Source organism: Pelobates fuscus, chromosome 7 (genome assembly GCF_036172605.1).
Source record: "Pelobates fuscus isolate aPelFus1 chromosome 7, aPelFus1.pri, whole genome shotgun sequence".
NCBI lineage: Eukaryota > Metazoa > Chordata > Amphibia > Anura > Pelobatidae > Pelobates > Pelobates fuscus.
Genome location: NC_086323.1, coordinates 127,701,390 through 127,762,337, shown reverse-complemented (window position 1 = coordinate 127,762,337; position 60,948 = coordinate 127,701,390). Strand labels below are relative to the sequence as shown.

Below are 60,948 nucleotides of genomic sequence, written 5' to 3'. Positions count from 1 at the left end.
ATCACACAATCATGCAATCCTTACACACACAGAAACACAGAATGCATTCCTTACACACACTCAATGCACCCTGTACACACACTCACACTGCATCTCGTACATACACAGAAACACACCTTGCAGCCCTTACACATACAAACACAGATTCACACAATACATTCCTTACACACATATCAGGACATCCCCTACACACTCCACCCCCTGTGAACAAACTCATTGGTGGAACATGAAGGTGGACCCTGGGACCCAGACCTTGAGCTGTGTAAAGGGCCCCCAAAAAATGGAGCTGCTTCCCGTTCTCCCAGAACATAGATTTTTGTGACCACAGTTACAAACAGCCTCCAGAGAGCCTGTTCTACAACAGACCAGTGGTGCCAGACTGCAGCTAGAGCCCATCATCATCCTCATCTGGTTCTAAGTAGGCAATCTAGCATATTATTTGTGGCACTAATCTCTAATTTACCTCACACTAAAGAAACACTATAGTCCCCAGGAACACTGCAGCTTAATGTTCTGGTGTCTATAGCCTGTCCCTGCAGGCCTTTTAATGTGAACACGGCGGCACTCCAGCACTGGCGTTAGTTAACATGGCAGAAAAATAATTGGAAAGGGTTAGGGGGGCTACTAATAAGGATAGGGGGAGAGGGGTAGGTAGAAAAATAATTGGAAGGGTTTAGGGGGGCTACTAATATGGATGGGAGGAGGGGGGAGGTACACAAATTATTGGAAGGGGTTAGGGGAGTACTAATATGAATGGAAGAGGTAGGGTGGGTTATAATATGCATGGAAGGGGTTAGGGGGTACTAATATGCATGGAAGGGGTTAGGGGGGTACTAATATGCATGGAAGGGGTAGGGGGTTAATATGCGTGGAAGGGGTAGGTGGGGTTCTTTTGTGCATGGAAGGGGTAGGGGTGGTTCTAATATTCATGGGAAGGGTAGGGGTGGTTCTAATCAGAAGGATCCTGGCGCTGTATCCGGGTAAGTAAAACCCCTTCCCTGTAGTGACCCTTTAATGTTATTATTTAATCATTTATATAGCGACTGCAAATTCCGTAGCGCTGTACAATGGGATAAACAACTCCTAGTTTACGGAATAAGAATATACCCGGCGAGTAAAAATGCTATCCCCCCCAGCTTTTTGGGGGTTCCTACGCCCATGCATTCATTATATACACACACTACATTCATTATATATACACACACTGCATTCATTATATACACACTACACAAACACACTCTGCATTCATTATATCCACACTACACACACACACTGCATTCATTATATACACACACACTCTGCATTCATAGAAACATAGAATGTGACGGCAGATAAGAACCATTCGGCCCATCTAATCTGCCCAATTTTCGAAATACTTTCATTAGTCCTTGGCCTTATCTTATAGTTAGGATAGCCTTATGCCTATCCCACGCATGCTCAAACTCCTTTACTGTGTTAACCTCTACCACTTCAGCTGGAAGGCTATTCCATGCATCCACTACCCTCTCAGTAAAGTAATACTTCCTGATATTCATTTTAAACCTTTGTCCCTCTCATTTAAGACTATGTTTTCTTGTTGTGGTAGTTTTTCTTCTCTTAAATATAGCCTCCTCCTTTACTGTGTTGATTCCCTTTATGTATTTAAATGTTTCTATCATATCCCCCCTGTCTCGTCTTTCCTCCAAGCTATACATGTTAAGATCCTTTAACCTTTCCTGGTAAGTTTTATCCTGCAATCCATGAACCAGTTTAGTAGCCCTTCTCTGCACTCTCTCTAAGGTATTAATATCCTTCTGAAGATACGGTCTCCAGTACTGCGTACAATACTCCAAGTGAGGTCTCACCAGTGTTCTGTACAATGGCATGAGCACTTCCCTCTTTCTACTGCTAATACCTCTCCCTATACAACCAAGCATTCTGCTAGCATTTCCTGCTGCTCTATTACATTGTCTTCCTACCTTTAAGTCATCAGAAATAATCACCCCTAAATCCCTTTCCTCAGATGTTGAGGTTAGGACTCTATCAAATATTCTGTACTCTGCAATTCATTATATACACACACTACACAAACACACTCTCCATTCATGATATTCACACACACACTACACAAACACACTCTGCATTCATGATATACACACACACTACACAAACACACTCTCCATTCATGATATTCACACACACTACACAAACACACACACTGCATTCATGATATATACACAAACACACTCTGCATTCATTAATTATATACACATACTGTAAATAAATATTCAAAAACATTTAACCTACTGATGCCTCAATTTATGTAATTGTATTGGGATCTATTTTTATTTTGAAATTTACCAGTAGCTGCTGCATTTCCCACCCTAGGCTTATACTCGAGTCAATAAGTTTTTCAATTTTTTTGTGGTAAAATTAGGTGCCTCGGCTTATATTTGGGTCAACTTGTACTCGAGTATATACGGTTTGTCAAATTGGGGAGGCTTGTCACAGCCTCCCCACAGCCTTTTTCCATACACCCTGCCCCAAACATGCACCCCCACACCCTGCTACTCCACAGCCTTCTCACGCAACCCTGGCCCCCAGCATGCATTCCCACACCTTGTCCTCCACAGCCTTCTCCCACACACCCTGCCCCAGCATGCTCCCCCACAGCCTCATTATCATGTTTAACCTACACATTTAGCATATCAAGCCAGTAAATCCCCTGCAGAAAAGACACAGCAATGAATATATATGCATTTCATATCTGCATAGATTTCCAATATACATATTTGCCAGCAGTCCTGTATTCTGTAGAGGTTTTTATTCCAGGTTTTTTTTCCCTTTACACTATATTTCTACAGGAAAACAAACATATTATGCAGACTTATTTGCAATTCACAGTTTACCCCATTACAGATATAAGTAAATAAGCCCCAAATTTATAGCATCAGCTAGGTTAGTGTGAGTGTGCCCTCTGCCTGCAGCAGGAACTAATGTTTTATCTTGTTTGTTGCTATGGGGGCACTGAACTGAGTGTACAGGAAACAGCATGTTACTTCTTGAATGGATGTGGAATGATCCTGTGGCCAGGTGAGAACAGACCATTTTCCATAAGAAACGAAATAATGACATACTTTTTAGGTAGATGTGCATTGTTATAAACGGTAGTCAAAACAGCTGTCTGCTTACAAAGTGACATAAATCGTTATTACATCTTTCTATTGGAATATTATCACCATGTGCATGTGTGATGTGGTATTACATAGTATGTGCAGTGGACTGGAACAATTATAACTGCTTAAAATCATTTTTGCTGTCTCATAGGCTTCTTTCATTACAAAAGTTTGTGGGAAAGTAGGTAATGTTTTCAGTTACTCACTCCTACCTTATTCTAAATAATCAGTAATGTATGACACTAAGCAGAGTTGGATTTAAGGAACACTAGGTACCCAGTCCACTCATCTCATTGAAGTGGTATGGTTGCAGTGCCCCTGTCCCCTTAACCTTACAATGTAAAATGTTGCAGTTTCTGAGAAACTGTATGCCTTCTGGCTCTCTGAGCACGTTGCGGAGCCTGGGATTCCAGACAACTGCAATCCGACTCCCTCAGAAAGTGCTGGACTGGAGAAGGACTGCTCGTTGACCACAGACCACTAGGCAGGGCCGGACTGGCCCACCGGGATACTGGGAAATTTCCCAGTGGGCCGTCAGCACGTGGGGCCGGACAGACAGCTGGCTGTTCTGGTGGCCGCAGGGGGAGCTGGCTATTCTTGCTTTGCTTCCCCGCCTTGGCGCGCTACTTAATAAGACTGGGGTCGGAATATGACGTCATATCCCGGGCCCTGGTCTCTTTAAGCTGCGCGCTGGGGAGCAGAACCAGAACAGCCAGCTCCCCCTGCGGCCACCAGCGCACCTAACCCAGCTGTCTGCCCTGCACAACTCCCTGGCCGGTCGCCCACAGGTAGCTATATTACGTGTCAGTGTATGTGTGACTGTGTCATGGTGTGTGTGTGTGTCTGTCTGTCTGTGTCATGGTATGTGTGTCTGTCATGGGGTCTGTGTGTGTTTAGAAAGTGTTTTTACTCACCTTTTTTCCCCCCCACACTGTGCTGTGGGGCTGGCATAGATTTTTTTTTCCATGGCTGCTTTGAATCCCCAGTCCGGCCCTGCCACTATGGCCCTGCCACTATGGAGTCTTTTGTAAAGGGCCGTTTAATCTCTCTGCCGGCCTGAGGTGGGGATTGATCAGAGCTGGGCTTCCAGACTCAGACAGGGGATCACCAGGTCCCTTTCTGCTCCCAGGCTCTAGGTGGCTGCCTTGGCCACCTAACAGGTAATCTAGCTCTGACACCGAACCACACATTTTACTGTTCAGTAATTTCTTATGTTACGGTGTTTAGTAGATACATTGAAGCAGTCGTTTGCAGCTGTATAACCTCTTAATTATTTTATATAATGACATGTAGGTTTTTAAAGTAACACTCTGAGTATTATAGGCAACCTGTGTTTTGTTTTTTTTGTGTTTTGTTTTTTTATATTTGCACAAATAGTGGCCACTACATACATAGTTTCCATATTTATGAGGGGCAGTCTTTATTTTGGTCCAAATCTCTTTGCCCCTCTTTTCTGTCCTAATTTCACTGTTTTATAGGAGATCAGTTGATATGTCTGGATGTATACCAGAGCCCTACAGCAATAATAATCATAGTAATATATATTTTTAAACTACAATAAATGTTTTTAGAAATCAGTAAGTGCAAATAAAAAAATACATTGTTCTTGTTCTAATTTACATTTGAAGTGCATACAATTTATCAGTAATCATCTAAAGGATTTCAGAATAGAACCCTTCCCAGGCCACACATCAACTTACATCCCTTAGTGTCTCCCTTAAGTGTCTCATTGTCCATTTGAAATGCTGGTCATTATGCATCACCCTTAAAGGAACACCACAATCAACATAACAACAACAGCACGCGTTAGATATATGGCAGATATTCCCCCCAATGAAAACCTGCATTTTTGTTCTTCATTTTTCTCTTCGAGGGTATATAAAACAATAAATAAAAAAAACAGTTTGATAAATTTGCAAATCTCTTGTCTACAGCACTGGGCAGACTAGATGGGCCGAATGGTTCTTATCTGCCGTCACATTCTATGTTTCTATGTTTCTATGTATTTAGAAGCCCATCCATTCTAATCCAGCCCAGGACTCTCTGTGGAGACAGAGTTCCCATTGCAGCTCATTTGCAATTGCCTGCCTCTGGAGTTTAGCTCATATGAGCTAAGCAGCCAGGAAGTAACATGACCGGTTGTCTGACAGCAATGTTAATTCATGTTAATTTATAAATGTGCCAATTCCTATTGAAATCTGAACTTTTTGTAAAATGAAATAACAGGACACACTGTGCACACAAAGCACTTCAGCAAGTCCCTAAAAAAGGGACACTGACACTTGAGGACGTTCTGGATATATCTGGATTTTATGTCTTGAACTGGACTGAGGGTGAGGCTGGCTTCTGTGTACCTTGTAATTTCTGGTTGAATGTAATGTTGCAACAACAGAAATTAAAACATAGAGTGAATGGTTTATGTTGTTAAAGGACCACTATAGTGCCAGGAAAACAAACTCTTTTTCCTGGCACTATAGTGTTAATAGGTCCCCCCCTCCTGCCAGGCTGAAGTGGGAGGAAGGGGTTAATATCTTACCTTTCTCCAGCGCCGGGCTCCCTCGGTGCTGGGTACTCTCCTCCTCCTTCCGACATCATCGGCTGAATGCGCATGCGCGGCAAGAGCCGCACACACATTCACAGTGAGAAGCGAGGAAGCGCCTATAGCGGCTATCAGTGAGACAGCCACTAGAGGCTGGATTAACCCTAATGTAAACATAGCAGTTTCTCTGAAACTGCTATGCTTACAGCAGGCAGGGTTAACCCTAGATGGACCTGGCACCCAGACCACTTCATTGAGCTGAAGTGGTCTGGGTGCCTATAGTGGTCCTTTAACCAGTATTATAATACAGGCCGTCAACAAATCAATCATATATAATCTGAACATTTTCACATTTTAATAAATCACCCTGTCAATTCAGTGTTTTTTCTTGATTTTTTTTTTAATACTCTTATTCTCTATGATTACAGATTTCTCTCTGCATTTCCTTATCTGCCGTCAAGCTCTTTGTTGAATGGATGTCACATAAACATCTGGATGCCAGTGGAAAACACAAAAAAATAAATTTGTGAAGAATTCCGGTCCAATTTAATTTTGCGATGAAGTGTCTCTTAAGAGATAATTTGGTAGCTTTTCAACATATTCTGATTTTGGTTTATCTTTTCTTTTTCCACCTCTCAGTTAGCTGAAATATTTGCCATTCTGTGTTACAGGCCATGTATGTCACTCCCATGATGTTGTGTAGACTTCTACCAAGTGTTAGCCACTCCTGGGTGCATCGAAGGTGGCTGAGAAAATTTGACATGACCCCAAGAATGCTGGCTTTACACTGGCAGAAAGTATTCGAAGCTCACAAGATCCCCGAGGCACGCGAATCCAGTGAGATTCTCATTTCACATGCGTTGGGAGCCAAGACAGTAAGTGGAGAGTTGTATGTTCTGATAGACTAAATAATGCAGAGTGTGATAATTCTAGTGCAACAAGAAAAGTCCCTTTATTTATTTATTTAAATATTTTGCCAGAAAGGATACATTAAGATTTCTCTTGTTTTCAAGTATGTCCTGGGCTGACACACATTGTATTTTACAACAGGGTACAGTATAATATTAAAAATACAAAGTTATATTAAAATACACAGAACAAGTAAGAAATATAATCAACCATAATTACAGGTGTATTGTGATATGTTGACAGGGATCTCTTAAAGGATTTTAGTGTGGAGGAAGATTTAATTGTGTCCGGGAGGTCTTTCCATTATTGTGGTGCTTTGTATGAAACTGAGAATTGAGCTACTTTCTTTTCGTAATCCGGTATACTAAATAAAGTGCTGGTACTGCAGGGCTCGACAAATCCCAGGGTTTTGTTGGCCCATTCAGCCCCTGAGGTGTACAAAACACAAGTAAATATTAGACGGAGTATCTTACATGCACACATGGGAACAAGTCTTTCTGTTAGGTAAAACTCCTACAATAAAACATAAAAGACAGATAATAGTGCAATATCGTTAGAACTTATAGTTAAAGTGCCAAATATCCGATAAGTTTACACTCACAAGTAAGGAGCCAATAAATATAAGGCTCAGATATTGATCTTTGTGGGATATAAGAGGTCCCACTCCCTCCTCTGTATATAAAATATCCTCCTTTGATTGCAGTCACAGGTATGCAGTAGAGGTTAAAAAGTGCTTTATTCAATAAAGTGCACAGTGAAATGTAAATAAAAATAAATAAAAAACCTTACAGTCTGTACTGGTAAGTCCTTTAAAGTGTAGCAAAACGCGTTTCGCCTCTTCAAGCGGCTTCCTCAGTTGCTGGTTTTCTGTCCTGTGAGTGGTGTTCCTTTTAAACCTGTTCAATTCTCGTTTTCTCCCTCCTTTCCATATTTCTTCCGGGTGCCGTTTCTTTTTGATGCAATTCCGGCTCCGGTTTTTGCGTTCCATCGTTGGAACACATAATGAAAACGATCGCGAATTTCCTGTTGGTTTTAGAGCTGGAACGCATCTCTGCAATTCACATGTAATTGTCCTCCAATTTGTGGGTTGTCCTTATCTTTGTGGAACGCATGCATGCATTTCAAATGTCCTATACATGCAGTTCACAATTTCTCTCAATATAATAAGAGGGAGAAGGAGAGTACAAAGATAATATGAGGATGGGGACATAAAGAGTTAATAAAATAGATATGATTGCACATTTTAATATACGGTAAGTAAGTGACAGTCAAGTGATCCCTATCTATTAAAATAGATGGTGCAGAATGTGGTCTTAAAGGACCACTATAGTGCCAGGAAAACATACTCGTTTTCCTGGCACTATAGTGCCCTGAGGGTGCCCCCACCCTCAGGGGCCCCCTCCTGCCCGGCTCTGCAAAGGGGAAAAGGGGTAAAACTTACCTTTTTCCAGCTCTAGGCGGGGAGCTCTCTGGCTCCGATCCTCCTCCGTTCCGCCCCATCGGCTGAATGCGCACGCGCGGCAAGAGCTGCGCGCGCATTCAGCCGGTCGCATAGGAAAGCATTTACAATGCTTTCCTATGGACGCTTGCGTGCTCTCACTGTGATTTTCACAGTGAGAATCACGCAAGCGCCTCTAGCGGCTGTCAGTGAGACAGCCACTAGAGGATTTGGGGGAAGGCTTAACCAATTTATAAACATAGCAGTTTCTCTGAAACTGCTATGTTTATAAAAAAAATGGGTTAACCCTAGCTGGACCTGGCACCCAGACCACTTCATTAAGCTGAAGTGGTCTGGGTGCCTAGAGTGGTCCTTTAATAGAAAAAATGCAGCATTTATAGTTAGTTGTCTTATAGTCTGTGCATAATGCCCTTTAAACTTAGAAAGCTATGACATAATATTAGGTGGAATCATGAACATAGGTGTTATATTACATATAAATACTACTTTTCAAACCCTGTGGTGTGTGAAAAACATAGTTTACTGTTTTATATATCACAGTTAGGAGAATAGCTGATCCTTAGAATTGTGCTTATTATATATAAAAGCCATATAATGCTTAAAATGTTGTACATAAAATCTTTTTTTTAAATTAGGTACATAATCATTAATAAAAAGGTGACAAATATTCAATGAAAATGGGATGCTAAAACTGGTGAAATGTTGCATTAAAATTGTGCCTATAACAATTTTTTATAATTAAAATCATACTTATAGAAACTGTTACATCTTCCTTGATATAGAGGGTTAAAAAGATATAGAAGAACTGACAGATAAAATAAATATATTTGTCTGCTGTGGAATATAGGCGAGGGAAGTTTAAGGGATTTATTTAAAATGGCAGACCTCAAAATCAGAATGAAAACCATATGGGGATAATGTTTTAAAATTAAATACGAATACATTTTTCTTCTTTTCCTAAATTATTAATACAATCCCCTCCCCACCAGTCTCTTTTAACTTCCGTTATAGCACAGAAAAAGAGGCATTCTGAGTTCTGATTATGTACTTGCTTAAATTGTAGAGAACACTATGGGTTTACATTTCTAATATTCCTAATGTCTTCCACTATTCTAGTTTTGAGGGGTCTAATGGATCTCCCTACGTACAATAGGTCGCATGGGCATTTAAGAATGTATATGATGCCTTTTGTGTGACAGGTTAAATGTTCTGTTATCGTGTAACCCCTTAAGGACCAAACTTCTGGAATAAAAGGGAATCATGACATGTCACACATGTCATGTGTCCTTAAGAGGTTAACCCCTACTGCATACCTATGACTGCAATCAAAGGAGGATATTTTATATACAGAGGAGGGAGTGGAACCTCTTATATCCCACAAAGCTGAATATCTGAGCCTAATATTTATTGGCTTCTTACTTGTGAGTGTAAACTTATCAGATATTTGGCACTTTAACTATACGTTCTAACGATATTGCACTATTAGCCGTCTTTTATGTTTTGTCGTAGGAGTTTTACCCAACAGACAGACTTGTTCCCATGTGTGCATGTAAGATACTCCGTCTAATATTTACTTGTGCTTTGTACTACTGGTGAAGGTTAAGGGGACCCCACCTAGACGTTAGAGTACTTTGCATTGGCACCAAGCACCCACTTAATACCTGCATTTTTATCTTTACAAGCCCCTGAGGTGGTCGGCTGCCTATGAGTGGAGGCGGGCAGCCAGCTAGCTGATGGAGATCGTGGACGTGCGGTCGGTTATCCTGCTTAGGGAGAGCGTGGGTTGTGTAGGCTCCTGGAGGATTGAGGCAGACGTGCAGGTTCACGAGGGTGCTGTAACCTCCCTGCTCTGCTCCCTCGCACGTCCTCCAGTGATTGTGGGAGCCGGAATGTGATGTCATTCTGGCCCCGGCATCACTAGACAATGCTCTATGGAGCAGAGCAGGGAGATGACTGAAGCCCCACTGGACCCCAGGGATAGCCGAAACGCTCCAGACAGGGACACTGGGTGGTCACCTTAATGTGTGTTATTAGTGCAGTGTCAGTCAGTGAGTGTGTGTGTATCAGTGAGTGTGTGTTTAGGTGACTGGTACCCCTCCAATCACATGGGTAAGGGCTTTTTACTCACCTTTTTCCCCCCACACTGTGTTGGTCTCGCCGCAGCTGGCCATGCCTCCCTGACTGTGATCCCATAGGAAAGCATTGGGAGGCTATTGCGCATGTGTGGCTGCGCCAATCAGAATCTCCTCATAGAGATTAATTGAATCAATGCATCTCTAAGGGGAACATTAAGTGCCTCCATGCAGAGCATGGAGATGCTAAACGTAGGTGCTGCATACTATGCAACACTGACCCAGGGTGCACTCTAGATGCCATCTGAGTGACTGTTACTAGAAGTGTTACTAGGCAACGCTGTAAATACTGCCTTTCCTTTGTAGGTACTGTTCCAAAGACCATTGTGACAGTTTTGTCAATGTTTAGAAAAAGTTTTTATTATCTGCAATCCTCTTTTTTACTTCTGCAAACTGGACTTGGAGCACAGCCTCGAGCTCCGGTAAATGTGTTTTGCTAGCATTGCCTGCGTACTTAGGAGGCTTGGAGACGCTAGACAGATCATTATTGAATAATGTGAATAGTAGGGGGCCAAGTACAGAGCTTTGGGGAACACCACACGTGACTCGGGGAGGAAGGGAGGCACTGTTAGAAATGGACATGTATTGCGCTCGATCCAATACATATAACTAAAACCAGGTTAGCAGAGGATCACCAATAGCTGTCTTTTTAAGTTTTTGTAATCGAACACCATGGTCTACCATGTCAAACGCCTTGGCAAAATCAAGGAAAATAGCTCCAATTAAGTCTCCTTGTTCCATGCCAGTTTGGATGTCGTTGTAAACTATTAAGAGGGCAGTTGTAGTTAAATGATTTGGACAAAAGCCTGATTGCTCAGGGGTTAGATATTTCGATTGTTGATAATACTCACATAGTTGCATGTGAACTGATTTTTCCCACGATTTTCGACAATTCAGGGAGCAATGATAATGGAATATAGTTAGATACCAAAGTATTGTCAACATTCTTATGGATAGGCATTTAGTATTCTATCTTTGGTCAGTTTTAGCATTTTTACAAGGAAAGCCATTATAAACAACTCTTCGGGGTCGGGGACCTGTTCACTAACAGAACTTTAAAAAAGCCAATACAAGGAACTCTCTTTTGGCCTGTTCATTTGCAGGACTAGTGGTCATCCACAGAGATTTAACTTACTCTTTAGCGTCAAACGGTTATTTTCTTCTCTGCTTGTTGCAAAATTTGTTAAATGTAGAAAATCGTGCAAAGCACCCTGAAGTTTCATCCCTGTAAATAGTAAATTATAGAAACACACTCACAAGAACAATTATGGAAATGAGTAATAGAAAATATCTGGAGTATAAACTTAAAAGGTTACTACAAACACCAAAACCATTTCACTGATTTGAAGTGGACATGGTTCTTGGAATCTGTATGTATAGCTTTTCACTATGAAACACAGCACTTACAAAGATATTTAAAGGACCACTATAGTGCCAGAAAAACAAACTTGTTTTCCTGGCACTATGTAGTCCGTAGGTCCCCCTCCCGCTGGGCTGAAGTGGTTAAAACCCCTTCAGCCCTTTACCTTTACCCACGCCGGGCTTCCTCAGCGCTGGGGAACTCTCCACCCCCTGCCGACACCACGCCGAATGTGCATGCACGGCATTCAAACTGCCCACAGGAAAGCATTACTCAATGCTTTCCTATGGACGTCAGCGTCTTATCACAGTGAGAATCGCGGAAGCGCCTCTAGCAGCTGTCAGTGATTAACCCTCAGTGTAAACATAGCAGTTTCTCTGAAACTGCTATGTTTTCAGCTGCGGGGTAAAACTAGAGGGACCTGGCTTCATTGAGCTGAAGTCGTCTGGGTGCCTATAGTGGTCCTTTAATGATGCTGCCATAAGTATAACTCCACCTCTGTTAGCATCATTAGTACGTCATTTTGGCTAATGGCAATGTGTACAAATTCTATGTACAGAGTGTCATGCAGCTTATATGGACATACATATTTTTCCATGTATGTTTTTATGATTTTTTTTTCCTCTCAAATGGAGGAAAAAAGATATACACATACATAAGAAAAAAGATTGCTTCAAAGTGTTTTTATTAATAAGACCCATTTTAAGGATGATCAGTAACCTGCTTGAGGGTTAAACACCGTATTTTGTGAGTGTAAACTTTTTTTTTCCTCTTCTTGCTATACCCCATGTTTCCATCATCTCTTGAATAACCCATTTATATGGAAAGAGAAAATGCTCTAGGCTCTGTGAATGTATTTTCTAGGTTATGTATAAGCAAACATGAAAAAAAACACAACACATTGGGGTCATTAGGATCTAAACCTGGATTATGGGGAAGTGGTGTGAAAGGTTCAGTCAGATCAATCAATAAGTACTGCAAATACTAATGAAAGTGGTGCACATTCCAGAATAAATAAAAAGCTGTTTTTTATTTCCAGGTATCCAGTATTTAGTGTAATTGAGCAAATATAAAATAACAAAGGTCCTCTTTTGAAGAAAGCACAAACTGAAACATTGGGGAAATGATTTGAGTCACATGGTTGACCTGTGCTCATGGTGTACTATGTACTCTAGCTATTATGGTATTTGTATATTTGATTACTATTTTTTGGTATACTACTGGGCAAAAGATGACATTTATCCCATTATGTGTATAGTTTTCATAAATAGTGAATAAATAATTTGTATAAAATTACAGCTTAAGTCCCATCTCTTGTGACATTGACCAACACACACACTATTACTGATAAGCCTGGGAATGCTGGGTACGAGGGCATCATATTTATGTTGCTTTATTTGTCTCCTGCAGTTTCACAGTATTCCTCCTTCCGTGTCACGGTGTCCTGTCTCTGCCGATCAACTGGAACATGTAGAGAGCATGGGACAACAGCGTTTGCAAAGGTGACCACTTGACCGCGCATTCCATGTACTGAGATATGGCACGCTGACAGATATACTTGGCAACACAGTACTGCAGACTCTGGCAGGCATCCCTTAGGATCATACAATAACAGGAAAACAAACAACGGTCTTCCTGCAGCTTAATGTAGCAACAGAACCACAAGCATTCCTATTACTATATGATTCTGTTTACACAAGAGTTTGTGCTTTTTTTTTTTTCTTCATTTATTAATGGACACTCCAGGGTTAACTGAGCATCATTTGTATTTCAACATAGAGGTAATACATTTAAAACAAATAACAAATGTAAAAAAAAAATTAACTTGGGGAATGTCAATTCTTTCCAATTTTTCCCAAGAATCTGAAACTTATCGAGCAATTGTCTTGTCTCCTGTTGCTCGGAGAACAACTAAGTGCGTGATTCATTTTGACGTTATGCACACACAAGCGTTACTTTCTTTTAAAGTGAGAATTATCAGGTTTTCAAATGTAAGCCCAAAATAGCTGGACTGGAACATTTGCCAAGTTAGCCACGCAGCCATTTATTTTATTTTTTACAATGTGAATCTTGCTTTGTGCAAGTCAATGGAAGCTTGCAATGGTTTCCATTTTTTTTTGTGTGGCCATTTTTCATTTTTTTTCATCAAGAAATAACTTCCTTAAAATGAATGACTGGGGTTTCTGCAAGCTTTATGTTTCATCTCCAGACAATGAACTAGCGCACTATATTTTGTTTTCTAACCAACCTGCCTGAAGTGTCCCTTTAAAATAATTTGTGCAGATTTATTCTGCATCTGTGCCAAAATGTCCCCACCCTTTGAAAAAAAGAGTAACTACTTCCATATTCTATTTTACAAGTAGTTTTTTTTCATGAAATACAAATAAAAAATAAAACAATAGCAAAATATGTAGAGGTAGATATGTAAATAAGGGAGACACGGTATACGTAGTCTATGGTCTGCTTCTGGTTCAAAAAGCCGCAGGACCTTTAAAGGTGCCGCATTTCTTTTTATCTCTGGTTTGGTTATTCTCCAACTATATTGAAAAAAAATAAACAAATGTGGCATCATACTGTGTTTGTATGTAGTTCACACAAGTATAGATAAATATACACTTAGGTGTTCCGGAGACTGCAATCTGACTCCCTCTTGTCCCGGTACCTGATAGGCACCTCAGTGTGACCGCACCAGATCAGTACGGTCACACCATCACAGTACCTGATCGGCACCGTGATGTGACCGCATCTGATTGGTGCGGTCACACTAAAGAAGGGAGAGGTTACTCACCTTACCTCCAGCGCCTTTCCCTCCATGCAGCTCCTAAAATAACGGCCGATTCCAGTGTAAGGAAGGACGCTCGTCGCTGCAAGGTGGCGCTAAATGCTAGCGCTGCCCACAATGACGTCACTAGTGACATGTGTGTGCGGCATTGCGTTTTTGCTGTGCACACACGTTCTGGGGTCATGGGACCCAAATTAACAAATAGCAGGGTTTACTGGGTTATTTGTTCAGTGTGCTGTTGTTTTTTCCATCCTGTGGGTTATCCAAGAGCGCGTTCCTGATACTGTTTATTGGTTATTGATCTTGGCTTGACTTGACTTCCTGAATTTCTGGTTTCCCTGACCTTTTGGCTTTGTTCTTACCATATTTGTTTCTTTCTGTATTTCTGATCTCGGCTCGTGACTGGTGTTTTCTATTACGTTAAATCGGGCAATTCTAAAGCCCGGTAATAGGTTGATACTGTTTGTTATTTGTAATGTGTTTGACTTTATTCTGTGTGTTGGGCCACTGGTTTGTCCTGACACCAATCTAGTGTCAACACAAGGCTAGTACAGTGCCTGCATTAAATATATTTTTCCTTCCTATTTTTTACATGCATCCTTTGTGCTGCAGTACACGGTTTTATTGATTTTATTTATAAGACAAGACAGTTTTGGAAATATAATTGTTCTAATTGGGAATGTTACAATAACTACATTTTCTGCTTGTAGAATAATGCTTCAGAATTGCTGTTCTACATAAACTTGATTTATCTTCCTACAGGGTGATTAAATTGATTACATCAATTGATTACATCAACACTTCTAACACTTTGTAAAATATTTGTTCCTACTTAGGGTCCCAGTCCAGTATATTATTAAGGAGTGGGATTTTTTGGATATGACTTTACAGATGAGGCCACCAGTATTTATCCCACGACCTGAGACAGAGGTAAGATGTATAAAGGTGCTATAGCTTATAATGTTTGCTTTGTTGGTAAAATGCAGGAACTAGAGCTGAGTTATGAAGAATGTGATTCAAAAGATTCATTGTGCTCAACTCACTTTCATGATCCTTACCGTTTATGCTTGGTTTGTAATACTAGTCTGCATATAACCCAAAAAAATAACTCAATTGTAATTGAAACATTCAAATAACGAGCAGACAATTAGAATACAGTATTTAGACTATAATAAAGTCACACACATGATCACAGTGCAGAACTTCACATCAGAGAATAAATAACTGAATAGCACATAGACAATTAAGCAAAGTACATTCCCGCAAAGCAAATAAAAAAACCTCAGCTGGTAAAGACACTGTTGCTAAAATATCATGAATTGTTTTATTGGCATATTCTCTTACTCCTTTCATTGCTTTAAGGAATACAAGATGTATTTCTAACACTATGGTGTCCCTGCCCGTAAGTTTATAATGCACACACCGTGTGCATGCACAGTGTCGCATTCACAGCTTTTCATAGAAAATTTCATTGACGGCTCATGGCAAGAGCCACGCAAGCACGTATGGTCCAAACTGCTTCTAAATGAGAAGCATTGGATTGGACTAATATTCTGTGAATTGACAACGTCACGAGGAGACGACTGACGTAAGTAGATTTTTTTTTTTTTTTTAAACCTACTCGTTTTTAAAGCTGTTGTTGGGCTGCTTGAAAATATAGAAGCCCCAAAGAAATGATTTTACAATGCTAACACGGGTCTCTGTTTAAAGGGACTCTCCAGTGCCAGGAAAACAATCCCTTTTCCTGGCACTGCAGGTCCCCTCTCCCCCCCACCACATATCCCCGGTTGCTGATGGGGTGAAATCCCCTTCAGTTACTTACCTGAGATCCCCGCCAATGTCCCTCAGCGGTGGTTTCGGGTTGCCGCCGCTCCTCCTCTTCATTACGTCAGCCGGCGGGGGAGACTGATTCCACCCGCCGGCTGAGGAGACCTAATGCGCATGCGCGGCAATGCCGCGCATGTGCATTAGAGCTCTCCATAGGAAAGCATTGAAAATGCTTTTCCATGCTTTGCTATGGGGAATTGAGCGACGCTGGAGGTCCTCACATAGCGTGAGGACGTCCAGCGACGCTCTAGCACAGAAAACCTGTGCTATGAAGCAGGAAGTGCCCTCTAGTGGCTGTCTAGTAGACAGCCACTAGAGCAGGAGTTAACCCTGCAATGTAAATATTGCAGTTTATGAAAACTGCAATAATTACAGTTGCAGGGTTACGGGTAGTGGCACCTAGACCACTCCAATGGGCAGAAGTGGTCTGGGTGCCTGGAGTGTCCCTTTAATATATTTGGATAAGCTTTTAAAATGATTTAATATTTTTGACTAAACTTTTAAAATGAGTTTTCAAAATATTTAAATATATAACAACATTAAAATATTTTTCCTAATATGAAATTATTTTAAAAGGTTTATCCAAAAATATTAAATCATTTAAAAATCTTATCCAACAATATTAAGGGTTACTCCTGTTATGGTACTTTTTCAGTAAACCAAAATGTTTAAGTGTCTATCTGTTCCTGTCCAAATTAAAGAGAATTGAATTGCGTATATACGCTGAAGTAATTCAGTCTGACACACGGAGTTCAGGTTAAAATAACTTCGAGGAAATTTATTGGCAAGTGAAGAATCAGAGGGCGCGCAGGCCCTTTTAAGAGACATTTTCGTCATCATTGATTATCAAGATATCAGTGAATAAACATCATTAATTGGATTAATTGTTAAGTGTCTGGATTAGTGTCCACCTATCAATATAATTAATTGGATCAAAAACTAAGTGGTTAGTTCCGTGTCCACCCACCAAGAGGTGGTACTTTTTTGGACACGGGTGGGGGACAAGGGGTCTTGAGCGTCATTTTACTCGGTCGGTGATGTCAAATCTCGTGGTTAGGTGCAAGGTCTCTTATGAATAGAACATTTCATTACTACTGTGTTCTCATGGCCTTTAAATTATACTATGTTGCGAGTTAGGGGAAATTCAACAGTTCCTGGGTTAGTCATATCCTTATTGAGAATACAGTCTTTGTCTATTGTATTAGATGTGCTGAGAAATACTGTCATGTAATGTAGTTTTCATATGGAGAAGTCAGGTTATGAGGACAAAATGGAGGATTTGTCACAGTATCAGGTTAATACAGAGTTAGAGCAGCAATTCAATATAAGTACAATAAGATTTTTTAATAATTCTACATCAGTCCCCCCTATGAAATGTTAAATTCTAAGAGATAAAAACTTTATTTGTTAATACCAGAAGACGTGTTAGCCCAAAGGCACAGAAACCCCGTGGCCGCTAGCTAGGTGTTAATGCAAAGTGCAAGTCTGTCCCTATTTTCTGACCCTACTAGGCTAACTCATCTGTCAGTATGGCTCTCGAACACTTCACACCCATGGGTGTCCCACGGCAGCTAACCCACCGCTTCTCCACACGGGGCCTTTACCATTCACTGACAGATGCTGTCCCTAAGGTGGTCCCTTCCTAGAACTCTCGCACTTTATCATCAAAAGGGATAGATTGCAGCGGCAAACAGGGTGAGTTGAGATCCTGGAAATCTTGGTCATCAACATCAAGAAGTGTGAAAGTGGGTGCCGCTTGGTCAACAGTCTTCGTGAGAGCTTTCCTCAGACAGGGGAAGACACAACAAAAGAGAAGAGCAAAGATAAAAAAAGAAATTAGTATTGCCATACCAATATGCATTAAAGCCTTTTTCCAACCTGTCATCCAACCAAACCATCTGTCCCAGGGATCTTTTATCCCAGAATTCCTTTTTAATTCCTCTGAGAGGTCATTTAATTTTGCTATGGCTAATGTAACTTTACCATTAGGACCTGTGTTTTCTGGGATGTAGGTACAACATGTCATGGTGTCGGGCAAAATTTTACATACCCCTCCTTTTTCAGCTAGGATCATATCCAGGGCTATTCTATTTTGGAAGGCCATTTGGGATGTTGCCTGCAACTGTTCGGCTAATCCCTGGAGGGCATCTCTGGTGTAATTAACGAAACGCTGTTGATTGTAATAAATGTAGTTTATCCAGTTTAAGTTCTTGTTTGCGGTAACTATGGTAAAAATTGATTCAAATCCTGCAGCAACTTCATCTCTCGCTTTAAATTCATTGGGTACCCCCCTAGGCACCCCAATGGCATCAATGTAAATGTGAGGGTCAAAACTTCCTTTTACTGGGGCTTCACGCTTAGCCTTAGTGTGGCTGGACTCATGGGTGTTGGTGTGTGTGTCAGAAATAATGTGTATAGGCATAATGGCCTTGGCCAATGTACACTCCCCCCACCACTCTGTGTCCATTCTGGATCTTAGCTGTAAATCCCCACACAACCAGTAAATATCTCCCAGTGACCTAATGTGCTGCCATGATCTTGTCTTCAACTTGGTAACAGGAATATGTGGAATAGCAGTATCCCAATGACGGTATAGGTAATTGAGTTCTGGGGGCAGTTGGATCAGGACCATGCTGTTGCCTTCCGAGTCGCAATAGAAATCTTGGGCAGTGAGCTTTACTTCAAACCAGTGGTAGAGCTCATCTTCATAGCAAGGTTCAGGAGTAATGTCTGGCTTGTACCACATGGTACAGAAGGCGTAATCTGGACCTTCACAGAGAGGTGTCTTGTCCTCGTGAAAAGTTAAATGTGGATGCATTTTCTTGATACATCCACAGAGAAGGTAGATGTAGGTTTCATCTGTGACAAACCCATAGTAGATACCCCCCTCAGGGAGTGGAAGAAGAGTGGATGGGTTAAGAACTTGACACCTTTGTATAGAAATGTTGTCAGGCAGAAGAAGATGACATTGCAGACGTAGGTGTCTAGCGGGAGACACGTGCTTGAGCTGGACTTGGTTGATAATGGCAGAGATGTCATGAGGGGCCAAAACAACCAACGGGTGGCCAAGGACCAGGTCTGAAGTTCTTTCAATGAGTTCTCTTGCAGCAAAAACAGCCCTAAGGCAGGAAGGGGTCCCTCTAGCCACAATGTCCAGTTGGCATGAAAAGTATCCAATAGGCCTCTGGCGGCCTTTTAAGTCATTAGTTTGGGTAAGAACTCCTGTAGCATGGCCTAGTCTTTCAGAGACAAATAATTTGAAAGGCTTGGTATAGTCTGGTAGGCCCAAGGCAGGAGCAGAGACAATGGCACGTTTAAGAGATTTGAAATTGTCCAGAGCTTCGTTGGTCAGGCCGAATGGATCTGACTTGAGTGCATCGTAGAGAGGTTGCATAAGCAGAGAGGCCTCTGGGATCCATGCTCTGCAGTAGGAAATGAGGCCTAAGAAGGCATGAAGAGATTTTGAAGTCCTTGGGGGTTGAATGTCCAGAATTGCTCTGACTCGGTCCCGAGTGAGATGTCTGGTACCTTGAGATAGGCAATGTCCAAGGAAAATCACAGAAGGTTGACAGAATTGCAGCTTGAGAAGTGAAGCTTTACATCCTTGTTCTGCCAAATAGCAAAGCAGACTAATTGAACACTTTTCAGTAGTGGGTATATCATCTCCACAGAGCAGCAAATCATCCACATACTGGAGTAAAACAACTTCTGGGTGTTCAGCTTGCCATGGGTCAAGAATAGTACACATGGCTTTGGCAAATTGACTTGGAGAATTTTGTGCCCCTTGGGGCATGACAGTCCATGTATATTGTTGCATTTCATGGGTGAAAGCGAACAGGTATTGACAGGATGGATCTAGTGGAACACTGAAAAAAGCATTAGCTAGGTCAATGACTGTGAAATACTTTGCAGAAGGTGGGACGCCAGAGAGCAGGGTATGGGGGTTTGGTACAAGAGGGGTGTCCAGGACAGTGGCTTCATTGACCGCACGGAGATCCTGAACCATCCTGTACTTTACTGGCTCACCTTTTAGAGTCTTCTTCTTCACAGGAAATAATGGAGTATTACATTCTGATTTACACTCCACTAAAGCACCCTTTTCCAGGAGCGCTTTGATGTGAATAGAAATGGCTGCAGCCTGTGCTGGTTTTAGAGGATATTGTGGTTTCCTTGGTAACTTAGCTCCTGGAATAAGCTTAACCACCACAGGTGGGACATTTAGATGACCTATATCCTCTGGGCCTGAGGACCATAACTTAGCAGGCACCTGAGTTTTTAACTCATCTGGGAAATTGGACCTAGGTTCTGCTGCTTCCTCATTGGGTATATCTAATTGCAGCATCAAAGGTAAGGAGCACAGGGCTGAAGTGTCAGAAACAGATAGAGGTGTAAACATTTCTACCTGTCCATCTGGGGTGAAGGTTATAGATGCCTGCAGGCGTGAGAGGACATCAGCGCCTAACAGGTTAATTGGGCATGTGGAGGAAACTACAAAACGAGCAAGTAAGCTTGTGCCAACCCGCAGAGGGGTTGTTAGAGGACTGTTTCTCGGTTGGCCATCCACTCCAACACAGGAGACATCAATACTTGACAAGAAAGATGGGTCTGGCAGGTCTTGTTCTCTGAGAACACTTCGGGCTGCGCCTGTGTCAATAAGAAATGTGGTAGGTTGGCCTTCAATGGGTAAAGTCACTGTGGCAAGTGGCCCCCCCCTTTATCCCCTGTAGACACTGCCATGACAGGGGTTAATGACACAGGTTTGCCAATTTCCTAATCATCATCTGGTTCCTCAACAATTGGAACCGTTTTCTCGGCCTTAGGGGCCGGGGCAGGCTTGGGAAACTTTTTGGGCTCCCCTGTGGGAAACTTTTTGGGCTCCCCCGGTTTCCTTTTGGGTTCTGGACAGTCACTTCTGTAGTGTCCCTTAGCCCCACAATTAAAACATGTTACGTCCTCTAACTTGACACCCTTGGTGCCAGGGGTGATGGGGGTGGCACGGGCCACCATGAGAGGAGCTGGATTGGGTCTTCTGGGGGTTTGGGCAGATTCCAAACCTCTAGCAACTAGGAGTAACGTATCTAGGGGAACAACCTTGTATTCAGGGCGTGCAGCAATGATTCCCTTGCGTATGGAATCTTTAACACCTTGGACAAACGCACCTGATAGCATTTGTGAATGAATTTTGTCAGTGAGATCAAATCCCAAATCTGTAAACATTTGATATAGTCTTGCATGAAACCTTTCCACTGATTCTCCTTTGTCTTGCACAACATCAGTAAGGCCAGCGTCTTGATCTGCAAGTTTATCCTTAGCCCAATCTCTTAATTGATTGCAAAAGGTTACTCCGGAGGGGTAATCAACATCACTTGTAAGCAGATCTGTACTGAGGTGGCGGGCCATGCTGGGCCAATATGCATCCCCTGCTTTAATAGCACAAATGCTCAGTAGGTCACGCCAGGCGGCGGAAAAAGTCTTTTGTATCTGAACTATCCCTCGGTAAAAAGGCATAGGCTGCTTCTCTGGGTCAGGGAGAGATTTCATTAAAGCACTAGCTTGTGTGGGGTTAAAAGCGACATATTTAGGAGGGGCCTGTTCTCCCCGACCCTGATGGCCGAAGGGATCTTCAATAGAACGGTGGGCTCTCGCAGCCTCCATTGAACCCTGGGACAGCCTGTCATCCTCTTCCTCATCTAGCTCTATTATCTGGGACCTTCTGCGTGAGGGGAACACCTGAGGAGACAGGGCCGGGGGATAGGAGGGAGCTCCGGAGGCGGGAGTTGCCATTGGGTCATAACCTTGGGGCCGGTAATCACCGGGAAGCACCGGCATCAGGGGTGCTGAATGGCTGGGGGCCGCCATATTGGAGGCGGGGAAGGAAGTTGCATTGGGGTTAAGGGAAGATGTGGCGGCCATGTTGGATGTGGGCACATCCGGGGCAGACTGAGCCGGACTGGGCATGACCGGAACCTGGGGAGTGACTTGGGGAAAGGGGTATGGCCAGTGAGGATAGGGGTATGGGAAGGGGTATGGCCAGGCCATTTGGGTGGGAGTTGGGGCGGAACCTGGAGTGGGCAGTGAGGTTGGGGAGGGATTAGCAGAGGGGGTGGGAACCTGGGCTGTGGTCGGGGCGGGCGAGGGAGAGGGTGGAGAAGAGTCAGTAGAGGCGGGTGAAGAAGGAGGAGCCGGAGTGGGATCAGCAAGATTGACAGTGGCAGGAGAGGAGGGGTTAGTGAACTGGGCAGATGCAGATGGGAGGGTAGGATTATCTACGGAGACAAAGTGTGAGGAAGGAATGGCAGATGAGATGTTAGCATTAGACTCAGAAGGTGGCTTGGGGATGGATGAGGATGATGGGAATGTTAGGGAGGGAGAAGGGGAAAAGTAGGATCCATCAGAATTTAGGACCGGGCAAACGGGAGAGGTGACGGGATGGGGATTGGGAGGATTGGGAGTGGGATACATAGTCAGCTGGCAATCTCCCATTACTGACTGGATCTTTGGGATAGACATCCCCCGGGCGCCATTTTGGGGCGCTGGCTGAGGAAGAGGCCCAGTAACATAATTATTATGGTACACAAACATTTTCACACCCTTGTGAATTATTTCCTCCTCAACCCAACCTTCTTGCTGAATAGCCTTCGCTACTCTGTACCATGCTTCAGCTGTTTTTAATAAATCATAATTTGCAAGCTTGCCTTTCTTCTCCATCAACAATCTACGCCAACTTTCTGGTTGTAATCTACCACATGTCGGCACAGCAATTTTACAAACTTTTGCAATCTTTTCAACACCTTTAACCATCTCCTCACCCTCTCTGTCATCAACTAAATCACATGCTAACCAGCCCTTACTGGGCTTACTTAAATCCTGCCCCATAATCCCTTTTCCCCTACACCAGCGTCCCAGATATAGGGAAAGATAAGGAAAATTGAACCGGAACGTCTACAATGCTCGACTGCCACCTGAGAATCGTGGGTCTTTCTCAAGTGCGTCTTCCCAAAACGTAGACTAGTCACTGAATCCGCCTACCCGGGGTGGTAGACACAGATTGGAGCGAGGTGAGAAGTGTGTGACCAATCACTTCTCTATTAAGAGGAATGGGAGTGGATAGTATAATAGTACAGGAAGTGTAGAAAAGGTAAAGAGTAAGGAAAAAATCCTTAGAGACAGATACAGGAGTTTAAATGACTCCACATTAAACAAACAAGACAACAGTACAGTTGAAATACAGTGCATGCATCACAGTTCAAATGAAATCAACAGTAATCCCTTTCCTTCTACATGTGCTTACTCCAAAGTCACCTTTCTCAACCTCGTAGTGTCCCCGCTCGGAGAATGACTTCCTCAAGTCTCACTACCAGCGGCCAAGGATAACAGCTAACACCGGTCCGAAATCCTTTCTAGCCTCCCTCGTTACAGCAGTCCACTTAAAGTGGCCGCGCCACCCTCACTCCCGTAGTGCCCCTATAAAACCCACTTTATAAGTCTCACTACCACGTGATGTGGAAAACAAGCAATGCCTGCCTGAATCCCCCCAGGAAACAGAGTCCCCTGCCACAAGGCTAAGTCTCCTACCACAATTAAATAATCAGTGGACCTTCAACTCAACTAGAGCCGAAGGGTCCGGGTCAGGACGTCCCCAACTCAACTAGAGCTGGATGGTCCGGTTCAGGACGTCCCCAACTCAACTAGAGCTGGATGGTCCGAAAGCGCACAGTGAAGCTAGCTAGACTATCAAAGTGACACAAAATTGGATCACAGGAAACTATGATTCTACACAGATCCCACAGTTCCACAAACTTCTTTTTCCTTACAGCCACAGCCACGAGGCTCCTAAAAGAAGTAAACAGGCAAAGAAGACCCCCAGGAACTTCCACAGGTCAACCCCCCTTTTTCCCTACAGCCACAAACACGTGGCTCCTAAAAGGAGTAAAACAGGCAACAGGACTCCAGGCAAATCCCCCGGGTCCACCCCCCCCTTTATCCCAAAAAGGGGAAAACAGACAAACACAGGACCCTCAGGCAAACTACCACTGGTCCACCCCCCCCCCCTTTATCCCAAAAAGGGGAAACAAATAAACATTCAGCCCGGGCAACCAAACTAGACACACCCAGGCAACAGATAGACTAAATGCAGGTAACAAATGGGTAATAAGACTCCGGGCAAGATATTACCTGTCTTTGATGTCCTCCCGGGAAGCAGTCACAGACACGTGGACGGGTCAATCAAAGGGGCCGGAACATACCGGTGGCTCTGCAGAAGTCTCTACCGTGTACCTGGAGGTGATCAATCTCCTTTCCTTCCCCCTGGATTCCTCCGTCCACCCTTGTCTTCCTTAGGACGGCTCACCGGCCAGACATAGCCCGGAGTCCCTGTTCGGGCGCCAAAGTTGTTATGGTACTTTTTCAGTAAACCAAAATGTTTAAGTGTCTATCTGTTCCTGTCCAAATTAAAGAGAATTGAATTGCGTATATACGCTGAAGTAATTCAGTCTGACACACGGAGTTCAGGTTAAAATAACTTCGAGGAAATTTATTGGCAAGTGAAGAATCAGAGGGCGCGCAGGCCCTTTTAAGAGACATTTTCGTCATCATTGATTATCAAGATATCAGTGAATAAACATCATTAATTGGATTAATTGTTAAGTGTCTGGATTAGTGTCCACCTATCAATATAATTAATTGGATCAAAAACTAAGTGGTTAGTTCCGTGTCCACCCACCAAGAGGTGGTACTTTTTTGGACACGGGTGGGGGACAAGGGGTCTTGAGCGTCATTTTACTCGGTCGGTGATGTCAAATCTCGTGGTTAGGTGCAAGGTCTCTTATGAATAGAACATTTCATTACTACTGTGTTCTCATGGCCTTTGAATTATACTATGTTGCGAGTTAGGGGAAATTCAACAGTTCCTGGGTTAGTCATATCCTTATGGAGAATACAGTCTTTGTCTATTGTATTAGATGTGCTGAGAAATACTGTCATGTAATGTAGTTTTCATATGGAGAAGTCAGGTTATGAGGACAAAATGGAGGATTTGTCACAGTATCAGGTTAATACAGAGTTAGAGCAGCAATTCAATATAAGTACAATAAGATTTTTTAATAATTCTACATCACTCCAACCACCATGACCACTTCTATTATTTGAAGTGGTCATGGTGGTAGGAGTATGTATGTGCAGTGCCTCTACTTGAAATACCCCATATACAGAGATATTTTCAATTGTGTGCTGGGGCTATTTGCACCCCCAGCACACATGACTTAGGCAGCCCAGAACTCACAGAATTTGAAATTAATTAGAATTCTTTGCATAAATTACTTCTGTTGTCAGTGCGCACTGCACTCTGACAACAGACGTGAAACTCTCACCTCCCTCTCATCTACATTGTGCTCCCTCCTGCCTCCATTCTTGCACACTCCCTCCTTCTGCCTCCCTCCCATCCCCAGTCCAGAGCACGTGCATGCACTCTGAGCTGGTGAAATTATCCAATCACAGGCTTTTCTATGAGATGCCTGTGATTGGACCAATCTCGACCCCAGTGGTGTCAGGAGGGGTACGGAGGGGCCGTGGCAGCCAGGTAATTTGGGAATTTCTTGAAATTATCTGCTACAGGACATAAAATTTTAATAATTTTCAGCCATTTTGAAAATAGAATTCCACTATTTTTACTTGTTCCTTTGTGAAATTACCAATGATGAATCTCCCAAGATTCAGTTATATGTCCATGCAACAAAAATAATTTACGAAGAACTTTTATTACAACCACACTCTCTTGAAAAAATTAATGAAAAAATACACATTAGACCTGCTTTATGATATATCTATAACTTAGTGTGTCTGTGTTCAGGTTCAATTTACTCATTTATTAAGAGTGGTATGCTGAGCAATGCAATGCTAAGCAGACTGGTACCCACATATCTAAAAAGAGGTCTTATGTAATGTCTGTCCCAGGCTTTGATTTCAGCAGTGTAATGTGACAACATGGGAGAATCTAAAGGTCAGATAACATATCACCTGTTCTTCTTCCACACAGACCAGATATTGATCACGCACTTGTACACATATGCATACCTTACAGCTCACACATAAATTAAATGTTGCTGCTGCCAAACATTCGTCTAGTACTCATTTCTAATGCTTTATATGGACTGGTCCAGTATCATATATGTAGACTCAAACATACCATTTTATATGCAGATCTATTAACCTTTGCATTGTATACTTTTACATTTCCCTCCTGGTTTCAGGAACTGGTGGGCCTAGTACTTGCTGACAGCCAGGGACTGCTGTCTTCCACAGAACCCCGAATTCTTGAAGTGGGGTGCGGTTCAGGGGCTGTATCTTTGGCCTTACAACGGAGTCTGCCACAGGTGACGTGTGTGTGTGTGTCTGTGTGTGTGTGAGCAAATTAATTCAACATGTAAATCAGCTAAATCAAACAGTTTGTGCAGCAGTACCTGCAGAGTTTACTGTGAGATTTATCTTCTAAAAGCGATAGACCCCCAGCTGTTTTTATAATCATAACTCCAACTCCCATGCCTTTTAAGTATTTTCAAGACATCACGGAAGTTGCAGTCAAGCAGCTGTGAACCTACCTATTGGCCATCCCTGCACAGCTTAATGAATGCACTTCATTATATTTTAAATGTGATGTAAATCCTGTTGTTTCCATACAAAGATTGAATTGCATTATATATATATATATATATATATATATATATATATATATAAAATTAGGAGAAATTTCTAACAAGGAGTAGTACGTTTAACACATTTTATATGTTGCAAGAGTAAATGATCTTTAGTGTTCTTTGGGCGGGGGGGGGGGGGGGTGGTACCCTTTATGATTTGACAGGGAATATATCTTGAAATTAAAAGGAGATCTTTGGAATGTCTAGGAGCCGGAGGTAAGAGTAATACATGGGTATGTATGTGGGCAGATAGGTGATCTCTGCTTGGGAGGCGGGAGACACTAAATCTGTCTGTGAGGTTGGCATGATGCCCTTGGAATGCATCTTGCATAGACATCCAGTATGATTGATCGATTAAAAGACACCCCCTTGGTTTCTCTGGAGAGAAGATATTCTGTTATTGAGATATGTGGAGGCCTCTCTTATATATCTGGTTTAGAGAGGGTCACTCCGCTGTTTCTTTAAGTAAGCAATTTCCCACTGCCTTATGCTATTGGTGGGTGATAATTTTCTCTCTGTGTATTACAGGCTTGTGTTGTGGCAATAGATAAAACAGAAGAGGCTGTGAATCTCACGCGGAATAATGCAGAAAGGTGAATTGCTGGACAATGTTAGCCTAGGTAGCTACTGGGAGCAGGTTTAACCCCTATTATTTAATATAGGGAACATTTATATATATATATATATATATATATATATATATAGGGAAGGTGCGAAACGCGTCAGGGCTTCATCACACTTTTTTTCAGGGTAGTCTCCTGGCTGGTCTCTCCTATTTCCGGCAGTTGCAGGTAGTACGGAAAATTGATATTTTTTTTCACTATTTACTATATTTTTTACTTTGTTTTTCTTGCTGGGAATTTCATGTTGTTATTATTATTTATATAGCGCCATCACATGTTACTCCAGAGCACAATATTGTTTTTGTGTGATATGCCTGCACTACCTTTAGCATCTGTGAGGGCTGCTGTGACAGTGTTATACCGTGGATTTTCGATATGTATGCCTTTAACCCCTTAAGGACACATGACATGTGTGACATGTCATGATTCCCTTTTATTCCAGAAGTTTGGTCCTTAAGGGGTTAAATTAATAAATGTGCACTTTTTTCATATTCATATCTTTTCTGTGGATTACTTGGGATTATCCATGTGTGCGGACCAACGTGCATCCATTGTGAAACATTTATATATAGTAATGCACAAAGTTTGGAGAATGCATTTTTGGACAGCTTTTGAGAATATCTTTTCAGATGATACTTCCCATGATGCTTTTTACAGTCTTCCCTGGCTGAACACCTAGAACATATAGTCTGCAATTGCCGGACTGGAGAGAAAAGGTCAACCACTGCTATCATTAAGTAATGACAGAGGACAATGGAACATACTTCCCCTTGTTGTATGTGTTCACTATATGGGTTTAACTTTTAGCCTACTTTAGCCATTATTCCGCCCTTATTTTTTTTAATCTTTGGTATTTTGCTTTTATTTTAACAATATGTGTTTTGACAAAAGATAGCAGCCAATCACCTTTCAAATTTTATTTAATTTTATTTTTACCCGGAATCCTCTGGTAACAGCAAAAATAGATATGGGGAATTGTATACTATTAACAAACGATCGATTTAATAGAACATGAATGTCCCTATTCTTTTGTATGTGTTGTACTATACAAAACAGAAACAAACAGATGTAAGCGTACAATCTGAAAATCTAGAATACATACAATATTTATAGACCTGAAAATACATTGCAGCGTAGCACCTAGAGAATTAATCAGTCTGTAAATATGGCTTCAGTTTCTTCTTGTGGTGGTGACCATGTGGCTGCAAAACCTGAAGATGGCATAGTGACACTGGCAGACAGCCACAGGCTGTTTATATGGATTCATAGGAGGCATTGGAGGATAAAGTGACCGGAGGGGCCACATGGGGATTACATTTAACTAATAAACCAGTTCTACGTTGATTATATTTAGATTTATGGAGGGAATTCCAATCATTGGATATGTGGAAGAGCAATGTGATTACTAGGAGAAAGTGGTCATGTCTTGAAGCAGGGATATTTTTGTAAAGGGAACAAATGAATGGTGACAACATACCCAACAATGACCTCGATTACAGCTGATTACATTTATCAGTAGTTTATTGACCCCCAATAAGCCATTTAATGGTTGGGATCAATTACATTACCGCTGTTAAAGTCTCACCCGGAGCCGATAAATATTGGTTTGAATATGAAAACCATAGCTTTAATTTACATTGAAAATGGCAGCTTCTGTGATTCTGTTAGTTTGGGCACATAATCACTGATTAGTGACTTTGTAAAAGTTAACACCTAAAAGTAGTTAAAAAAATAAATAAATTATATATATATATATAATTTACTAGAAGCCAGCAGGCAAATAATAAAAATAAAAGCCTGTGCAGTGCAGGTCAATGTGACTGGGGTCATCGGGTGACTGTTGAAATTTCAATAACACAGGGTGCAAGTAAATAAACGTATTATACAGGTGTTTAGATTTATTGGTGTCCTTCACTATTATTAGGGTGAGGGGGTTAGGCAGTATTTCTTTTTTTAATTAAGGAGTTTGGCTATGGTCTTGGATCCCTAGTCACCTAGAGGTTAGGCCGACCTAGGGGCGCGGGCAATAGGTCCCCTTCTTTATTACATTATTCGTAGCCCTCCACTGGCTGCCAATGGGTGGGGGCTGAGGACCATTGTGTGATCCCAACGTAATAATATTAGAAGCCCTTACCCATTGACCACATTGGGATGCATCCCTTTTTTATGTAATAGACCCTCCACCCAAAGGCATAGTTATCCGTAATTTTATTTCTAGCTTTTAGACCTGTTTTAGCTGCTTGTATTTCAGCTGATATGAATTCTAGCTGAAATGCAATTTATAAAAATAAATTTAAAAAGCGGCCAAAAACAAATGATAATTATCGACTGCGTTTTGCTGATTGAATTAAATCAAAGCCAATATTAAAAAGCAAAATATGTCTTCTGTAAGTATATTTTGAACTCTCCTCAGATATGGACTCCAGAACAAAATCCAAGTATTGCAGCATGATATCTTGTTCGGTAAGGAGTCTGTATACATTACACCCCTTTTCCATGCTGTCTATCTCTCTGTCCTTTTTTTCCTGAATCTATCATTTGATTTTATCTGTCGTTCAAATTCTATTTTGTCTGAACAGTGCGATATCTGCTTTTATGTTCTATTCCTTATGAGCAACACCATTTTAGCGTTAACTCCACCAAGTACTGCGAGTTTGCATTTGTCTTTGTATTAAAAAATAAAATAAAAATACAAACTTTTATTCTGCATGTTTTTGTCTACTTCAGCCATTATACACACTCACCACTCTTTTTTTATTTACTTTTAAACAGATCCCCCAGAACGTCTTCTGACATGGGGTCCAATAGATGTCATAGTCAGCAACCCACCTTATATATTCACTGCTGATATGTCAATGCTGGATCCAGAGATCTCCAGGTATTCACATGACTGATCTATTAAAGCTATAGCATAGTCCTTGCTGTGTAATACTGTTCAATACGGCAGCTGTTTCTAAAATAAATACTTTGCACTAGGTACGAAGATCACAATGCATTGGATGGAGGACATGATGGAATGGATGTTATTAAGGGGATCCTGCATCTTGCAACATGCCTCCTGAAGCATAATGGGTGAGTAAATATGGTGAAGTCCAAAATGTATGTTCCAGGCACAGAGTTTCATAATAGTTCCTCTTTTCTCTCCTTTACAGGGATGTGTTTCTCGAAGGAGATCCCCGTCATCCTCATATGATTTCCCATTGGCTGAAAACCACTCACAGTGTTCAGCTGAGGCTAATCAGCATTTTCCAAGACTTTTGTAAAAAGTAAATGATTATTAAACCATTTCCTATTATTTATACTGCAGCTCCTGCTCACCCCCCCACACTCAGTGTACCCTCTTTTATTCCGCTCCTGTAGTTCAATTATGATGCTTCCTATGTTTTACTCTATGCATGGACTTTCTGCTGTCTTACCCACCTCTGCTGTATTTTTTGTTGTAGGCCAAGGTTTGTACACCTGCGTAAAAGTTGAAGCTGCAACCACATCCTGTGACCTCAAAGCCGTGCAGACATGAACCTCTTTATTAGAAACTGCTGGGGCACCAGACAAATATGCGCCTACAGGAGTCTGGGGTGTAAATTCAACCCTGCAATTGCCCACCATGATTTCTTACTGCTCACTCTCTTCATTCTTGTACCTCTTGCAGGAACTATAAATAAAAACTAATACTAGGCTATGTTTGCCTAGCTTTTCAGGTAGTGATAGGACTCTTTCCTAGAAGTAAAATGTGAGAGATCTCTGCACAGCTCTGGACTCCATAAACCAATACTGTTATTGCATTTACTGTTTTATTGGTCTTGTGACAATATCCACAGAAAACTGACCAGGGACTTTATAGGGTCTTGACTCTTGCTGGAGTGTTTGATGATATCATGTCGTTGTGTAAATTCGGCTATGACTGCTGACATTAAACCTGCCCACTTGGGACCTCTGAATATGAGAGGAAAGAGTGAGGTTTGTATGTATGTGATTACTAAAAATAAGAGAGGGGTGTGTTAGTTTGCACTCCTGTCTATCTGATATATATTTATCAAGCGCTGATAACAATCCGTAAATAATTGTATTTCCTCAACATTGGCAGGTTTCTAGCCCAACTAGAACGTTATTGCTATGATATGTGTTAGACATCAACAGCGCAATATGCTATGTTCCTCGTAAAACCGAAAAAGTAACAAGTATATATGATGTAATGCATTTTATAATATAACCTGTTTATTTTGGTGAATAGAAATGCTATTTTGATTAAGCAAGGCAGTGAATTTCTTTGACGAGAATAACTTTTACTAATAAAAATAGAAGGAGCTCTTCTTCCCTTCCATTTTCATTTGTTAGCCCACCATCTTCTTTCATCTTACTGACTTAGTAGGAGCCATGCCACATTTTTACTCTTGCTTATAAGAGTACATAATGTGTTCCACAGAAGAGAGTACTGGGATTTTTCACAGATCTTCTATCACATATTCACAGTTCCACAACCATCAAACAACAGGATGTATTTTCCCTTTCAGACATCACTAATGATGAACGAAAAGTCAAACGTTAAAGGAACACTATAGAAACCTTCATCTCATTGAAGTGGTCTGGGCGCAGTGTCCCTGTCCCCTTAACCCTGCAATATAAAACATTGTAGTTTTAGAGAAAGAGTGTTAAGACTGCCTTTAGTGGCTGTCTACCAGACAGCCACTAGAGGTTCTTCCTGTAGTTTACCGGCGTTTGACTCCCTGAAACGATGCTGGACATCTTCACACTTTGCATGAGGCCATCCAGCATCAAGCAAAACCCCATAGGAAAGCATTGAGTCAATGCTTTCCTATGGGGAAAGGCATAAGGTGTGCATGGTGCTCGCCATGCACATTACTTTGGCTGGCGTCAATGGAGGAGGAGGACATCGGCTCTGGAATCATGTAGGTGAAAGTTTTTTTTTTTTTCTTTTTTTAAGCCTTTGACGGAAGAGGAGGAGACCAGGGGGTCTGAGGGACACTATAGTGTTAGGAATACATCTTTGTATTCCTAAAACTAAAGTGTTGCTTTAAAGGGGTACTGTTAGAACCATAACCTCTAGAGCCTGATGTAGTGGTTGTGGTACTGGTAGGTGCAGACACTGTCCTACACAATGCTTTTTTCAATATCATTTATAAACATGTTAAATAGAAGGGGTCCCAGAACAGAACCCTGAGGGATACCACTTGCCCCCTCTGTCCAGCTTGAAAATGTACCATTAATGACAACTCTTTGTACTCTATTTTTAAGCCAATGTTCTACCCAAGAATAAGCATTTTTATCTTGACCGATTTCTTTGAGTTTGAACACTAATCTGTTGTGTGGAACTCTATCAAATGCCTTGGCAAAATCCAAATAGATCACATCCACTGCAACACCCTGATCTATACTTCTACTTACTTCTTCATAGAATGCAATCAAGTTAGTTTGACATGATCTGTGCTTCATAAAACATGCAGATTTTTGCTGATAACCATGTTCTTCTCAAGGAATTCTTGAATATTATCCCTTAATAACCTTTCAAATACTTTTCCAGCCACATAAGTTAAGCTCACAGGTCTATAATTTCCAGGCAAGGATTTTGACAATCTTTATTTAGTTACATTTCCATGTCCAAGGTGGGAAATAACAATAGGGGTATAACGTTTGCTTTCATCCACACGCAGGTGGTATAATTGGTGAACAAAGTAGGAGCATCAGAATAACAACTGTAACTGTCTGGTATATTCCAGAGTGGTGTCATGCATCGTTGCTTAGCAGAAAGACAATCATCGGCCCGCTAAACATTCAACATTTATTTGTATTCTAAACTATTATGATTGGTATAAATTTTATATATTTTTTTTTTCTAAATTTATTTTCTGTCGTACAAAAGGTAGTGTGGGTTTCGTCAGTCAGGGAAAATACATTTTGCATGAACAGGTAGCGCAACCCGTACAAGGCTGAACCCCTGACATAGCACTGACCCGGCGGCAAGGGCTTTCCCGTTGGGTCCCCAAGCTTGTGAGGTGTGTGCCCGCATTTTCTCAACCCTCTAACGAAGTCCGGGTAGTGTCTCAGGTCTGTGCGGTGGTTATCCGTCAGGGGCTATCCCTCCGGTGGACTGAGCTGTTTGGGGTGTCCAGTTAACGTTTGGGCCAGGTTATCTAGTTTCCCGGCGTCCCTATAAGGACCTGTCGTCCTAAAGTGTACCTTCCCCTCAGCAGATTTCTGAGAAACGTGTCAAGGTAGGCTTATGGGAGGTCATCTGACTAACCCAATGTCTGGGGAGAGCCTCAGTTTTACGCAGTGTCATTCTGCCTGTTGTGCATGCGCTATGTATGGCAAGTCACGGGAGCATCGGGATCCGGCTATGTGCCGGGGACCTAGTGGTTTTGTTTCTCAAAGCCTGTGCTGTGCTACCGGTTGATTCAGGTTGTCAGTCCTGGACAGTTCCAGGTCCCTGCAATATGGGTGAGTAGGTCAGGTGGGGGTCAAGTCGTCTCGTTATCAGTCTAGGTCGCGGGGAAGGCTGTCGGTTGTCAGAGAGGGATAGGTGGTGGGTGTCTATGTCCTTGAAAGGCAGGGTGAGTGTTGTGGTGTACTACAGGTTTCAACTAAGTTGGTGTGAGGGCCACCGTTCTGTCAGCCACGTACGTGGTCCATGGATACCAGGTCAATGCACACTGCTCCGGTCTCCCGTGTAGGTCAGCCGTCAGCCGTCAGGGACTCCATTGTGTGTATGTCTTCTACCGTCGCTACACACTGCCTCAAGGTGGGCGCAGTTGGCTGTTTCCACATCCTAGGGATGAGGGATTTGGCGGCGTTGAGGAGGGGCAATTCCAGGGATTTTTTGTATGCTTTTAGTGGGCTACGGGTGTGATGCAAGAGCATCGGTAAGGGTGCCAGGGGAATGTCGGAGCCTGTGATGTTGTTGATCTCCCTTCTAATTTGTTCCCAGTAAGGGGCGATTACTGGGTATAGTTCAGTTCCTGAAATTTTGAGCTAATGGAGCATTTGTGCGTGAGGGTGAAAATCTTGTCCCAATCTTGTGTAGTGAGTGTCACTCCCGCATCTCTTTCCCAGTGGTCTTTAAACCTAAGCTCGACATCCCTAGTCGTCCGGGCCATGAGTAGTGTGTAAAGAGTTGAGATACCCCTGGTGATGTGTGTGCGGTGTACGCACAGGGTCTCGAAGTCGGTTAGGGGTCTGTGTATGTGCCCCCGTCCCGGCAGGGAGGAGTAGTATGATTTAATTTGGCAATACCTGAACTGTTCTAGAAATGAGGGTGTTCTGTCGGGGCAAAGCTCTCCGAGCGTTTTGAGACCGTTGGTACTGAGCCACTGGTGTAGATATGGCCAGTCCGACGGCTGAAGTCCGGCTAGGTCCCCGCGCGTCAGCGTATCTGCCAGGTCCGGGTTATGTGTGAGCGGGGTTAGGGGGCTGGGTGCAGTGGTGAGTTGGAGACGGTATCGGGTAGCCGTCCAAACCCTCAGGGTTGCGTCTATGAAGGGATTCTTAGTTTGTAAGTCTGCGTGTGTGGCCGTGTGTAACCATAATTTGGAGGGTATACGCCCCTCCGACTGTTCTAATTCTAGGGTGACCCATTGTTTAGTGGGATGTTGTGCGTGCCAGTCTATGAGTCTGTGTAGGTGTGCCGCTCGGTAATAGGACTCTATGGAGGGCAGGCCAGTTCCCCCCCGCAGTTTTGGTAGTTCCAGTGTTGTTCTTTTGATGCGCGTAGGGCGTGAATTCCAGACAAATTTGCAGATGGCGGTCGTCAGGGAGCGTCTGGAATAAGTAAAGCAATCTGGGCAGTAGGTTCATTTTGACTGCATTAATGCGTCCAAACCAAGAGATATACTGTGGGGCCCATTTTCTCATATCTGCCTGTATCGTTTGCAACAGCGGGTGGTAGTTTTGATGGTACAATAGGGTCAGGTCTTTAGGTAGCCAGATGCCCAGATATTTCAATTTGGCGGGGCACCACTTAAAGCGGAATTGGGTATGCAGCGTCGAGGGTGTGTCCTGTGGGACAGGCAGGTGAAGGGCCTCCGATTTATCTGTGTTGAGCTTAAGGTTAGATAGAAGGCCAAACCTGTGGAATGCGGCCAGAAGATTAGGGAGTGAGACCCGCGGCAGGGTGAGAAAAAACAACATGTCGTCCGCGTACGCGGCCACCCGGTATTCTCGATGACCGACAGTGAACCCCGTGATACCCCCATCCCGTCTGACCGCCCCCAGGAAGGGTTCCAAAGAGAGGTCAAACAGGAGGGGGGACAGTGGACACCCCTGACGGGTTCCATTTCGAATGGAGAAGGGGGCGGACAATGCTCCATTCACCCGTATCCGAGCCGTCGGGCTCGTGTACAGGGAGAGGACCCAAGCTCGCATGTGCGGACCGAATCCCATACGTGTGAGCGTTTCCTCTAAGTACACCCAGTCTACGCGGTCAAATGCCTTCTCTGCATCCGTCGAGAGCAGGAGTAGCTCCCGACGTTGCGACCGGGCTACTTGCAGAATGTTGAGGGCTTTGATGGTATTATCCCGTCTCTCCCTCCCGGGGATAAACCCAACCTGATCCGAGTGTACTAGGTGCGGCAGGTGTTTCGCAATTCGGAGGGCCAGGGTCTTGGCGAACAGTTTGAGGTCGGCATTAAGCAGGGATATGGGGCGGTAACTAGCGCAGAGCGTTGGATCTTTGCCTTCTTTGGGGATTACCGTAACAATGGCCGCTAGAGTGTCGGTGGGAAACCGCTCCCCGTTATGTAGTGTGCTAAGACCCTGTAGGAGGTTTGGCAAAAGGATATCACGGAACGTCCGCAGGTATGCCAGCGGGAGGCCATCTGGGTTGGGTGCTCTGTGGGCTTTGGAGACTTTTAATGCCGCTGCTAATTCGTCTATCGTGAGGGGTCGTTCTAAGTCCTCTACCATCTCGGTGGTCAGTTGTCGTACTATGTGTTGGTCCAAGTACTCGGCTATTCGGTTGCGGCGGGCCTGTGCGGCGCCCGGTGCAGGCTGAGGGATGTTATACAAGTCGGTGTAAAAGTCCACAAAGGCACGTTGGATACCGTCAGGTAAGCTGATTCCGGTTCCGTCTCTCGTTTTGAGTGTGTGTATGTGGTTGGATCTACGTCTGTCCCGGAGTTGTCTGGCTAGGAGCCTGTCGCTTTTATTAGAGTACTCAAAGAAGTGTCGGGCCGACTTCCTCAGAGTGCGCAAGAGTCCCTTAGCTAAAATGTCCCGTCTCCGCCTCCTAAGCTCCGTCAGTTGGTGGAACTCATCGTCCCTCAGGTTTTGTTTGTGTGCCTGTTCTAAGGTGGCGATTTGTGCGTGTAGGTTGGTCAATTGTTGTGCGAGCTCCTTTTTGCGCTGCGAGCATATTTTAATGTAGTGGCCCCTAATGACGCATTTATGTGCCTCCCAGACGGTGAGGGGGGGTGTCCAGTATATTATTGGTGTCGAAGTATTGGGTGAGGACTTGCCTGGCTTGCTCCCTATCCGCCAGGTCAAGCAGTAGGGTTTCATTCAACTTCCATTGTCGTTCCGCGGGTTTATGTAGGGGGGACTGGATGCGTACGGAAACAGGGGTGTGGTCAGAGTCTGTTATAAGCCCTATGTGGGCTCGCTGGAGCAGTGGCAGGGCCTCCTGTGCCATTAGGATATAGTCAATTCGGCTGTAGCGCTGATGGACAGCCGAATAGAAGGTGTAGTCTCTGGTGTCCGGGTGCGCCACCCTCCAGCAGTCAGCCAAGCCACAGCGGGCCAGCGCCCTCCCTGTTGAGCGTATGCAGTGGCCTGGTATCGAGGTTTCGCCTCTGGATGTATCTAACCTAGCGTCCAGGGGCATGTTGAGATCCCCCGCCACTATCAGGAGGCCGTCCCTGAATTTGTTTAGTGAGGCAAGTGTTTTAGCTAGGAAGACGTGTTGGCGTCTGTTAGGTGTGTACAAGCAGGCAAAAGTGTATGTGGTCTGTGCGATTGTTCCCAAGGCAAGGATTTTGAACCCTTTTTGAATATAGGAACCACATCCGCCTTCCTCCAATCCTCCGGAACACTTCCTGAAAGAAAAGAATCTTGAAAGATTAAAAACAGAGGTTTACTTATTTCTACACTTTGTTCCTGAAGTACTTGTGGATGAATACCATAAGGCCCTGGAGCTTTGTTTATATTAACTTTCTTTAGTTGCTGCAGCACCTGGTCTTAAGTTAACCAATTACAATTTTTCTGCACGTTTTTAGGAGCAATCATTTGCACATCTAATGGCATGGGTTCTTCCTTAATATATATGGAGGAGAAATAGTTATTTAAAATTCCTGCATTTTCCTGGTGTTCATTAACGAACACCCCCTTTTCAGTTTTTAGTGTACCTACACTTTCATTTTTAGTTTTTTTTAGAATTTATGTAAAAATGCTTTGGGGTTGGTTTTGCTCTCTTTGGCTATCATTTTTTCATTTTGAAGTTTAGCGAATCTAATCGACTTTTTGCATTATTGGCTATCTTATATCTTTTATAGGATGCATCTGACTTGTCTGATTTAAATGCTTCAAATGCCCTTTTCTTATTTTTAATCTCTTGTTTTACTCAGCGTTTTTACCTCTGTTTTGAGTACTGCCAGGTCAGCTTCCCACATTTGTCGGAGGTTTCGTTGAAGAGTAGTGAGCATATCCTGTATGTCCCCCTTCGTTGCTGGGGCCGTGTCTTCTGCCCTGTGTGTAGTTTTCCCGGATTCTGGTTGGGCTTGTTCGTGGTGGGATTCCAATTCATCTGCCTGTTGGGTCTGGGCCGTGGCTGGCGTTGGCGTGCACAGCATCTAGCCAATGTCCCGGTGAGTCTGAGAAGTACCTGGCGGTTGTTTCTGGGACTGCTGTCCCATCTCCACCGTTGTGTGTGGGTTCGGGTCGAATAGGCCTAGGTCGCTCCACACCTGGGGAGCCAAGTCCGCCTCGAGTTGGAGGCTTCCCGCTCGGTAGGCCTTGGGGTCACGGCTGTGGGTTTTTCTTGTCGCAGTGTGGAAGAAAGGCATCGGCGGGGTGCCCTCTATTGTTTTCTGGCCTTTGTGTGGTTAGTGAGGGTTCGATGTGCTCGATATTTAGCAGCTTTATTCCGATTTTGTCGGAGCTTGAGAGTATGGCGACTGCTCCCGTGTGCTGTCAGGCTCCGCCCCCCCCCCCCCCCCCCCAAAGCGGTCTGTGCTTTTGTTTTTTTGCGTTTATTTCAAAGGACACTATATTGTGATCACTATTTAGTGATCAAAAGATCGTTATTTGTTAGAACCAGGTCCAGACAAGCGTCCTTTCTAGTTGGTGCTTGTAAACATTGTTGCATGAAGGTGTCATTTAACAAGTTCAAAAACCTAATTCCTTTTGCTGAGCTACTAGTCCCTCTGTCCCAATTTATGTCCGGGTAATTAAAATCTCCAATAATTAAAGTGTTACCCAGATTTGCAGCTTTCTCAATTTGCTCAAACAGCTGTTGTTCCTCGTCAGTATTAACATTAGGTGGTTTATAACATATTCCAACCAATAGTTGATTTCCCTTCTTTTGCTCCAAGCAAATATTTACCCATAAAGCTTCCACTTTTTCCTCATCACATTCCTCTTGCTTAAGATTTGCCTTTAACTCATGGTTGACATACAAACATACCCCACCACCCTTCTTGTTTTTCCTATCCTTCCTAAATAACATGTACCCATTTAAGTTAACTGCCCAGTCATGTGTCTCATCCCACCATGTTTCAGTTTTGCCTATTATATCATATTGTTTAGTGTATGCTAATGCCTTGTTCCCCCATTTTGTTATTTAGGCTCCTTGCATTAGTATACATGTAATATCATGAGTCACATGATAGTCCCCTACCACGACAACCTGTCTAGCCTTCCTTACATTTTCATCCCCACCCGTACTAGAGGGGCTGTTATCTCCGCTGTTATAAGTAACAGCTTCCTCTAATACAGCTACTCCTGAGCTGATGCTCCCAACATCTTCACTCAAACGGGCAAATCTGCTAGGTTGCACTAAATCAGGACTAGCTAGCCCTCTCCTCTTCCCTCCCCCCCGCTTCCTCGCCCCACTGTCACCCAGCTACGTGCCTGTTCCCCATCTGTCTTTTCTCCTCCCTCTCCACTACCTGTCCCCACTAGACTCCTCAAGATTGTTGATATCCCTCAATGTTGCAATTTGCTTTTCGAGATCTCCAATCTGAGCTTCCAGAAAAGCCACTCGCACACAACCATCACAGAGGTATGGACCCTGGACAGGTACATCCAAGCATGCATACATGTTGGATGACATTGATTGGCTGAGAGCCTCAGCTGTCACTTTCATATTTATACTGAATTGATATGGCCAATGGGGAAGTGACGCTGATTGTAAGGATTAGGTGCCTCTGCCCATGTCTTGTTTTGCATGTTCCAAAAAATGGTGTTATCGGAAATGTGTCTTGTGTTTATTATTTTGATAGAATTGGAAATTCCAATTGCGCCAATAGACATATTTCCCCATAAAGATGCTGTCCATGTGAAAGACTCACTGGTGACGATTTTGATTTTATTAACTGTAGCATACCATGTTAGCAACAAAGTTCTATAAACAATGCAATTGCCATACAAAGCAGAGTTATGCTCCAGGTGACTGGTTCAAATTTGAAATGTGGCTCTGAATAAATGACCTTCATTATATCTTAATATAGAAGACAGTGTTCAATTATATTTTTTTTGTAACATCCTGATTTAGAACGTCCGTGTTTGTGATACATAGGCTGTCCTGTTTTATGTTGTCCTCATAAGTTAGTGGAAATTTCCAGTCCCATAGATAAATATCAGTTGCACAGAGACTATAAGGACTTTGTGAACCTTCCAGAGTTCATTTTCCACGAAAAGCTGACACAGCATGCCAGCATGTACTATCACAGGCACAGTTTGATCGTGCCTTCTATGAAACACTTCTGCTTGCCCTCAAGAACCATTGTGTACATGTTGACAATCCTCTTTTTAAAAAAAAAAATGGAGGTTTGTGGTGTACAATAAAATTTGCCAGGAAAACTGATGGTGCCTCACTTATGTTGCTTCTGGAAAGATATACAACAAAGGTAAAGTCTAGAACAATGATCTTATGTACATATTTGTATTTAAAAGGTATGAAGCAGAACTAGGTTGTTGGCATACCCATTGTTAAAATAGGTTTTCCATCTTTTCCAAAAATTCCCATGTCTCCTTCTTTAATGCAGATTACTCCCCTTCTAAACCTATAAGTTTTCTATCCTCTCAAAAAAAAAATTCTTAGTTTTATTCTGTCTTACACTAAAACTAAAAAAAAAAGAAAGACAACAAATATATACTGCATGCCTCTCAATGCTTCCCTATGGGAAAGCATTGGATTGGCTAAGATCATCACAACTGATTACCTTAGCCAAGGCTGCAGGCTGCATGGAGGAGACCAGCATAGCAAGGGAAATAAGGTAAATAAATCAAATTTTTAACCCTGGCAGCGCTGACCGGTCATCTCAACTGTGCCAATTGTGTATTCCTAACGCTATAATGTTTCTTTAACTTCCAAATAGTATAAAAGATCTGAGAGATTTGTCCTGGCAGATGCAATTAAATCTCTTGCTTTCTCTAAAGGCCTGGATTATATTTTGATCTCTTGATTTTTATGGTTCCTCACTATAGTGGTGGGTCAGTCTTTATGGCTGGTTTATCAGATTTGGTGCAGAATAGTAAGTGTTAAGCATGGCCACACTTGTGTGCAAGTTACAGATGAAGGTAGTGTAACACATTCATCCTCACCTTGTGACGCTCAGCAGCTATGCGCCAGTATACCTGACTCCTGCAACATGTTGGTGGACACCGGCCGCTTCGGATCCACGAAATTATATAGCTCCACGGCAAGGACGACATCAACGTGCGTATGACATCACGCAAAAGACGCACACGCATGTTCTGGGGGTCAAAGGCCGGTTATGGCCAATCGGATCCGTAGGAGGCTTATTTAAACACATTTTTACTTCTTCTCATTGCCCTGTCGGGGTTTCCCTTAGTAGGTTATCCGAGAGTGTGTTCCTGAGCGTTTATTTCTGGTTAGTTTGGCTTTGTTTTGACTTCCCTGTATTCTAGGCATGTGCATGGGAAAAAATTTCGGTTCGGTTCGCCATTCTGAAATTCGGAACTTGGTCCACTTCGGAATTTCGGAACTTCTCTTGCAGCCGCTTGGTAGATAACTCCCTAATTCCCACGGTATAAGGGAGTTATCTACCAAAAGGCTGAAAGACCTGAATTGGTCTTCTAGCCAAATTTACTAATACTAAGTAAAGATTACTTAGTATTAGTAAATTATGCCCCTACTCGCTATACCGCGAGTAGGGGCATGTCTAGTAAACAGTGAGTTATTATGGGGGGGACCTAATGTCCTCCCCCCTGGCCCCCACCCCTGAGTGGTGGGTTGGGGCCCTAAATACTAATTAGGGGGGACCTAATGTCCTCTCCCTTGCCCCCCACCCCTGAGTGGTGGGTGGGGGCCCTAAATACTAATTGGGGGGGTACCTAGTGTCCTCCCCCTGGCCCCCACCCCTGAGTGGTGGGTGGTGGCCCTAAATACTAATTAGGGGGGGGGCTAATGTCCTCCCCCCTGGCCCCCACCCCTGAGCAACGGGTGGGGGCCCTAAATAAAAAATTAACCTCCCCTCCCCAGGTGACTAGGGGTCCCCATACCCCTAGTCACCCCCCTCCCCCCAAAAATTAACCCCTACCTACCCCCCTCACCCTAAAAATAATGAGGGGACCATTTAACTAAGTACCTGTAAAACAATAAAATAAAACTTACCATTTGATGTTTTCTTTCTTCTAAAATCTTCTTTTTACAGCCCCAAAAAAGGCCAAATAAAAAGCCATAATAACCGACGCACGTAAAAAAAAAATAGATTGCAAATTTTTTTTTTATCCATCTTCACCCTTGGAGGGCTCCAAGCAGACTGAGCTCTGCAGGGCGGGGGAAGGCTTATAAAGCCTTGCCCCGCCCTGCAATTAGGCTCAGAGCACTCTGATTGGTGGGTTTAAGCCATCCAATCAGAGTGCTCTGACAGGTAAATGAAGAGACAGACAGGTAAGTCTCTACATTTACCTGTCACAGCACTCTGATTGGTTGGTTTGAAATCCACCAATCCGAGTGCTCTGTGTCATTTTACACAGCGTGGGGAAAGTTCTTTTGAATTTTCCCACCCTGTGTAATTTGACTCCTAACTCTCTAATTGGTGGATTGGGGGGGGACCTAATGTCCCCCCCCCTTATTAGTATTTAGGGCCCCCGCCCACCATTCAGGGGTGGGGGCCAGGGGGGAAGACATTAGGTCCCCCCCCCCTTATTAGTATTTCAGGCCCCCACCCACCGCTCAGGGGTGGGGGCTGAGGGGGGATATTACAGTGCTAATATTTTTCCAGTTTTGATACATTTGGCATAAACTTTTCAATTCTCATGATAATTCACACTTTGGGATATAGGATGCACACGTTTATCAAACGCTGAATTTCATTTGCTTTTTGTGGCCAAACAGAAGTGCACAAGAAGCCAATGGGCAAATGGTTAATATGATAAAAAAATAATATGAATTTAAATGGTTACTCCAACACTTTTTATTTTCTCATACATTTTAAAGCATTAGGCATTATTGTATTGTTCCCCCCTCCTCTGCCCCCATAAAGAGCTAAAACATATGTTAAAGCTATCTTCTCAGCACTCTGTCATCTGACATCACAGTGGCCGTTGCGAGGTCCAAACAAAGTTTTTGTATAGGGAACCAATGAAGGGTGGGAGGTAGGGAAGAAAGCAGGCAAGATGATAAAAGAAAGAATTGGATTGTAAAATCCAGCCACTGGTAAATAGTGTGATAAGTGAATGAATTTTGGTGCCCAATTACCCCCAGACAGTGACAGATTAATTTTGCTAATCTGAACAGGGAGCATTCTGACTTAAAGGGACACTATAGTCACCTGAACAACTTTAGCTTAATGAAGCAATTTTGGTGTATAGAACATGCCCCTGCAGCCTCACTGCTCAATCCTCTGCCATTTAGGAGTTAAATCCCTTTGTTTATGAACCCTAGTCACACCTCCCTGCATGTGACTTGCACAGCCTTCCATAAACACTTCCTGTAAAGAGAGCCCTATTTAGGCTTTCTTTATTGCAAGTTCTGTTTAATTAAGATTTTCTTATCCCCTGCTATGTTAATAGCTTGCTAGACCCTGCAAGAGCCTCCTGTATGTGATTAAAGTTCAATTTAGAGATTGAGATACAATTATTTAAGGTAAATTACATCTGTTTGAAAGTGAAACCAGTTTTTTTTTTCATGCAGGCTCTGTCAATCATAGCCAGGGGAGGCGTGGCTAGGGCTGCATAAACAGAAACAAAGTGATTTAACTCCTAAATGACAGAGAATTGAGCAGTGAAATTGCAGGGGAATGATCTATAAAACTAAAACTGCTTTATTTAGCTAAAGTGATTTAGGTGACTATAGTGTTCCTTTAACCCCTTAAGGACACATGACGTGTGTGACACGTCATAATTCCCTTTTATTCCAGAAGTTTGGTCCTTAAGGGGTTAAGGGTAGAACTCTGACAGTGATGTCTGTAGTGGGATGGTTCTCTGACCAAATTATGGTCAGTTCAATAAAAGGGTTTTCTTGTTTGTTTGTTTTATCACCAGATAAAAGGGTATAGTTAAGAATAACGGTCAGGTGTGAGTTGGGTTACATGTTTGAAGAAATCCACTTCATGTGTTTAAAGTGCTTATAGTGCCTGTTGTGGATCACTTCTAAACTGTTTACTCACCAATTAGATGCTCAATCCCCAGCAGTGTGCAGCATGGCCCCCAATTACGATAAGGTGGAGGCGGGTTCCTCCGTGTCCCATACCCATTCATACCAGGGATGAAAGCAGTGATTGGCAGTGAGCTCAGCTCTATGGATTAAAACGGAACATAGCTCTGACTCTACCATTTAGGTATTTGGTGGCCAGATTATATGCGACTGAGCCTCTATACTAAACTTTGAATAAACCATTTAGCAGTGATACTGGACTAAGCGCTGCACAAACTCCATGCATCAAAGTACCATTTCAGTCAGAAGCCTACAGTGTTCCTCTATGGGTGAGATAGGTTTGCGTTTGAAGGCGGGCGTCAGGTGCATGATGTACCTGGTATATAGGCTGAAAAGGACAAGTGATGTATTCATCATGCACACTAATGTAGCGTAAACACACAATGCTACTGTAAATAGATTGCTATTCAAGGGTACGCTGACATCAATGTGAAACAACATAACTAATAAACATGACACAACACAACAATGCATAAGGATTGTGAAATGACGTATCAGTCAGCAAGAAGATTAGCTGATTCATACATCTAGGCGCTGACTGGGGGACTTTAATAGGTCAGAGGATAGGAATTTAAACCACAGGAGCCAAATACAGTCTTATTCATGTCCTGTACTTTGCAAAGAAAGAATCAAATCTTCAAACTTCAAACATATGATTTTTTGAATTTATTTTTTTTTTATGTTAAATTTTAAATCTTGCCAGTCCTAACAAAGGGTGATATGAATAATGCCAAAACAATCTGAAAGATAGCTGTTCGTTAAAGCAGATCTGTCCCTTTTTGTCCCCTTAGGCATGTCCTAAATTCCCCCCTCTCCTGACTATTTTGTTTAGTTTTTAAATGAAGCTTATTTTTGAAGTTACACGTAATGATAAGTTAGGACTACTTTTCATTATATATAATTTCAGGTTGACAATGGATGGTGTTTTAGTCAAGCTCCATGACCTTTGCCAACTTTGTCATTGAAAAAGAAACAAAATAAAAAAAAAAGACTCTTAACCCTTTAGTGCCTGAGTGCCAAATTGGCAGATTCAGAGAATGTCCCAAAAGAGATCGCTCCTGCCTCGTACTGGAATTAACCTGTCATATAGTTTATATAGTCATTTTGGAAGATAAAGTGCTGTGAAATGCAAAATAATTTCATTGCATCAACAGTGTAACCACTATCCTGCATACAAAGAGATAAACTAAATTCCCTTCAGAAATGTTACTTTTCATAGGAAAGCACTGAGAAGCTATCATGGATGTGCATCAAAACGCCATGTTGCACCAATCAGCATCTCCTTATAGAGATGCATTGAATCAAGGCATCTCAGTGAAGAACATTCAACACCTTCATGCAGTGCGTGGAGACGCTGTAAGTCAGTGCTGCACAGTGTGCAGAACTGACCCAGGAAGCACCTACAGTGGCCGTCTGAGTTTTACAGAAACTGCAATGATTACATTACAGGCCTAAGACTACCTATAGTGGCTGTCAATCAGACAGTCACTAGAGGCACTTCCTGGTAGCTAGCTGACTTTTGGTTGCCTAACTGGCTCTTGACATCTTCAAGCTCTGCATGAGGACATCCAGGGTCAGTAAAATTGAAGCAATGCTTTCCTATGGGGAAGTCCTACAGGGCTCGTGGCGCTCGCTGTGCATATGCATTAGTCCATTCCCCCCTTCAGATGACACTGGAGGAGGCCCAGCCAGGGGAGATCGACGCTAGCATCAGGTGAATAAATAAAGGTTTTTTTTTTTAACACTTTGTGAGCGAGTGGGGGTCCAGAGGGAACTTTAGTGATAGGAATACAACTTTGCATTCCTAAAACTATAGTATCCCTTTAACCCCTTAACCCCTTAAGGACACATGCCATGTGTGACATGTCATGATTCCCTTTTATTCCAGAAGTTTGGTCCTTAAGGGGTTAAGATTGCTATTTGTTTTGAATACTTTATATGAAGGATAATGATGCATCTAGATTCCCTTTGAGAAATAATCAATCTGTCAGCTTTGTGTTTTCCTAAGCAAGTGGCGAAGTATTTTCCCTGATACCTGGCTTGCTGTCTGCTTCAAGGCCTGCTACATTTCCTCTTCTATCACGGGTGTCAAATTCCAATCCTTGCAAGGCATACCCACAGCAGACTTTCAGGACAAACCTAGCATGATGCTTATGGGTGCCAAATTATATATTGATATAATGCTCTCTCCACAGGAAGGGTTACCACCCTTCTTGGAATTTTTTTTACCAGGCAAGCTAATTTGCATAATTAATTATGTGTGAGTCACAGGAGTGTCCGTTTGTATACTGTGTCTGACTGTGTGTGTTTAGTACTGTGCTATGTGTATATTGTGTAGAAGTGTGTTTCATTGTGTGTATACTGTGTGTGTTTAGTACTATATTGTGTAGTAGTGTGTATCATTGTGTGCATAGGCATGCGCATGGGGTGTGCCAGGTGTGCCTGGGCACAACCTAATCCCCGCAGCCCGCACTGTGTGCCTCCATGGGTCGGTGAGGGAGATCAAATATCTCCCTCACTGGCTCACAGGCAGGGTGGGAGGCAGGAGAGGACCCGGGGAGCTCTTCCCAGCAGCTCCGTGGGGTTCCTCTCGCGAGGTCGGAGCTTTGCCGTGGCAGGCTAGAGTTCACTCACCACTAGGACCACCAGGGTTCAGGGATGGCAGAAAGGATCCCTCCTCACAGGCAAAAGGTAAGAAAGGAGGGGGGCTATTTCCTAATCTGTCCCCCTACCCGCACACACAATCCCTCCAACAAATTCACACACAGCACCCACACACAGCACCCTCACACACAGAGCACACTTACATACACACACACACACAGCACCCTCACACACAGCACCCTCACACACACACACACACACACACAGCACACTACCAGCACCCTTAAACACACAGACACACACACAGCACCCACACACACAGCCCCCTTACACACACAGCATCCTCACACACACACACACACACACAGAGCTCACACACATCACACTAACAGCACCCTCATATACACACACACACACACACACTGCACCCTCACACAGCAGTGTATGTATATATATATATATATATATATATATATATACACATACACACATACATATACACGCAGCATGTGAGTTTGTGCACACCTATGATTGTGTGTATACCTTTGAGTGTGTGCATAATGTGTCTGAGTGTCTGTTTGTCTTTCTGTGTATACGGTTATTGTGTGTATCCTGTGTGTGTTTAGTACTATATTGTGTGGCAGTGTGTTTCATTGTGTGTATACTTTTGAGTGTGTATACTGTCTGAGTGTATTTATACTGTTATTGTGTGTGGCAGTGTGTGTATACTGTGTCTGACTAGGGAGGGGTGTCATTGTGTGTACATAGCAATGTACTTACCTGTTGTGTATAATAGAGATGGATGCTCTGATCATTCTCCCAGAGTCCTATCATAGAAAAAAACAAAAAACAAGCGTCTTTGCCAGACAGCCTAAAATACTGGCTTTGCCGATAAACTAACGGCCGGGTGGCAACCCAATCACCAGGTGAAAAAGGTTTCAGCTCTCAATCTCATACTTAATGAAATCACCAGCTGATCGACAGGTGTCACTATTACTCATTGCAATGGTAATTATGGATTTATGCACTAAACACCAAATTGGAGTGAAATGAAAACTTACCGTAATTGCCAAATGTAGGCAAAATCAACTGTTATTGAAAAATTATCCGAATTCACAAATTATCGCTAATTCTTTACAATTTCCAGATTACTAAACAAACCTGAACCTCATTATTTCAATTTGTTATAGAATGGATTATGGCCAATTGGGACTGTATTTGACACCCAGTTACTGCAAAGATATGTTCCTGGATAATCTTAAATCGTAAAATAGAAGCAAATTTAATAAATACAACTGCTTGCTACAAATCTACAAATCTCAGTCAGTTATGTGGCAGCAACTGGATGCATTAAAGCAGACTATATCAGAATGTGAAAACGTGACCTAAGTGACTTTGAACGTGCAATGTGGTTGTTGGTACTTAGTAGACGTGATGGTTTCTCAGAATCTGCTGATCTCTTGGGATTTTCACACACAACAATCTCTAGTGTTTACAGAGAATGGTGCGGAAACTGTGTGGTTCTTCTTGTCAATACGTCTTAAGGAATTGTTTCTACAAAGCACGTTATATAGCCCATGCATCAGATATTTTGTGTTGTTCTGGGGGCAAAGATGGTGTGTCCTACTCGGTAATAGAAATAACAAAGTGGCCACTGAGTGTATATCCAGAATGTCACCATTATTATTTCTTCTTTTTCTAAAGTGTTTGTTTTCTAGTAAGCTTTTTTTTAAACATTAGCTAACGCTAAAGGAATTATGTTTTTTTTTGTTCAGATTAAAAATAAAAAATATATAAAGATTACGTACATTAAAGCCTCTTGTTCCCTTGTGCCTCCATATGGCTAATCCGTGCTACCCCTCCTAATCTCCATCCGTAACTCTGACTTTTTTTTATGATTCTTTGATTGTTCCTTCAGAGTTTGCATTTTTTAATCTTTTTACCTGCTTTTTCTTCTTGTGTACTTCAGCCTTTAAATTTCCAATTTTCGTGTTTTTTTTTTAACTTCCCTTATCCTTTCCATTTCTGTCACTCTCCTGCTTCCATCTCCTCTCCGCCTTTCTCCCCTGCAGCCCTGTACTGTCAAGCAATTAGTATTTAGCATTCTTTTCCTAGAAGTCCGTGACAAAGTCCACAGTGTTAGCTAGATCTTTCCAGGAAACCGACAATGAATAGTTATAGGGAGTGGGGCTTTGAAGAACTGATCCTAAATCTGCAATAAAACACAAAACCCTCGGCTCATGCTTTTAAATATGCTGTTTGTATGACCTCTGAGCAGTGAATCCCATTTTGTTTGTACATTTATGTTTATCCAATTTGCACGTGTATTTATAAATATAGATATATATATATATATATAGAGAGAGAGAGAGAAGTGTGTGTATCCATAAGATTATTGCTGTATATACAGTATGTATATATAGAGTAGTTTTATTAACAGCTATATTAGCCTAGTGGGGCTGATGTGTTGCCGCATGATATATCTTGTATGTATGTGTGTGTCTGTTTGTCTTTCTGTCTGTTTATCTATATGGATATTTATCCATACTTAAATATGTGTAAATGTTTGTAAATGGTTAATGAAATAAAAGAAAGCCATACAGTGAATGCATTTTTTTTATTCCCCTTGATTTGCGTTGGTCTTTTTCCTTTTTTGAGTAATTTTCCAATAATGGAAAAACATATTACATACCATACACTATGTTGACATGTGTTTGTTGTGGCGCAGTGGACAAATGTTACAATGGAGGGCTCAGGAAAAGGGTGAGTGTTGCTGTACAGGAATGTAGTGAGTATTAGTAGTATGTTTTCTGTCAGCATGAGCCTCGGCTTTCTTTTTATTTTTATTACATTATTTAGCAACGACGACTGGAGCTATATATATTATTCTGTAAACCAAGTACAGAGCATGTTGTACTGCATAAGCTGGAAAATATGTGAGCAGAGGGAATCCCTCTATGGTAGAGTTAGGGTTATAGATAGGAGTAGGGGAAAGGTTAAACAAAAAAAATATACCAGAAGATTTGATCTGATTTGAAGTTGGTGATAAAATGGTTAAGTCAAAAGTGACAAAATGCTCTTAGTTAAATACCCTGGTGTTTTTCTTGAAGTTCGGTGATTTAACCATGTTATCACAAACTTCAAAATCAGATCAATCTTCTGGTATATTTAATTTTGGTTTTTTTCCCACGTACTTTTATGTAGCAGTTTTGGATTTTGTCACTATTAAAGTTGTAATCCAAGCATGCCAAATTGGTTTAGCTTTAAAACCGTAATTAATTTCTTAAAATACTTATTTTACAACTTCTAAAAGTTAAATAAAATTCTAGACTAGACTTGTGCACAAATATTATAACATATCACATGTCGATTTGTTCAGGCGTAGATTCGTTTGACACAGCTGAAATGGATTTGTGCTCATGTCTATCCAAGACATTTTTATCATATTCCAATTTAGGACTTCTTGGTAAATCTATTTTGAGTTATTTCTCTTTAGTTGCATTTGTTGTGTAGAAATTATTAACTGCAAAACAGTGTGCTTCCTTTCCATTTTATAATATTTTATTCATGTTTATTGCAGTGTTATCTATACATTTAGTGTATCAAAATAAAGCAATATTTCTCATTTAAAAATAATATATGCTATGTATGCACTTAAACAGAAAAGGTGATATTGGGGTAAAATGAACACATGGCAAATGTGCCAAAAGGCCTTGGTCTAAACGTAATCATATATCAAAAAAGCCTTAAGAAGACAGAAAAACATAACATTGCAAAATAACAGAGACACCGCCTTCCAAGTGTGCACACATACAGCCCCTAGAACAGGCATAGGCAACCTTCGGCACTGCAGATGTTTTAGACTACACCTGGAGGCTTTTGTAAGTTGTCAAACCATTTGAAAACGTACACTCATGGCACCGTTTATTTATTTATTACTGGTATTTATAAAGCGCCAACAGATTCCGCAGCGCTGTACAATTAGTGGAGAACGTATAATATACACAGACAAATACAAGAGGTAGAGACAGCCCTGCCCGGAAGCTGAGTGTGAGGTGAGGCCTTGGCGTTGTGGGAGTTACTGCAGGATTTTAATGCAGACCATCACAATCGCTGTTCCTATGAGTTAGTATGAGTGTGAGATGAGGCCACTGTAAACACTATAGTGGGCTGTAGTGGTTATAGAGCTTGTAGCGTTTCTTTAATATATAAAACCTTTCAGTTCCCAATATTTCTAGGTAAACAAATAAATGGAAAATTAGTCTCCTGCATTTAAAGGTTAGCTATGTATTCTATGCTTTAAGTAAATGTTAAGCTATTACAAAAGAAACTGTGTAGTTGAGGGGTTAAAAAACAGTTATTATTTATAACTACTGTCTTTGTTCCCATTTAGATGAGGCTGATTTTGTTTGTATAAGTTAAGTTAACCTATTTTTTTAGTTTCAATGTCAGTGAATGTTATCTAAATGCCGTTTAAAATCTTTGACAATATCACATCCGCCCTTCCAGAGAAATTATATCACAATGATTGAGAAAATTGATCTTCCTTCCAATGTTCTAAGTCACAATGAGAAATGCTTTGCAAACACAATATGCATTGTTTTTTTTTTTTTGTTTCCATTTTCTTTTCTAAATGCACAATGTTTAAAAAAATAAATAACATAAAAAAAAAAAGAATGAGCCAGTTGTAACCTAGATTGCCCCTTTACCTTTGTATTTCCTATTGAAATTGTGGTGTTTAATTAAATCATGAGATAAAATCTATCAAGCAATGGAGTCTGGAAGTAGAACACTTCAAGTACCATAACCACAACAGAGTTGCAAGGAATGCCTTGGAGCCTCCCCATTGGCTAAAAGTATAATTTCAGGTGGTGGTAACTTTCTGCATTGCTCTTCTCTTTATCACTCACTTGAGCTAGATCCTGCAGTGCATGAATAGTTTATTGACTAAGAACAGCCTAAAATGTCACAAGTTCATTCTTGTCAGCGGAGTTTGATTACTGAGAAGATGTTTATATACTTATAGTATTGATGATAACCCATTCCAGTCAGTTCTCTTCATATTTCTCACAAAACAGAAAAATCTTAATGGGGTCAATTCACTAAGGAGTTATGGTGCCATTTTGTGCTCAGAAGTGCAGTGAAATGGTTCAAAAATTTACTTTTTCCCTTAGTTTTCCAACACCAGATGACAGAGACACTCTGCTGGATGATCCAAGTGACCATGTGACTTCATTGGTCTAGTACATCACCTGTCCATGTGTTCACCTATTTTTTTTGTTATGCTTTATTTTCTTATAATCCAATTTAATCCGTGGGAACATCTATGGGAAATTTGGCAAATTACAGCAGAAACGTTTTCGGTGGGCAGGGTGGTGGTGATTGGGGTTTAACTAACTACTCCTCACAGGATTCTGGTGGTAGCAATAATTTTACAAAGCTGTACTCGAATTATTAATATTTTTTTTTACATTAACCCATAAAGGACAGAGGCCATTGGAAAAGTTCTGAACAAAACAAAACCTGGAATATTGCGCTATATGTCTGTTCAACCATAATTTACCTATTTCATATTAAGTGCACCCACAATAAAAATAATTTATTAAAAAAAAAATCTAAATTACAAGCACTATATTTAATACTTTAACTTTCCAGAACCCCATAAAACCTGTACTTGGGGGGAGAGATATCGCTGAACACAAATACAAGTGTTTTAGAGCAGTAAAACATATGAGAATGATATTGAGTGAAAAACACGAAAACAAAATGAATACTAAATTTGGCCAGGGTTTGTGACTAAGTGGCTACAAAATAGACTAGAAAATTAAATACCCAATTTTGAAAACCCTGGGTTGTCTGCTTTTCCAAATTGTATGCCATGATGGGGTTAATTTGTATTCATGGGCTGTCATACCTCAAAGGCAACATAGGCCCAGGAAACCAAACTTGCAAAATTCAGTACGTAAAGACTGTAACTGGGGAAAGCCCTTTACTTGACCCTGTAATTTTCCTAAACCCCATAAAACCTGTACATGGGGCGTACTTGTGAGACATTGCCGAACACAAATATGTGTATTTTATTGCAGTAAAAGCCAACAGTATTATGATATTCACAGTTAGAATGCCATGCAGGACTTTCAAAATAACAATTGCTCACACTTTCTTTTCAGATTTTATTTATATTAAATTGTATTCCATACATAAATATTTAATGTAAAATGAGAGCTATTTTTCCTGAACAGATATATATATCTATATATAGATACAAGTGTGGGTGGACTTAATATGAAAGAGGTTATGGTTGAACAGACATAAAGCTCAAATTCTAGGTTTTGTTTTGGTCAGAACTTGTCCAATTGCCTCAGTCTTAAGGGGTTAAGTATTCAGGGATTAGAGATCCAAACACACACATAAAAAGAGACGCTTATTTAGTTATACAGACAGCATTGTATCATAATAATAATGGCTTTTCCTGGAAACATCAATTTTCTAACAGGGAAGGTACGCCGCGGCCCTTACAAACCCCCCTCTAACCCCCCTCCTCTTCCCTCTCTCAGTCTCCTGCTAACACTGAGCTGCACTTCTTAGGAACTCAGCCCTTTCTAAGAAATCCAGATAAAGCCGGGGGTGTGGCCAAGCACAGTTCGACAGCCAATCCGAGCCGTGACAGCAGGTACCACTTCCCTGGAAGCCTGGAACATGGAAAATCCCGCCTGTTTTCCTGGGAATTGACACAATAGCAGCACAAACCATCTCAGCGAGCCGGAGGCGGGGTGGGGGGGGGGGGTAATTTGTAATATTTATTTTAATAAAGCATTTTCATTGCTCTAGTTTTTTTATTTAATTGGGAAGTTCAGTCATTAAATCTTTCCCTTGTAACATTATATTATATGCGTCTCTCTGAGAAATACAGCATATAAAAAGATAATGATGTTAATTAAACCAAAATCAAAGTACCTTATATATTTTAATTTTTTTTTAAACCCGGTTACTTGTGGGCGAGGGAAGGGGGTTTTCAGCGCACTCTGCTCATTTGGGGATATCAGTAATTTACCGTATATATTTACCGTATACATTGTTTTTTTGTTAAAACACTTTTGTCCTAGAGCAATTTACCCTGAGTCATGGGGATAGGAGGGGGAGATTCAGGGTTATTTGAGTCAGTTTCAGAGAGGGGGCTATTTATAAATGGATACTGGTAAATTGAGAGAATTTCCTTTTAAATGTTTGCCTCACAATTTACCCGTACTTTTTTTGTGCAACTTGCTCTAAAATTAAAAAGTATAAAGTAAAAAGAAGTACCTATATATTTATTTACAAAATATTTTACCAGGAAGGATATATTGTTTTCAAGTATGTCCTGGGATATATATATATATATATATATATATTTTTTTTTTTCCCCCCCCCCCCCCATTATCATAACATAGAAGTACATATGGTTACATGAAAGAATACAAGAAAATACAATTACAAGGACACATGCATACGTAAATATACATATTTACATATGTCATTCAATATACTTGTGTAAAATTATATTACGGTACTCCAGATCTATAAATATTTTCTAAGAAAAAAAACAAAGGGTTTGTTTAAAGGTCAGTTTCCAACAGAAGACAATTGTTTAGTGAATAATGAATTCATCTCGTTAAACTCAGCTAAAATGAATCAAAGTAAAATTGCAAGAAATATTCTTATAGATCAACAGATTTATAATTTATAAAAAAGTTTATTGTTGTTTTTTTCAAGAGATGAGCGGCTTTGTTGAAATAAAACCATAACACACTGTAATAATAATAATAATACTACATTACAATCTATAATATGGTGAAATAGCCACAATGCATTTATGTAAAATGAGGTTTAAAATCCTTCTAATTTGATAATAAGAAAACTTCCTTAATTACGAATGTATTAGATATTTGCATTGTACATGTATCTCAGGACAGATGCAAAAAAGGAGAATCCTCTCTCCGTATGTTCTTCCAAGCAAAACACTTTCTAAATATATATCTGTAAAAAAAACATGTTTTTTGCCAAGTTATACATTTGTAATAGATTTATAGCTACAGTATCTAGTAATGCAGTGCTATGTAAAATGTATTCTAACGAGTGGATGTAAATAGATATGAGTGTCTGCGTATGCATGTATATATGTAATGTAATGAGTGCGTAACTATGAGTGCTCCCTCTACTGACATTTCTCTTCCACCCACTTTTGCTTACTTTCTCAGAAAAGCTCAGAGGAGAATTTCCTGGTAAATTCTGTGTTAAGCTAAGAACAGAATGGGGAGGGGGGTGAGTACAGGGCTTGGCAGAATACTGCAAGTGGCAACAAAATGCAGCTACACAGACTAGTTTGGAAAAGCAGGAAGGAAGCAGAGAGATATACTGACAATATTCTTAATACTTTTAGAGGGTAGTAACCGCTTAAACCAAGGCCTCTCAACATTTTTGTTTTCATAACAAATGGGAATACAAAAATAATATATTAAGCCGAGTAACCCTAGCAACCGATTACTATTACCCATAATATTCCATATTTACCCATAATATTAAAAAGGCTGAACTTGTTGGACGCATGTCTCTTTTCAGCCTACGTAACTATATGTAATATTAAAAAAATGTTGTACTATGTATTCTGTAAAGCCAGTTTTGGAAATGGAATCAATTTAGAAATATTCTCCGGCACGTTTAGAAGTACATTTGTCACAGACTATCTGTAGTATAAATTATGAAGGTCTATTCGTTGAACAGTGAATTTAAATCTAAATTTCAACATTAAGAGAAAAATAGGAAAGCTCTGAGTATAACTGGGATGAAATACGTATCTTAATGATTTAGGACAAAATTATTTGCAATTCACTCACGGTTTCATAATAAACTTCAATAAATTCATTTTTGTAATATGGAAGTGTCCTCGGAATGAATTGGTCTAAGAGAAGTCTGTGGAATGAAATGTAACTACCTTTACACTTTTTTAAGGTAACATAGAAGAACAGTGATCATGCTAAGATGGTATGTGTTTTAAGATATAATGCCTGATGAGTGCCTTGTGGGTGAGGGCTATAGCAGTGAGATTTTTAAAGTGGATATACAGTAATAGAGCATGGGACAGTATTGAAAATTAGATTTCTGAAATAATAACGACATAACAAATTTATATGAAAAAATCCTATTTATTTATATCCATCAGCTGGAGACACAACCCTAACAAATGGTTGTTCAATTGTTTGTTTTTTAACTCCCGACCCAAAGTGCTGCAACTTTTAAAAACATCCTTGTCAAGTAAGTTAGTGTTGTCAGATTTTACATCTTCAAATCCAGAAAGACTTGGAATTCAGCACAAATTGTCTATGTGGAGAACCGTAGTGCAGCAGATATTATAAAGTACATAGAAGTCTGAATTCTCTCATCTCCATCTACTATGTAACATATTCCATTTCTTCCCTATGACACTCATATGTATAGGTGGTTTAGTGCAGTTCATGTTGCAAATAACAGCAAGGGAGGACCGCTGCTCTGGACTGCACATGACACTCATCATTGCCTTTGCAGTTGACATGGTCACAATTACAAAGTAATGATGGTTCTTTGGTGGAATCACAGAGCGGTGAACGGGAAAGATGGTCTGGACAAGTACCAACTGCTGAGAAAAATACAAAAATCTTAGAAAACGTTTAGGTGCAATAATTGAAATAAATATTTAGAGTTTATACAGTCTTGGGATTTCAACGTCCATGTGTTCTGAGTTGGTATGGCACCACATATATGGGCAGAGTAGACATGACCTTCTCTTGCCTATTGTCACTCAGAGTTTGAATGGGTACCTCTGCAGGTACTCTACCATTCTTTTTGGGAGTGGGAGATCCATCATGTTGGAAGCTGGAGCCATGCACTGGTTTATTTGCAATCGACACAGATGTTGTAGGCTGGGGCTTTGACCACCATGAGGAAGAGGATGCAGAAGCTTGAAATGAACACCTTTTGTCTCTTTAGGTGAAGGTGGCACAGGTGGCGATGGACTGGACTCCCTGGAGGTTTCTTTGCTGCTCTCGGAATGACAGTTAGAAACGTAGTATTGGACCAGGCTGACAACGTCTGGAAAGGACATAATGTACGGCTTGCATAAATAGTTGGAGTCCAGTCTGAAAAGGCCGTCGGAATACTCAATGCGTATGTTTGTGGGTCCCCGATTAGTCTGGACGGACAACGTGAACAGGTAACTATGGTGAGTGCTGTCCCTCACCAGAAAGAACCCTTCTGGCATCTTCTGTAACTGCTGCTTGGCGTCAGTGGCATTAATAGAGCCCCAGTACCAACCTGGTTAGATAAGAAACAAGACCTGTTAGATTCACAGAAAGTTAAACTGAATAAACAATATTGTTAAACTCACATGCCATAAAAAAAACTTGATATCACTACCCGTGTGATCCTAATAAAAACTATAAGACAGTTAATTATGTGTGAGGAACCGCTGGCAACCAGGGTGGCTCCTGCACTTTGTCTATTGCTGGACACCTACCATTATTTACCTTTACTTTAGCCAAATGCAACAGCTGTAGAGAAATTCAACCCAGTTTTAGTTTTATGAATATTCCAAGGGATCTTATTAAGTTTATGGTGCAAAACATTTAAATATATAAAAATTAAAACTCTTCAACTGTTCACATGAATAATTTTAAAGAGGATGAGGTTCTTTCATGCTGCTCCACAGCTGTAACATATCCCCACAATGTGCACATAGGAGTAACAGACGTTCTAAATTGAGATGGTCTACCAGCTAATTTGGTCTTATGGATGATCATGGTCACGTCCGCCCAATAAACAGCTTTAACAGACTTCCAGCTGTACTTTCATAGAGGCCTTCAACACTCATACAACTACTTCTCACCTTTATAAAAGCAGAGAATAGTTTTTGAAAATATAGTGATACATTTTGTGGTGGATATTTTTTTGCAGATATGGATGTGATCTCCCCTATTAGCATTGATCACCAGCAAGAACTCAATGTTTAGTATCTTGAATTATCTCCCACAAAAACCATCAGCTACAAGGGTTTAATCATTAAAGCAGTTATTGAGGTATTGTGGAGAAATGATATTGGGATGTTGAGCTGAACTTGCCACACAAGAAAAATAGCTGAACAGGACAAACATTTTTTTTTCTCCAATTTGTCTTTTAGCCTTACATTTGTTAACTATCGACAATTTCCAGTTCATTAAATGAACCCTGGAATACTACTCCAATCCCTGACCTCACAGACAAATGGATGTCAGTATCCAACAGCTGTTTGACAATAATTCTTGGTTTTGGCAAAACATAAAGTATTATCATGCCAAAGCCATCCACCCTTTTAATCTGTGGTCATTCAAAGTTTATATATGTGCATTTGGGGAACTCACCAGATTCACGCAAGTAGCAAAAAGTTTTAGCGATGCATAGCAGATCTTCTTCAGGATCTCGAGTTCGTGTCTGGGAAGGTGCATGGGTATCCATTGCTCTGGTCGGTTCCTCTGAGGAGTGTGGCGGCTGACCTCGGCACCGAGGGTGGTTTGGAGGATGCATGACTTGACCTGGTAAAAATCCAGGGACTCCGACACAAGAAGAAGATCTACAAGTCCTCTGTTCTGCCAACAGGCTCTGTGGACTGCAGAGACAAAGAGAGGTCAGAGTTCTGTATTCAGTAGTAAAATCTACATGCAACAGTTAAAAGGGTTATACGTTAAATTGTGAATTGTCTGGAATTGGAAGTGAGTTCAAAGTAAATTACACATTTTAGGTTAAACAGCTGACGTAGTTACGTCTGCTTGTGCATTGTGCAAGTTTACCATCTGAAAATGTGCACTCCAGCAGTGAAATGGTTAATCTTTTAAATGCCATCAGGGCACAGACTGCCATACACCAGATTGAAACAGCTCTCAAAACGACATAAATTTGGGCGTAATGAAACCCTTGCGTAGTCAGTCATCTTCTATATTTAATACACATTGCTTGGTGTCTGGGGTTAATTCAAATTGTATTTCCCCTCTACCCCAATTTACAGATATTGTTGTTTTTGCCGCTCAGATCTGCATAACCCAAAAACCTGTTAAAAATGTTGGCAGTCATTGCAGGACAACTGCTCCAAGGCAGATTACACAACTCTAATTCATAGGAAATGGGATGATCTGTGTGAGTTTATTAGGAAGGGAAGGGGGAGAGGGGAGTGGGGGGAGACGAGACTTGAAACCATGTACCTAACGAGTACTTTATCTGGTCGTATAATGGATCCAGTTCTTCAGAATTGACTTTTGTAACCTACTTTGTCTATTGCGTTGATTTAAAAAAATCCCCATAAAAACACCATGGTTCCTAAATATCTTGATATATTACGACGAACAAACACGCAGACACCTGCCAAACTCAGAAACCAACAATTTATATACATTCCGAAAACGTGTATCTAAAACAGTCAAACGCACAGAGCAGGCACCTCTATTCCTATGGTATAGGTTTGCCTATTCTGTACGGTCTCTTTTCCTACGATTGTACAGCGCTGCGGAATATGTTGGTGCTTTATAAAGGCCAGTAATAATGATAACAATAATACAGAGACTCAGAACTGATAAATCATAGATGTCACAAACACGACTCTTACCTTTGCACACAAAGAATCATATCCGTCCAAGAGTGGCGAAAAGACATAAATCTCTCCAACAGATGGGTATATTTTCTTCTGTTATGTTTGTATTTTTCCCCTTTGTGTTCTTTCTTTCTCTTTCAATGGGCTGTTCCTAAATTGTCTTTGTATCTCAGCTTCCAAAACGTATTGACTCCAGAGGCAGCCAGCCCCCCAGAAGTCTACTAGAATGTTGTTGTATTCCACTCTTTAGGCTATGTCCCTCACTGTGACAATTAGTCCAATCCACTGTGTTCTCTCAGCATTCTGATGGTATATGTAATGGGCTATGCTCTGCTTTAGCTATATATAGCTGTGTTGGGTGTGTGTCTGAGTCTTCTGTGTGAGAGCAGAGCTGAACTGATACAATTCCAAGAACTTTCCAGGAAAACTGGGCTGATCCATTCCCAGTCACCAATAGGAGAGACAGAAAGGAGGCTAAGGCCGGGCTTGACATGACAGAGAAGGGAGGAGACTTGTTACTTCCTGCCCATTTCTGTGGAAGTGCAGCCCTCAGAAGATGCTGTAACTAATCTTGTGCTCTGTTATTATTACTGCATTTCATTCACCAACAAAATTACTCGGAACTGCCTGAGGGAGAAAATCAATAGCTTTAGTCTTTTAACTCTTTCTCCACGTGTTTGTTCTTTCAGAGCAAAAAGATTTATAGTGTTTCTGTTTTACCCTGAACAGTGCCTTCAGTTCTGACCTGGGCAAGCACGCTACAACAATGTTACAAAAAGTGTGAAGTAGGAAGTGCAAAAATCCATACATTATCTGTCATAAAACACGCATTTTATCTGGATTTAGATACAAAAAGATTCATTATTTCAGTAATAGGTGTTAGTTAATCTCGTTATCGTGGTGTTTGTGGCTTGTCTTTGGTGGAAGGGGTTAAACTAATGGAATTTCAATGTTTTCTGCTGAAATGTTATTCCACATTAAGCGGTTTATTCACAAAACAGCGTATTGTAATGAATTGAACATAGAATTATAACATTTAGGCAAAAAAAAGCAAATGTAATTTAATTTTTTTTTTTTTTTTTTTAAAGCCACCGACTGCAGTGTAGGTTATTTTAGACAGAAATGTGCGTTTCAGTTTAACGCAATTCAGTGCTTAGTAAATAACCCCCTAATTAATTTTATCAGAGACTAGTTACAAGTTGCAGAATGAAAGCTGTGGAATTTGTAGAAAGATCCACCCATCTGCTTATATTTTGCAGGTTGGTTGTGGGTAATTTTCTACCAGGCCACAGCTCACTGTTTAATAAATTAACCCTCTGAATGGTGTTGCTGTGGTATCTGTGCATTATGGTCAAGCGGGGCCGTGACGGTAAACAAGGTGTGAGCACAT

The 60,948-nt window shown here is 41.6% G+C and overlaps 2 protein-coding genes across 4 annotated transcripts; one reads left to right on the top strand and one right to left on the bottom strand.

Moving 5' to 3' along the window:
- The first annotated feature begins 3,095 nt into the window (after positions 1–3,095).
- On the top strand, positions 3,096–30,980 carry HEMK1 (HemK methyltransferase family member 1). Of its 3 annotated transcripts, none has more exons than XM_063426620.1 (12): positions 3,096–3,123; positions 6,123–6,278; positions 6,366–6,569; positions 12,965–13,056; positions 15,173–15,266; positions 26,411–26,533; positions 27,383–27,447; positions 29,891–29,940; positions 30,250–30,355; positions 30,454–30,549; positions 30,630–30,743; positions 30,921–30,980. In XM_063426620.1, exons 2-12 carry the CDS (start codon positions 6,252–6,254, stop codon positions 30,949–30,951), a joined length of 1,002 nt encoding a protein of 333 aa, XP_063282690.1. In that variant the 5' UTR covers positions 3,096–3,123; positions 6,123–6,251; the 3' UTR covers positions 30,952–30,980. The 3 variants fall into 3 exon arrangements, with proteins under 3 accessions (XP_063282690.1, XP_063282688.1, XP_063282691.1); XM_063426618.1 differs by lacking the exon at positions 3,096–3,123 and adding an exon at positions 4,158–4,315; XM_063426621.1 differs by lacking the exon at positions 3,096–3,123 and adding an exon at positions 4,158–4,315 and having other exon boundaries at positions 6,123–6,569.
- A 25,112-nt stretch (positions 30,981–56,092) lies between these two features.
- On the bottom strand, positions 56,093–59,967 carry CISH (cytokine inducible SH2 containing protein). Its single transcript, XM_063426617.1, has 3 exons — positions 59,574–59,967; positions 58,339–58,583; positions 56,093–57,256 (listed from the first exon to the last, which is right to left on the bottom strand). The coding sequence occupies exons 1-3, from the start codon at positions 59,618–59,620 to the stop codon at positions 56,745–56,747; spliced, it is 804 nt and encodes a 267-aa protein (XP_063282687.1). The 5' UTR covers positions 59,621–59,967; the 3' UTR covers positions 56,093–56,744.
- Positions 59,968–60,948: the final 981 nt, after the last annotated feature.

Excerpts from the sequence above, each read along its gene's own strand:
- CISH (XM_063426617.1), bottom strand. The coding sequence starts at position 59,620 with ATGTCTTTTCGCCACTCTTGGACGGATATGATTCTTTGTGTGCAAAG. Across the intron at positions 58,584-59,573 it reads ATGATTCTTTGTGTGCAAAG|TCCACAGAGCCTGTTGGCAG; the intron begins GTAAGAGTCGTG and ends TTGTCTCTGCAG. Across the intron at positions 57,257-58,338 it reads TTGCTACTTGCGTGAATCTG|GTTGGTACTGGGGCTCTATT; the intron begins GTGAGTTCCCCA and ends TTATCTAACCAG.
- HEMK1 (XM_063426620.1), top strand. The coding sequence starts at position 6,252 with ATGAAGTGTCTCTTAAGAGATAATTTG. Across the intron at positions 6,279-6,365 it reads GTCTCTTAAGAGATAATTTG|GCCATGTATGTCACTCCCAT; the intron begins GTAGCTTTTCAA and ends TCTGTGTTACAG. Across the intron at positions 30,744-30,920 it reads TTCCAAGACTTTTGTAAAAA|GCCAAGGTTTGTACACCTGC; the intron begins GTAAATGATTAT and ends TTTTTGTTGTAG.